This window comes from Pavona decussata, unplaced genomic scaffold, assembly GCF_977016875.1.
Source record: "Pavona decussata unplaced genomic scaffold, jaPavDecu1.1 SCAFFOLD_2, whole genome shotgun sequence".
Taxonomy (NCBI): Eukaryota; Metazoa; Cnidaria; class Anthozoa; order Scleractinia; family Agariciidae; genus Pavona; species Pavona decussata.
The window spans coordinates 2,415,848-2,486,659 of NW_028145426.1; the positions used below are offsets into that span (position 1 = coordinate 2,415,848).

The 70,812-nt window shown below is 39.3% G+C and overlaps 6 protein-coding genes and 3 pseudogenes across 7 annotated transcripts; 2 read left to right on the forward strand and 7 right to left on the reverse strand.

The window, feature by feature from the left end:
• Window positions 1-14,623: 14,623 nt before the first annotated feature.
• LOC146489987 (uncharacterized) lies at window positions 14,624-17,165 on the reverse strand (annotated as a pseudogene).
• A 1,301-nt stretch (window positions 17,166-18,466) lies between these two features.
• On the reverse strand, window positions 18,467-20,692 carry LOC146489988 (uncharacterized). The gene is made up of 5 exons (XM_085085813.1): window positions 20,678-20,692; window positions 20,595-20,618; window positions 20,290-20,361; window positions 19,479-19,562; window positions 18,467-19,109 (listed from the first exon to the last, which is right to left on the reverse strand). The coding sequence occupies exons 1-5, from the start codon at window positions 20,690-20,692 to the stop codon at window positions 18,990-18,992; spliced, it is 315 nt and encodes a 104-aa protein (XP_084941939.1). The 3' UTR covers window positions 18,467-18,989.
• A 296-nt stretch (window positions 20,693-20,988) lies between these two features.
• LOC146489989 (uncharacterized) lies at window positions 20,989-22,401 on the reverse strand. Its single transcript, XM_085085896.1, has 4 exons — window positions 22,221-22,401; window positions 21,908-22,107; window positions 21,579-21,657; window positions 20,989-21,019 (listed from the first exon to the last, which is right to left on the reverse strand). The coding sequence occupies exons 1-4, from the start codon at window positions 22,352-22,354 to the stop codon at window positions 20,989-20,991; spliced, it is 444 nt and encodes a 147-aa protein (XP_084942022.1). The 5' UTR covers window positions 22,355-22,401.
• LOC146489990 (uncharacterized) lies at window positions 22,291-30,020 on the reverse strand. The gene is made up of 6 exons (XM_085085993.1): window positions 29,918-30,020; window positions 29,253-29,351; window positions 29,072-29,116; window positions 22,967-23,020; window positions 22,698-22,745; window positions 22,291-22,539 (listed from the first exon to the last, which is right to left on the reverse strand). The coding sequence occupies exons 1-6, from the start codon at window positions 30,018-30,020 to the stop codon at window positions 22,418-22,420; spliced, it is 471 nt and encodes a 156-aa protein (XP_084942119.1). The 3' UTR covers window positions 22,291-22,417.
• A 6,450-nt stretch (window positions 30,021-36,470) lies between these two features.
• Window positions 36,471-41,388, reverse strand: LOC146489991 (uncharacterized; annotated as a pseudogene).
• A 225-nt stretch (window positions 41,389-41,613) lies between these two features.
• On the forward strand, window positions 41,614-43,540 carry LOC146489992 (uncharacterized). The gene has a single exon (XM_085089967.1). It carries the CDS (start codon window positions 41,614-41,616, stop codon window positions 43,363-43,365), a length of 1,752 nt encoding a protein of 583 aa, XP_084946093.1. The 3' UTR covers window positions 43,366-43,540.
• Window positions 43,541-45,499: 1,959 nt separating this feature from the next.
• On the reverse strand, window positions 45,500-50,285 carry LOC146489993 (uncharacterized). The gene is made up of 5 exons (XM_085086191.1): window positions 48,962-50,285; window positions 48,390-48,541; window positions 47,097-47,432; window positions 46,490-46,618; window positions 45,500-46,030 (listed from the first exon to the last, which is right to left on the reverse strand). Exons 1-5 carry the CDS (start codon window positions 49,152-49,154, stop codon window positions 45,500-45,502), a joined length of 1,341 nt encoding a protein of 446 aa, XP_084942317.1. The 5' UTR covers window positions 49,155-50,285.
• Window positions 50,286-52,383: 2,098 nt separating this feature from the next.
• Window positions 52,384-57,595, forward strand: LOC146489994 (uncharacterized; annotated as a pseudogene). The gene is made up of 6 exons (XR_014857287.1): window positions 52,384-52,507; window positions 52,580-52,790; window positions 52,956-53,176; window positions 54,660-55,964; window positions 56,329-56,439; window positions 56,691-57,595. The product of XR_014857287.1 is annotated as an uncharacterized LOC146489994 (transcript).
• A 3,418-nt stretch (window positions 57,596-61,013) lies between these two features.
• On the reverse strand, window positions 61,014-63,499 carry LOC146489995 (uncharacterized). Its single transcript, XM_085086380.1, has 4 exons — window positions 63,428-63,499; window positions 62,852-62,988; window positions 61,336-62,493; window positions 61,014-61,237 (listed from the first exon to the last, which is right to left on the reverse strand). The coding sequence occupies exons 1-3, from the start codon at window positions 63,497-63,499 to the stop codon at window positions 61,674-61,676; spliced, it is 1,029 nt and encodes a 342-aa protein (XP_084942506.1). The 3' UTR covers window positions 61,014-61,237; window positions 61,336-61,673.
• Window positions 63,500-70,812: the final 7,313 nt, after the last annotated feature.

Genomic DNA, 70,812 nt, shown 5'->3' on the forward strand with positions numbered 1-70,812 from the left:
TACAGCTGAAGCTGCTGTGAAATATCACCAGATCCTGAGTTCGGTTTGGTGGACGTTCCTGATTAACAATAATAGTAAAAGGAGACTTATTAAGTTGGAATTAGTCTTATAGTAAGGAATATGCTGTTGTTTATTTTGGTTGAAAACCTCAGACTTTAAAAGCAGTTTTTCATGTTAACATAAATTAGTCAGAGAGGGAGGGAGAATGAACGAATGAATGAATGAATTAAATTTATTTACCCACGGAATTTACAGCAGTAAATGAAAACTACTGCTTTACAGAAAGCTGTGTGAAAGGCAATACAAGTTATTCAATGGTTAGAGCTTTTTTCAATTGAGTGTCATAAAACCAAATCCAAAGTAACTACTCTGGCCAATTGCAGCAGATGTAAACAACACAACGAGCGAAACAGAATTCGAAGCAAATACATGTAACTGGCACCAAGCTCGGGAAGATGCGTGCAGCCAAAACATAATTGGTTTTGGTTTGGCTTTCCATTGATTGAGGAAGTGGCACGAGTTTTGTTAATCAATCACAGAATGTGGTAAAGCAAAACCAAAGCAAATGTGGAATTACTTTTGACACTAAATTGAAAACTGCCCTAACTTAGACTGATAGACTACCCTGACTAAACCAAACATTATTTTAAAGTAAACTATTATACTATTGGAAACTTTTTAAAACCTACTTTATGAAATAGGTTTAAAATAGGGTTAAAAGTATATTTTTAAAGTATTTTGCGACTGTCTTTAACGGTGCTTTAACCTGTTTAAAATTCTATTGAAACATGGTTTGAAATATATTTTGAAAAGCCTCTCAAAAACAGGTATTTGCAGCTAAGGTTCAAAATACACGTAAGAGCTGATTTCTGAAATTATCGAAAATCGGGCATCAGTTGTGAAATTTAGAATTCCTTCAATTTTATTGTCCATATAATCTCTATAGTGGAGTATTTACAAAAATAATGTTTAGCTTTTCATCAGCGTGTTAGTTTTTTTCTAAATCGGGCAAAGTTTGAAATACGGCAAATTAGCGTCCTTTCAGTCACAAAACTAACTGAAAATTATCCATTTTCATCTTTCTCATAAAATGAAACACGATCTCCTCTATTGATGAAATGTTTACAAAATATAAACACATCCTTGTTCTTCATAATGTACTAGTTTAAGTTAGATAAGCTTGGTAAATTGGAAACACTTTGGCAGTTAAAAGAAGCGCCATTTCGGCAGTTTAAAAATTTAGCAAATTTCATCCAATTTCAACACAAAAGAAACCCAATTGGTACGTAAAGTTTGAACTTATAATTAAGACATTGTTGAAGCACAATCTTTGCAGTTTACTGTCTATTTCTGGCAGCACTGCAAAAGTACTCCATTGAGAGACGAAAATGTAAAGGGTACTTTGACACAATGAGCGCCTATGAAACGAACAATGGCCATCACGTTACAAATCAAGTCCTTTGTTCAATTATCACTTGCGACAAAGAATGTTTTCTAAAAGCTGTACAGAAATTGCTAAATAGTGGCTTATTGTCTGTTGAACTTAGTACGAAAAATTTTTTGTTTGATTGTCAACTCAAGTATTTGTACACGTGTAGAAGACAGGATGAGACACATTTTGCTATTAATTGTATAATTGGAAACTGTTTAGGTCATTCTGCTTTGGCTACTTTCAAAAATACAACAGTCAGGAAGTACCAAAAGTCAGAGTATTTCTAAGCTTTACTTCATCTATCGATTGATTTTTGAGACAGGAAAAGACTTTAGAATTATCAAGCGAAGATTGTATAAATTTGCGTAGGAGAGGTCAAAAGTTAACAGCGAAGATCAGCAGATTAGCTATGTAATTGTTGCATCCCCAGTATAAATATTTATGAAATTGCTATAAACTAGCAGTTTATAGGACTTACCACAGTGATATGATCTGCAGCGCCAATAACTCTTTTTAAAGGGAAAAAGTTGAAATCCTTGTAACTGCGTGACTCAGACAAACTGAGGCGTGATCAAAGTTATGTGGGACCTGGTAACAGAACTAACTTCCCACGCGTTACGCAGGTGAACAAGTAACAAACGACAAAATTTCGGATTTTACCTCTGTCAATAAGTAGTTCTTCAAGTTCCTAAAACCAGTCGTCTAGCCAAATGTACATTCCCCTTGCTTGAAAAACATTGTCTCTTGGGTGGGTGGGGGGGGGGAGAGGGAGGGAGGTTCCTTGCTCGTGAGAAGTCGCGGATGTTTAGAACACAGCTTAGTGCCCTTTTTTTTAACAGTCACTTATTTTCTACTGTATGGCACTTATCTTTGCAAATATAAAGAATGAAGTGGACAGTTACTATAATGTTTCGTAACTACACCAAAAGGCTAACATTAATGGGTGGAGATTCCATCTATGACACAGTAGCAACATGTAGAGTAGACATCGCAAGCTGTTTGGGGCCACACCTGCATTTTATGTGTACATGTAGCATGTTCCTTGACTGCATAACAGTCAAATTTTTGTCTTTCAAGTGCAGATACAATACTTGAGAAGCACAGAAAGCCTGGTATGTCATTAGAGTTCTCTTTGCCTACAAGAAACGACCGCGCATGATAATACGACGAACCAGCACTTAAAAAGACTTTTGCAGTCAGGCCTGTTCCATGCTCCAGAATTGTGAGAACCACGAAATCTTGAAACCATGAACCCAAATTTAAAAGCACCCTCTCTCTGCACAATTCCACTCATTTTGTTTCATCGGGTTTTGCTTTCAAATTTGGGTGTTCCCTCTAACTGAGAGCTATGAACTGGCCCAGTAAATTTCAACAAGTAAGTGTTTATGTGGCATTAATAAATATTGCAAGGCTAATCACTTACGGCTTTTTCTTGATAAGGAAACGGAAACTTTAAAAGGCTGATATCAAAAGGTCTTACATTGTTTTGTTGTGCTTCATTTTGTTGCTCTACAGGGGCAGCTATCTACAAGTTCTTCCAGGAGTGCCATATACGGAGCTTTCCTCCTCACCGCTGGTCCTGGTACATCCAGTTCCAAACTTTGGCAGAGATGCTGTAGCATCCCTAACTTTGTTTTCCAAAACTCGGCTTTGTTGTTAACTTATGAGCATATCTCGTACTGATCAACGGCTATTGGGTGATGGATACGCAGGGTGGAAATCACATCTGCTCTTGCCAGAGAGAAATTACTTTGCTCCTCTACCGCTAAGAAATCTTGTGGTGTCACCTCAACTTATTGCTGACGCAGCTTCGCTGCAAGGTACGAGAAGTAAGATAACACTACCTGGGAAGTGAGGAACTCTGGACCACAAAACAACCTTTCCCCGTCTCTGCCCCAAGCACGGCGCATTTCTTTTGCAACAACTTCTGGCTCCAACTTCCTACCTGTGGACTGGGTGATATTAAATTTCGCCTCCAGATAGGTCATCTGGTTTTTGTTAAACCGGTAGGCCTTCTTCGTTGCCTTCAGTGCCCAGTCCTCCTTGACAGTTTCACCTTGGTTCAAGCTGTCAACAGGCCTTCCTGGAGACAGTTGGCGTACTGTTGCTTGGCCATGTCCATGGAACAGGATTCTAATGACAGGTGACGTTCCAGGGCAGACGACCTTTGAAATACTTTAACGAACCGTCCTTTGAGCATGAAAAGACAATTTTCTTTATTTCATTGTAAGAGAACGCCATAATCGTAGATCGTTTACCATACTAAATTCAGAAAAAATATCATGTACTGTAAAAACCATTGCAAAGTCGAGAAAATGTAACACAGAGTTCCCTATTTTTCCAAAAAAAATGTATGCGCGGGCTACATAACACATTTCATAAGCTTATTAACTCTTTGAGGCAGATGTTATATCTTGAGGGGTAAACGTCATTTTACAGAAATAAAAGCTGGGTTATCTGTAAGGTTTAGTATTCGTCAGAATGTAAACTTTTAAGTCATGAAAACTGTCTCTGTCAACAAGGTAGAAAACCACTTATGACTGGCAAACGTAGGTATCAGTAAAACTTAGCAAAAAAACAAAAAAGACATAAAAGACAGATTAGTCTTCAAAAATAAATCACCTTCTATATTTCTTTACTTTTGTGAACCTCATTAAAGGCTTATATATCCCTTGAAAATCCCACCGTGCGAGACTTTTTAGTGCTCGTTAAAGATCATATGCAAACCGTTAATCAGGACATAAAATCTCCAATTTGCTCTACCTGGTACCGTGGAAACAAAATGTAATTAAAAAATTAATAATCTACAACTCTGACGTAGCCTGCAGGGGAAGGGCCATAGGAGAGATCAAGGGGTTGACATGCGTGAACCGGGAGACGCGTGCGAGGGCGCTTTGCTCTGGCACCACTTGCTCAGCAAATTTCTACTTTCCTTCTCCTTTCGGCTTCTCTCACGCAGGCCAACAATTGAATGATGTATTAATGTCAAAACAATGTGAAATACGTACGGAAGCCTACTGGTAAAAGCATCTTTCTGGTCTCCACACAGCTTTTGGAGCTGAAGATTTGCCTTTGTGGGCAGCTATTTCAGCATGAATGGTACAATGAGACCTGTTACACCGCCATCTGGTACCAAATAAATCGCGATGGCGAGGGCACACCGTCATTTTGACATGGGATTGTTCTTTTTCAAACATGCTTGAAAATTACCGATTTAAAATTCACTCAACGAAGGTAGTTATATAAAAAAAAGGAATGTTAAAGGAGCATGATGGATTTGCAATGGCTAAAAACCTACCTGCGTGAGTTAGCAATAGCTTTCATTCAATGTCGACGCCAGAATTGTCGCTAATTTTGCAGTAGACTAGGTGGGAGCAGACATGTTTCTTGCAATTGCTGATTGCAACACATTACACATTGGCCGGAACTTGGACCACAGTCAACACCAACAAAGCAAGAATAACCACAATATGCTTTGATATCAAGGCGAAAAACTAATATTTAGAACTCTCAGTATTATCTAACACTGACAATCATACCACGAGTTTACCAGGTCTGCCAAATCCCAGTGCGCAAGTGTCAAGCAATCTTATTGTGACAAACTTCAGGAATGTCAACATACGACCTTTGCTTGCGTCTTCGTCTTGCAACATTTAGAGTAAATAATGCTATCATATGGTCAGGATATTGCTAGACTCAAGAATTGATTGCACGATTGTCCTAGTCCTGCAAAAAATTCAAGGATCGGGCAAGTTTTATAACTTATCGAGCTAATTGAAAGAAAGCAAAAAGTAAACTGCAACACCTATTAAGAAAGCTGAATAAGAAGGGACACTTTGAGGATGATGACTAAAGCAGAATCTATCCGAAAGGTTCAAACCTGGCACGAATCTATGGCCTCCCTTAGATGCATAAACCACGGCAGCAGGGTGCTTAAAGATCTTTTTCACACAGCCACAGCCCAATCTCACTTTTCTATTAATGGTTCTTCTTATGATCAAGTTGATGGGGTAGCTATGGGACCCCCCTCGCACCAGTATTGGCCAATCTTTTTATGGGTCATCATGGGAGGGAGTGGTTATAAAATTTTTGTCTTTCGGAGGTTTTGTTCTACCGGTGGTATGTCACGTTTAAGCTGGAGAGCGAAAAGAAAAATTAAATTATAAAATTGTAAAATATATCAACAATGAAACTGCAGCCCTTGTCTGGACAGTGACATTGAGCGTCTATAAAGTAAAATAGTACTTAATTACTAAATGCGTGAAAAAAGGTGATAACATCCAGCTATAAAATAGATATCGACAATGCAACTGCAGCCCTTGTCTGAACAGTGACATGGAGCGACCAGAAAGCAAAAACGTACTAAATTACTAAATCCGTGAAAAATTTGCTAACATGATAACCACCAGTTACAACAAAGAGATATCGACAATGAAACCGCAACCCTTGTCTGAACAGTGACATTGAGCGTCAAGAAAGTAAAATTGTACTTATAATCCAATAAAAAAGGTGGTAATATGATAATATCAAGCGATATCAACCACCACCACCTGTCTGACCTATGTTGCAATAACTTTAAGGCACGAAATAGTGTAACAGGTAAAATTAGGATATAAGAGCCTGCAAATAAGCAGCCCAATGTCTAGCCTTCTAAGCAGGCATTACCACTAAAGGAATTCTGCATTACTGTAGGAAACATTGTGGTGATGAAAGTCGAGCAAGTAGCAGCCCAATTGCCTGACCTACTTACCAAATGTCAACACCTATGTAAAGTATTCAATTAGCGTAAAGAATTTCCGACCTCAAATAAACTTTGAATGCGTCTGATTTCCACCGACCAAGAGCACAGATTTGCGCATCAGAATATCCTCTGTCCGCCGCATGACACGCCCCACCGATACGGAAGCTATGGCCCTTGTAACGACTTGCGTCTAAACCACAATACGATAAGCACTGTTGAAGGGCGATATGGAATTGGTGAACAGAAATTGAAGTTTGATCAGCATGGCAAAAAAGCGGACCAGGCCGATCCCCTCTAACCCTGCAGTATTGGAAAAGAGCTGTCACTGGGCAAAAGGGGGAAGAAACATCCGGTGCAAGTAAAATGTCAAAAGGGCGCCGCCTGGCGTTGTGCTTATATTCATGAGTAGTAATCTTCGCTCCCTGCGGCGGGCCATCAGGGTCAGTACCAAACGAGAATGTCAAACCACTGTACTGAATGACGGAACGCACGAATCGCGTGCTCTTGGTAGCCAGTTCACCTATACGGAAAAAGCCGTGAAATGCTATGAGGAACATCGCAGAAAACAGAAAACGCTGAAATGCGGAAGAGTTAGAGAAGCTAAGAGAACGAAGTAGCTCATGCAAAATAGGTCGAGTAATGGGCAGACGGATGTCCAAAGGCTGCTGACGGCTCAAAGCTGTCGACAGCTTTTCAACAAGAAACGATTTTGTAGGATCATGCAAACCTTTAATCTTGTGTACATAGGAAATAGCAGAAAGATACGATTTGATAGTCGAAGATGCCAATTTTTGAAAAGGAAGATATGAAATAAAAAGAGGAATACAAGTTGCAGGCAAAGGTAACTGAGGGTCTGCACAACCATAAAATTGCGCATAAAATTGCCGAAATACGACCCACGCACGCTGGTACATATGTCGAGAACCACTAGTTAAGGAGGAATGTAAAAGACCTTTTAACTGAGCGCCCAACTCTTTGGCATTAGGTTCTCAGGAACTGTTGTCGGTAACTCGTCGGCGTCTGGCGAAAGTTCCTTGAACGTTGCGACCTGGGAATGTGAAATATAATCAGCACAAGCATTGGCTAACCCTGGAATATGGCGAGCGCGAAAGAAAATGTTATGTCTAAGGCAGCTTAACACTAAGTCCCTTAACAGTACCATAATACCCTGGTGTTTGGATGTCTGGTTATTGATAATTTTGACAACAGCAGCATTGTCAGAGAGAAAGATGACACGTTTATCTGTCATAAGACACCCCCAGATGTGAATTGCAGGGACAATAGGAAAAAGTTCTAAAAGCGCGATGTTATAAGTTTTCTAAGTGGCCGGCCAAAGGCCATGAAACCAGTGGCTAGCAAAAGCCGCCCCAAAACCGATTGATCCCGCCGAATCTGAATATAACTGTAGGGTCTGGGATGTTTCCCAAAAGTCACTGAAGAAAAAAGAGCGCCCATTAAAATCTTCTAAAAATCTAAGCCAGAGCATAATATCTGACTGAGCTCCCCTCGACAGATGAATGTGATGATGAGGCTTTTTAACGCCTTTTGTAAGATCTATCATACGGTGAAGAAAAGCTCGGCCGGGAACAACCACGAGACACGTAAAATTCAACAAACCTATTAAAGACTGAAGTTCTTTTAGGCGAACGGAGCGCCGGGCTTGAAAATCCTGTAACATCGCACGACATCTAGGCAGCTTTTCCGCTGGGAGGCGCGCCTCTTGGCGAACAGAATCTAGCGTGATGCCCGCAAACTGTAACACAGTTGCGGGGCCGACTGTTTTCTCTGGGGCTAAAGGAACGCCCAAGTAATTACACATTGTAAGAAAATTGTTCAGGTCAGAGCGACACTGTTCTTCGCTTTTGGCTATAAACAGGAAATCATCTAAAATATGTAAAACTGCACAAGCACCGAGATGATTTACGGACAACCACTCGAGAGCCGTGCTAAACGATTCGAATATAGCTCAAGAACTTGAAAGCCCCATAGCGAGACATCTATCAAAATAATACATGTTATCCCATTTCACACCAAGCAAGGAATAGTCAGCAGGGTGAATAGGGATTATACGGAAAGCAGATTTAACATCTGTCTTGGCTATAAACAAAACCTTTACCCAAACGTCTCAATAACGTTGTCGCATCCCCGACAGATGCATATTTCACTGTAGAACAATAATCAGGAATGAAATCATTAACTGAAGAACCGTTCGGGAAAGATAAATGGTGTATCATTCGAAACTCGGATGGATCTTTTTCAGGAACAAGGCCCAATGGGGAACAACGAAATTTGGAAAAGGGTGGAGTTGAAAACGGTCTGACAATTCTCCCTGCATCACATTCCTTGCGTAATTTAGCACTAGTGATCTCTGGTTGCTCCAAGGCACTTTTAAGATTAGGACAATCAGACGCAAAACGCTCACCAACATAATTAACCCTAAAACGGCAACGAAATGCCTCAACAAGAAATTGTGTTAAAATTGTATCGTACCCATCTAACAAGAATTCAAGCCGATCAACGCTTACCCGTGTGACCGGTTTGCTGTGCAGAGCCCGCTGGTTGAGGGCTATCTCGCTTGCCTTTTGGGCCTCTGGATTTGGTTGAAGGAGCGGAGCATTGGCCTCCTGGGTGTTTCTCACCACATTTGTAACACACATGCTCGAATTGGCACCCTGAGCAGTGTTTACCGGCTTGAAAAGCCCAGCATGTGCCTCTAGGGAATCTTTGAGAACGAAAACGTTTGTTGGTGGGCGTTTGCGTTTGCGGTCGGCGAAAAGTATTAGACGCCCTTAACCACAATTCCCAGTGAATCTGATCCCACGTATATTGTTCTGGCGACGATTGCCTCAAATAGAGAAATTGCTCATCGTACCAATGCCAATCACCCGCCTTTGAAGCCAGGTCCCGCAAAACCTTACAGTATTTCATCAACTGTGCCGTTTGGTTAGAAATTCGTTTCGAATACACAGAAACAAATATGGTAAAGGCAGAAACCCACTGGAAGATAGTTGAAATTCGCTTGAAAGTGTGGTAGGGCTCAAGCGTCAGTGACGGTTGACTCGATGAACCTAATGACGGGGATATTGCTAAAGAATATTTCCCCTCATCTTGAGGTGAATCGGACAATAAGGTCGCAAAATTAATGTACTCATTCGCCCAAATTTTTGCTTTGACCTTGGAACTAACCCTAGTCGTAAGAGGTACTGAAACACTGGTAAAGAGACTCTGTGGTCTGGGATCGTTAACACTAACTAAGCTATTCAGATGATTAAATGCACCTTTATCAGTTCCTGATTGACCATTGGTCGTCGTGATAGCAAGCACTTCGTCCTCCACCTTCTGGTCAACAAGTGTAGGGGCATCTGGCGTTGGGGCGGGCTGGTTTTCCTGGTTGCCGGCGCCAATAAGAGAAGCCAGATTTGCCGGTGAAAAGGCTGTTTTTATGGCCTGGCTTAAAACTGCCGAGATAGTGGAGGAAATGGCTCCAACAGCGACTGATACTGTGCCACTGGAGTTGTCCTTTGGCGGCGCAGTGGTGACAACCTCGCGCTCTTCAGCAGGTTGTAGCCTCCCTCGTCTGGCTCTTTTATTAGGCCGAAGTGGTCTTGCTACCGGGGCTGCACACTTTTTCGGAGGCATTATTTTTTTTATTTTTTTTTTATTTTTTTTTATTTTTTTTTTATTCATAGCAACGACACGTACAAACAATACTACGTTACATGACTATTTGAGTTACACTACTATTACTACATTACATTACATTGCTTGACCTACTTACAGAAATTGTACTTACATTGCTTGTATTCTTTTTAACTAATTACGAAATAAATACACGTGCTACGTCATCCTGCATACGATGCTAACACAACACACACACACATACACACACGCACCCCACCCACACATACAAGAGATAATAAAAGATTCCCCTTACTCAACTTTCATACTTAAAGTGCTTCACGCATCGTAGTTGCTGAGAGTGGTCCACTTAGCTCTATATTTTTCGTAATTGGAATTTCTAATGGCTATTTGTCTTTCACATTTGATCTTGCTGTCTAGTAAGGCAAGAAAGACCTTTAAATTTGGAGTCTCAGACTGGTTTCTTGCAAGAAAAACATGATATTTAGCAATAAGAAGATAATGGTTTAACGCGTAGAAGGTGGTCGTTTCAGGTTTGTAACCGTACAGGATTTCAGTATTCCTAGGACTAATGTTGTCAGAGCGCTTAGCATTCCACCACATCATTATGTCTTTCCAAAAGATTTTAACGTCGGGGCATTCGCAAAGCATGTGAATAAGCGTTTCGTTCGGAAAGAGGCAGCGTTCACATTCTGGAGAAGCCTTTATATTCATTTTGTAAAGAGAGTGATTAGTGGGTATGATGTTATGAATTAGTTTGAATTGGAAGCTCCTCAGTTTGTTTTCGACTGTGACTTTAAAAGGAAGCTCGTATACTGCCTTTACATTTAACCCTAGTTTTCTAAGATTGATTTCAACGATGGGGGGAGAAAAGGATCTTTCTGCAAGCATCACACGGGCTTTTTTTGTAGAGGAGATGTCAAGGGATGGAACTGGTTCGTTATCGCCGTTAGTGAGATTACCTATGATTTCGCTTTTCCAAATTTTAGGGATTGCCGCAAGAACACCAGCATAATCGAGAAAAGTAGAGCGAACGCTATATTTGCATTTGAAGCTTTCGAACGAAAGGAACTGGCCATGGATGTTTAGGAGGTCGCTTATTTTCAAAATGCCTTTATTAGCCCATGATCTATAATAAAACGATTTTCCGTTTATCTTTATAAACCGATTGTTCCAAATGATTTCTTGTTTGTATTCATTTGCGTTACGTGGATCTTTGGAATTGAGCTCTTGCCATACAGCTAAAACGTCTTTATAAAAAACAGAGAGATTTTTGAGGTCGAGTAATTTAAGATCGTAGTTACATTGAAATAAGAGAGTTCCACCGACCTTACCTAAAAGCGAATCAAGGAGGGCACACCAATGGCGGTCATTTGCTAGACAGTAACGATTAACCCACGAAGTCTTGAGCGATTTAACAACGTCAGCAAAATTGAGCATATTAAGACCGCCGTGGCTTATTGGGCCGGTCAGAGTTTTTCTTTTGACTTTATCTGGCTTAAATTTCCAAATAAAAGAGAAGATATTGCTGTTGACTTCTTTTACAAATTCTTTGGGAACATTTAATACGGAACAACTGTAAACAAGTTTGGCGAGAGCTAAGTTTTTGACGATGGCAATTCTGCCTAAGATTGTTAAATGTCTACTTGACCAAGTATTTAGAACTTTTTTGAGTTTGGCAAGCCTCTCGTCGAAATCGATTTTATTCCCAACCTGAACATGATAAGGAAAAGCGATTCCAAGCGCAATGACGTATTGCTTCGGCCATGAAATGCCAAAAGGTTCTCCTTTGCCTAATCGGCTTTTCAAAGGACCAAGCCAAAGACCCTCGGTTTTAGACTTATTGATTTTCAAGCCGGAAAGGTCACCGAACTGATCGAGAAGAGTTAGTAGGGACACCGCGGATGAATCGTTGCGAATGAAAGCGGTGGTGTCGTCAGCGTACATACTGAGTTTAGTGATCTTATTTCCGTTTTCAAGTCCTTTGATTGATTCATCGATTCTTATTTGGTGGGCGAGTGGCTCCACAGCTAGAACAAAGAGTAAACCTGAAAGAGGACAACCCTGTCTAACACCCCTTTGGAGAGAAAAAAATTCCGACGAGTAGCCATTATTTACAACACAGCTAGAAATGTTGGTGTAAAACGTTTTGATCCAGTTGAGGAAACTTGGACCGAAATTCATAGTGTTAAGCACTTTAAAGAGAGAGTCCCATTCTAAAGAATCAAAGGCCTTTTCAAAGTCAAGGAAAAGTATCATTCCGTCCTTGTTTTCATATTGTTCAATTATATCCGAAATTAAGCGAATATTTTCACCAATAAATCTACCTTTGATTTACCCAGTTTGATCACCGTTTATCAAGTACGGAAGTACTTTCTCTAAACGTTTCGCAATACATTTGGTTGCTAATTTGTAGTCTGTGTTTAGAAGAGAAATAGGGCGCCAATTTTTTAACAGAAGAGGATCTTTATTCTTTTTTGGGATCAGGGAGATGATTCCTTGACTGAGAGATAGAAAGTTCTCCTAGTGAGGCACAGTGCCTTCGGAGGCATTATGGTGAAACTAAGAAACTGGCAGAATAACGAATAACACAGTGATAGACTATTTCGCAATGGAACAAAGACAGACAGTAGGTGTCCCCAACATAACCCACCATTGTTGTCTAGCATTCCTATTAGAGTGGCGTGTTAAACAGCTTAAGAGAGGTCACGGTTCAAGATATGGAAGTAATCAAAGAAAACAAATCAGGATAACAAAAAATTGAGTTTAACGGAATGAAAAATGAAGCAGTACAACATGCAGATAGCCAAGTTCCATAACCATGAGGTGCATAATCACTATTACCGAGTGCATTGGCCACACCCCCAAAAGGGGCTGACAAAATTGTACACTCAAAACGGTAAAGCGTAAGCACAAAAATAAACATAACCAAAGCCACATAATCAACACGATATCATGTACATCGTGATTGAACAATAGAACAAGCCTGCTGTACCATGGGAAATAAAATTCCCTTTAACATTTGAACAAATAGCAAGGCTGTTTTAAACAAAGCAATGGGCTTGGCAAAGAACAATAGCAGGGAACTGGCAAAAGAAATTAAAAGAAATACTGCAATTAAACAAATGAAACTCAACGAGCCATAAAAAGCCGTCTACATCTAAGAACCGCGCCCCTCAAGCTACGAAAGTACTTATAATTGCCTCGGGTATTTAAATGTACACCGTCACGGGCAAGAAAACGAGACTTGGCACGCCAAAAACCTTGGTGACGCCAATAAATTGTATATGGTAGCGGCTCCAAGACTACCGTAAGATATTGCGAAAGTAAATTGACCTGCCTGTTAAACGAAGGAGTATTATGCCTATGGAGGGTTTGGCAGACACAAATCACTTCAACACCGTATGACTCATGAAGCAATCGACACAAGTCTTCGATTCCCAAGCCCGTTTCAGCGGCCGGAGTGTTGGGAAGGTCATTAGTACCTAACTGTAAGACAACCACGTCGGGAGGGAACTCCTCGACACAAGAAAATTAAGGCAAGGGTCTCCAGTTATTTACTCGAAAAAACAAGGGGGTGGTCTATCATCTGAAGATTAAGTCGTAACATCGTGAGACTTTAATGGCATAATATGGTTGCAAATGTCAACATATTGACATGCAAGACGTATGGAAATTAGGTCACGTGACCTGTTACGGCCACAACATTCCAGAAAACTTTTGAGCAAAAATGGCACCACTTTTTATTGCCTCTTGGAGGCTGCCTATAGTTTCATAATTTTGCAGCTATTAGGCACTTCATTTCTGTGCCCAGGCCTTTTGAAATATTCTCTCAGTTTTAAAAATAAACGGATAATTTCACTTTGAAGGGACTGGGATCTAGTGAAAATAGCCGTTTATTTTCAAAATTAAAGGAATTTTTAAAAGGCCCGGGCACAGAAATGAAGTGTCTAATACTCGCAAAGTTTTAAAACTACGGGCAGCCTCCAGGATGCAATAAAAAGTTGTGCCATTTTTGCTGAAAAGTTTAATGAATGTTGCGGCCGAAACAGATCACGTGACTTAATTTACATACATCGGGCATGTCAATGTGATGACATTTAGAAGCCTATTACGCTTCTGAAGTCTCACAATGTTCTGGTTAAATCTTCAGAAGATAGACCACCCCCTTGTTTTTTCCATGCCTTAATTTTGTTGAGCAGCAGAAAGGTCAAACTTTTTAGTTTTAAAAACAGTTCTCCCTCCAATCCCATGGCATCGGATGACAAGATCACCTGGCACACTAAAGTTTTCTGCGATTTGCGCATTAAAATTACGCAAAAGAAAAGTGTGTAAACGACGGAAAAACGAATATCCGAGAATCAAAACATGTAGTGGCGCCATGATAAAACAAAAATGGTAATACTTGCCTGAATAAAACGAAGAAAATAAGATTTTACTCCAAGGTGATCTTTCCTTATCGATGACAAAGGAGAGAAGGAATAATAGCATTGAAACTAAATATACCCGAGACAACGCCCCCATATCCCATTGGCTAGATTTGGCGTACCTGGTACAGCCTTACCCAACGGATTATCATGTGAGCACCATGCCTTGCTATAAATTACATTATGTCTAGCATAATGTCTGTTTTTTTGATATGATATCACCATGTCACTCAAATTATTTGGGCTACAATTCTACTGTATGGAGCTGTGCAAGTGGGCAACTTAAAATTTTGCTTAATGTTAACTAAAAGGATTACTCCACTAGCATTCTCCTAATTGAAACTTCGGAGAACAGTGGTTAAACTATTTTGGAAGGTTTATTACTTACTTGTTTAGGAAAGCTACAAGTATTTCATTTCGATATTTGGGGGTCTGGATACTTCACATTCACAATCAGAGTTGTCATCATCTGTTGACATGAGATGTTTACTTAAGCTTCCAAAAGCTTTGGTCTCTATCGTCCTTCACGAAATTTTTTCTTCTTTCGTATTTCTGGAGAAAAATAAAAAGAATATCACATTAAAATCCATAAGGTCAAAACATTGTCAAGCCAACAAGGAGAAAACAAAATGGCTACAACCACTGGCTCTTAATTGAAGGGATCAAGAAGGCATAGAACAACTTCAGGCGAAAACTTTCGTTAAGGCAACGCGTTTGTGGTACTGAGTTACCAAATTTGGCTTTTATAAAGAATGGCATACCCATTCTTTTCAAAGGTTTTTCCTCTTCTCTTTCTTCGTTTCATCGGTTATTTTACTTAGAGCCGTTCTGCGAATATGTTCATGATACTTTTTCACAGTTCCTAAGCACAAAAAGAAGAAAATATTAGAGATACATATTTCATTTTGAGTATGAACTTTTTGACTTTAACCGGCTCACGTTAAGGCTTGTTCAAAAATGGACATTGGAAATGGAAATGTAAAGACTTCTCGCATCTGCGTAAAAAGTTGAAGGTGGATCAGACACAAGCTTTTATTTTACGCACGTAAAGCCAGTTAAATTCATACCCGCTAACGTACAAAAAATTACGCGACACTGTAAATCCACCTTTAAGTTTGGGTGGAAAAATTCAGTTGCAATGGAATGTTAGCAGCAAATAGATTATTAGCTCTCCATTGCTATCTCGTAGCAGTTGATTCGGGATTCGCCCTTAACCATCACGCGATAGAAACCTCGAGCTTATAATTTAATTGTTAATTGAGAACTTGGGCTCGTTGTTTTGAGTTAGAGACTGAATAAATCAATTAGTCTGCAGATCTGGCTATGTGTGAGCGAACGGATATCAATATAGCAAAACCAGGGCCAAGAGCCTAATTGTTTATGTAATTGTCTGTAGAAATTTTTAAGGACAGTAGTCAAAACTTAAAATTCCCTTAAACTTTAACGCGCGTGCAATCATGTTCCTATCCAGTATCCTTTTCCTGACTTTAGATGCAACACAGATCTTCAAGACAAAAGTATTTCAAAATTTTTAAAAAAGGAAGAAAACTTTATCATGCTACCTAACTCTACCCCGCTAAACCCGCTGTTCTTACTTTAAAAACTGTGAAGCAAGCAGCAAAAGAGAAATGAACTGCTTTTTCCAATTAAAAAAAACATCCCGATGTTTCTGAAAGTACCTCTGAGTCAACCGCTGTATTAAATTTGGAAAGCTGACACTTTGAGAACAGCACGCGGTAGATGTAGCACCGTAGACTGTAGATGGCTGCAAGCAATTTAACTTAAGAGCTTTGCTCAAAACAGCTTTTAAAATTCGCTTTGGTGATTTACATTTATGATTAGCTGATATTGTTGGTTTTATTGACAAAGCAGTCCCTTTTGTTCAGTCACCTTTTGTTCTTAGTCCCTCAAGCGTAAAGGGCGGTCCCGAGTGGAAAATCGAGAGCGACCAAATTATCTCTTTTTCTTTTCACCCTCAGCGGACTAAGCGAAGAGAGACTGCTCGTAGTCTAAGTTGCTGTTTTTGGGACGCTCTTGATTGAGCATTCGTCCTATGCATTCCCACTTCCCTCCCTTCTCCCTCCATAAGCCTCACGCGCAATGTAAAGAAGTGATCTATTTTACTCACGCTCCCCTTCCTAGGTACTGATTGGTGGCATCTCTGCTATTATGTAGCTTGTGCACTCCTTCCTTTAAGTGAGAGCCAAATAGCGGCGTGCCATTAGTGATGTTACCGAAATCTAAACTGAACTAACATATAGCTTTTCCCCCAAAACCCTGGAATTTTTTTTTAGTAATATATGGGATCAATGCTGCCATCTGGGGATTGTTAACAAGAACCAGTATATCCTACACGTTCTTAACAACGTACATGATCGCATAAAATGAAGAGTATCGAGCACGTTCTCAACAACGTGCTCCTTTCTTGATCCTTCGTCTAGATATTGTCTACATGATATAGTATACCAGATCGCGTACATATCAATAGTAGTACATAGATCGTGTACATACAAGATCGTCTACAAGATCGTGTATATACATCGTGCACGTATATGTGTACAAGATCGTCTACAAGATCGTGTATATACATCGTGCACATACATGTATACAAGATCGTTTTACAAGATTGCATCGTATACATTTGAGATAGTTAATAAGATCCTCTAAAACCAAAATCGTATACATAAAAGATTGTGTACATTACAATATCGTGTACATTTTAGATCGTCTAGAAGATCGTGTACATAGAAGATAGTGTACATTTGAGATAGTGTACATACAAATCGTGACATACAAGATTGTGTACAGAGATCGTGTACATACAAGATTGTGTACACACAAGATCGTGTACAGAGATCGTGTACACACAAGATTACAGGGATCTTGTACATACCAGGTCGTGTACGTACAAGATGTACAAGATCATGTAGATTTATTGTTAGATTGGGTTGTACATTTGAGATTGTGTACAAGTGCGCATTTAATACTGTATGCAAAGATCGTGTACATACAAGATCGTATCGTACGCAATGTACATACGTATGCAAAGCCGTGCACAATTACGTATGCAAGATGCAAGATCGTGTACATACAAGATGGCATGCAAGATGTGCACATATCAGATCTTACAGGAAATATGCACACAAACCGCACCTGGGTTGGAGCTGAGGGACTGGAACCCACATGTTTTCGAGTTTATTACATGAAGTTTTTTTTTCTATGCTATTTTAACAAAAGCAAAATGTGAGCGTTTTTTTACGTCAATTCCCGAGTTTTCACGACTAGAAGACGTCTGAAGAAAACCCACAAGTTTTGCCCATTAATAATAGACTCCATCTCGGTACAATCCAATTTGGCAGAAGAATGGTTTTATCATATATTTCGTAGGCCTGGGGAATCTATTTGGTTAACACATGCTACATACGGTAAGTAAGCTTAAATGTAACGGAAATATTATGGAAATATTTTCTGAACAGCACCATCAAGTAATGAAAGTATTCATACAAGTACCACTGTCATAATGTCTATCTTCCATAATCAACGTGAAATGGGTTTGAATCGAGAATGCAATTTGACAGTGTAAGCTTTATATAAAGCGACAACAGTTTATTTGCAGCCCCAAATACAAAAATGAAAAGCAAATAAGTAAAAAACAATAAACTAAAAAGAAATACAAGTACAGTAGTAATTACTTTAAGAGAAAATATGTTGTGGTTCAATTTTATCCTTGGTCTAAATTTTATTTCCCTTTGTTTTGGGGTATGGTGATGTATGATATTGAGTTTAAAACAATGGGAAATAAAAATTAAACCAAGGATAAAATTGAACCCGGCAAATACATAGCATTGAGAAAGCAATTTAATTATAGCAGTGAATAACAATCACGTTCTTTGTTTCCTCTTCTGAAAAGTCTCCATCATCAATAATAACTAGTTTTTTTTGTTTTACTGATATAAGGGTCCTTATTTGCTCATGTATTAATTACAGTGAAAAACAAAATGAGTTCATTTTCGACCTTGTTTGAAGAATAATGTGGACAAAATTGTATATTTTCGTATACACGATGATGATGTTTTTTAATTTTGTGTGTGTGTGTGGCTCTCAGACCTTGGAATTTTGAGGAAAGAGAAAAGTGGCGGAGCGGGAGGGTTTTTTTTTTTTTAAATCTTAGCCTACTAACATTAGCCGCTTGTGATTATTTGTTTTTAAAAAAAAACCCTACTACAATGTAACATAAAGCCACTTGTGATTTTATCAAGTCAGTTAATGTTCTATGAACCCTTAAGCCCCTGTAGTGGCACAAGATGCAATTTGCATGAAATTTGCACAACTAAAAGATCGTGGAACGATATGCACATGGAAGGCATGTCAGGCTCCCCCTTAAAATTCATTAGCATTTCATACACAGATTATTTAAGAATTATTCATAACATGAGTGTAATGTTTATTTGCTTTACAGCAAAAACCACTTACATATTTTACTGTCAAATTATTCCATTCTGTCACATTTATATGTTGTGGTTCACTTTTGGTTTGTTTTGTTTTGTTTAAAAATCTCATTTCAGTCACATTTCTATTCCCCTCTCTTCGATTAATGGTGGAAATACTTTTCAAAGCATAAAAAAGTTATGATGGTTTGAAAATATTTAATCCCCGAAAATTATGTTTGAGAACCACAACATACATGTATGTGAATTTATTTTAAGCAGTCACTTCTTGGTTTTCCAATCATCAGTGTAATCGTTTCTTCTCATCCTTTCAACAGGTCTTTAAAATTAACTCCTTGAGGTACTGTTATGATCACATTGTTCTCCTCCGTTTTCATCCTCACAATCATCCCGTCCCTTTGATTTTGTCCTGTCAGTATGGTCTGAAATAATATCCAAAACATTTTTTCAATTACTCACAGCTGTATATATCAAATTACATGAAAGGGTCATTCATTCCATGCAGCCTTAAAACAATTTTTAATTGATAGGATTTTTTTTTTCAAGTTTACAAACAATATTTTTTTTGATTTCTTATTATTTGTCTACTGAAAGCCATTGTAAACATCACAAAGAGCATATTATAGTTTTCACAGCATTGAAACGCCAGTAGGTTTATGGAAACTGTCCTAACTTTACATTTGAAGTTACCTTGAAAATAAACTATTGATGTTGTCTCAATTGAAAGAAATTTCTTACATGCTGTCTTCTCTTGTGTTGCTGTTAATATAACTTCATTATATTTGCTGTACCTTAACTTGGCTGTTTTTGTCAGCTGTCAGTTTAATTTTTTTTCCATCTTGCTTTTGTACAATAACGTGAATATGTCCCTCTGGCTGAAAAAGATGTTAAATACATTGCATGTGACATTTTACTTTTAACTAAAAGGTATACGGTCATGTACATGCACTGCATAAATTTTGCACTTGTTCATCATTTGTGCGTGGTTCACACAATGTTGGCATTGAAACCTTATTTCTATTTCAAATACAGTAGTTTAAATTGTCAGTATCTTTTAATTTGTTAAATCTAAAGCTTTTGTACATGATTTGCTGACATCTTGGAATTTTTTTGTGGCAAAAAGGTTTTCCAAAATATCCAGAATACAGAGCAAGGGGGTTTTGGCACTTGGACCTCGTAGAAAGATTTTCCCAAAATTTAAAATAGAGTGATAATAATATGATTTATTAGATTATAAACTTAAAATTTTTGCTTCATTTGACATGAACATGCAGTTTGTGTAAGTCAGCCTAACTGGTCAATTGTACCAAAACATTTTTCATTTGCCTTTTCTACCATTTTTTAAAATTGTATATTTTCAGTAAGGAGTTTACATGAATAATTATGGTATTTTTTTATTTACCCTTTTGGTCACCATTTTTTATTTTCTTATTCTCATCATTTACAAGCTGCATTATGTAGCTCAGTATTATATTAGTATTATGTTGTTAATTTCTTTTAGTTTCTATCTCGAGTGTTTAATAAATGTCTTTGTTACCCAACATGAAGCCAGAAATAATTTTCAATTAGCTTGTGATACCCATTGTTGGCTTAATCACTTACTAGTTCATCAACCACATGCTGTACTTGAGGGGACGTATTGTCTTGCGCCTTGTATTCAGTTGCTGCTGTAGCCTGTATTACCAGAAATATACAAATATGATTGAAATATACAAGAATGTGAATAGAATAAGTCATAGGAAACCAACCAAATATATTCAAGTTGCTGCCAAAACAGTTTTTGTTTCCTCGGAAAATTTTCTTGGTTTAATTGTTAACAAGTGAAATGTAACTATTGGCCCAAATGATGTTAAAATCTATATTTTCAGTGCTGCTTATTTTGTTATAATATTTAACTAGTTACGTACCTCTTTTGCTCTGTCAGCCAATTCCTACCAAGGGGGAAAAATGATATTTTTTTTGTTATTTGCTTAAAATGTACAGTATCTACCTTATAAATCCCCATATTGAAGTCAACTCAATGCATTCAGTGCAGATTAAAAACATGCGTTTCTAAATACACCGTAGTTTGCTTGATTTCAGTAATTTTTCACGACAAAAATTAAAACCTCCTAATTTAATTTTGTATCAGCATCTCCCAAATGTTCGTGTATGTATATTATTTAACCTGTGCTGCCCTATTCCATTAAGGGGTTGACAGGTTAATTTCCTTAATGATTCACAGTTTGCTTATTTTGCAGTGTTTTTTGTTTGTTTGTTAAGGGTCCCTTACGTGAGGTGGTTGGACCCTCATACAGGTCCTTACAAGGTCCTTGCCTGTTCAATCATATCCCTATTAAATTGATTAAAAAGATTGTTTTAAATAAAAGGTTGTCTTAACAGCACATTCACATTAACATCATTATTCTAATATTGACATTTCTACTTCCTCTATTTTACTTAACTTCTGTGTGTGCACATTTGTGTGCTAGTCAGTTTATTGTCATAGACCTTCATTTGTGAGGCATGCCAACTTGTGGTTCTTTTCAGTTATAAACCAGCCTTTCAGAATGTTTGTCAAATTTACAAAGGAGTGGTTGGTTTCTCCTAGTTATAGCAGACCAGTGGGATGTTTTTTGAGTTTGTTTGTACATTTAGGGCTAGTTTATTGATTGCTGTGTAAAAGTGCTAAAAGTAACTCCATGTACAATGGATTAGTATTCCAATCTGCCGTTGAAAGTAGTTGCTTCGAGGTACATAAATTTGCCCAAGCTCCAACCATGTCTGCCATTTACTTTAGGGTAACATTGCAACAGGCCTGCTTATTTGAGACCCCATGCTACCCCATGTATTCTCATTCTATCTCTTTACTTTAGTTCGCATTTGATCATTAATAGGCGAGTTTTTCTTACCTTTGATACTTTATTGCCTCTATGTTCTGAATGTTTTCATTTATTAAATTAATCAGGTCCTTGGGAGTAATGTTATCACCTGTTTGTGTGGTGATAAACCAAAAAACATTTATTGTCATCATACTCTTGCAAGTTGTCGTTATCTGCTTAAATTTCTAAAGGTAACTCATGCATGATGCCTAATTGCATTATTTGATGTATTGCACTTTAATCCTGAAATTAACTTGAAATGTACATTAAAGCGTTTTTTTTTTATTAATATACTTTTCCATGTTCCACTGCTAGTAGTTTCAGTGTAAATTTTATGAATAAAGTATTGTTGTATGTACCTGCTAACCATGCTCCCACAATTGGACGTTGTGTTAGCCCAGTGTGGAGGGGAATAAGCACATGGAGGCCAGATGTCTCTCCTCCAGTTGCTACCTTTAATGTCTTCAGCACCTCTGATGCTTGAGGGGAATTGCAGTGAGCAACCCACAGCAGACATCTGCTCAATTGCCCTACAACTTCTTGATTGCTATTAAGTCCCCTAAGGTGAAACAGAAATTCACTTATTTATTTTATATCATATTCATGATTATTAATAATACAATAATATTTTCAACAATCATCGTTTCCTGTGTAATCTGTTTCTTAACTCACCTCAAGGCATCAATTGTTTCATCTTGGTGGTCAAAAAGGATTACTATCAATGGGATTAGATCTTGGTGGCTTTGTATATTGGTCTTTGAACAAAAGAAAATCACAACTTTTATGTCAGAGGTAGTCATGTGCATTCCTAAACATGGCAAATTTGGCTAGATATAAATAATAATAAATTATTAATATTGTTGTAAAAATCATTCATTTTTGTAACTTGCCTCCTGGAAGGTAAAAGGACATGGTGCTATCACCTGCGGTATGTTGTTTTGTTGCAGCAGAAGCCGCAGCAGCTGCACCTGTTGCAGGGGACCATCTATCTCTGCAAATTATTAAAACAGTAAAAAGACCATAAACTAAAAATACCATTTAATTAATTGTTGCAATTTAAATTACTTGAAACAGTACAGATAAGTTATAATTTTAGGTCATTGACAATAATAGTTTTCTGTAAAATGTCAGTATATAGTCTGTTTTTACCCAAAAGTTCGGCTCCTTCCAGAGAAGTTTGAATTTCTGAGTCACCCCCTAGACGAAAAGGAAAGAAAATCAAAATAAATACATACACAATAATGCTGCACGAGTCTCATTTTGTTTCAAGTGTCCATGTGCTTTTCAGTGCATGAACTGCTGTTAATACATGTACTATCAAACTGTCACCAATAAAATGGTGTTTGTATTATTATTTGATGATAATAGTTTTTTTTAAAGTATGCAAATAGCCCAAGAACATATCATGTTTGGATTACCAAACTGGATAGTTTCATCTATTTCCTCCACTGTGGCTTTTTTATACCAGAGATCTGTAAATAACATTGATACATGTATGTTTAATTGAAATTACAAGACAAGCAAATAGTTAATAGGTTGTCTATTAGTTTCCATATGTTCCTGGATTTATGAAAACAGAGCTCCAGAAATATTGCCTTATGTTAGGCTTTTTTTGCTTGATTTTTTTTTTCGCACTTTCTTTTGAGTCAATTCTAAGTCAATAAGTAGGAAGTCAATCTTGTGCCCAGAGTTCTCATGCTTTTTGGTCAGTGGGTAGGCGCCAGTAGATACTCTGGATAATTCGAAAAAGAAAAAAAATTTGTATTCTTTTTATTGGCTGCTCTGTACAAGCTGTGTAGCGGCTTGCATTGTTTTACCGCAGAAATCCTGAGGTAAAAAAATTCCAGTACCCAGCAATCTCGCACCCGAAGTCCTCGGGCTCTTTGGCCATCAGTTAGTCGCCAGGAGAGACTCTGGGGACCTCGATTTTATTACCGCAGGATTTCTGCGATAAATCAATAGAAACTGTTATGGAACAGCCCAGAAGTCTTTCCTGGCACCCACCTGCTGATCAAAATGCTCAAGGACTGTGGGTACGAGATTGAAAAGAAATATAAAGGGTCATAAAAAACTATATTCTTCTTTTACACCTCCTGCCTCCCTCCCTGCCTGCCTGTTCGCACCTCTCCCCCTCCCCTTTCTCTCTCTCTCTCTCTCTCTCTCTCTCTCTCTCTCTCTCCATAGGTATCGTCAGGCACTTTTGTAACATTTCCCTCCTTTTGCAATAATTTGCCGATTTTTACGTGGTAACGCACACCAACTTTTCAGTGGAAGCCTTTCATAATGAACCCCTTGCAGGCCAAAATTCAAGAAGTAACTTTAAAATCAAAGGGATTAAGACGCTTTTTTATGGCTAGGAGGTTACAAAAGATCCCTACTCCGTGGTAAGCACTTTTTAAAAAGCTTTTTGATCGATTTCCCTGCCAAATTGTAGCTATTGCCTTACCATTTCTATGCCATACCATTCTCTCGATTACCACATTAATTTAAATTGGAGATATTGCGGCCCAGAAAATTTCGCCGTGTTTGTGTTTGACTTTTCATGTCCATGAAAAGAATCACGATTCGGAAAAAGCCCGTTTTTTGCATCGTCACTTTGGAAAAGCGATTTAGCCAATTTGAACTAACCAGCATTCACACGATTTTGAGGGAAGATTAAGAAGTCCTTTGGTAATTTGACAAAGAAAAATTGAAGTGAATTGGATGTATTTTTATTTTTTTATGAATTTTTTAAGTTACCGATGTCTTAAAACCGGCAACGTTACAAAACGTCCCTATTTGCTAGAAGTTCCAACAAGTGATTTCTACATAAATTCTTTAGAGATAAGAACCAAAAGGGGCATCAATCTAAACATTACCACAGTAGAAATAAGTGATAAAAATTTTACGTCTTTCCTATAAAATGCAAGGGAACTAGCACTGTGAAAAGGGTTTATTCAACCTTGCCGCATTTTGCGTTATTGAGGATACTGATATATTGCTTACATAGTTGAATGTGTGACTCATTGCATCGGTGAATGATCATGAAAGGTATAATGGGAGTAGGTTTACATGCGAAAAATTGCTGTTGTGCCTTTCTACATCCGGAAACGTATCCGAAAGGAACGTTTTAATTAATAGTGAGAGCCTTTATATTATAGATTGACCACAATGTCGGTGTCAAGAAAACACCCTAAAGGCTCCAGGGCAAACCTCAGTGAGGTTCAAATTCAATTTAGAAAATATAAAGTAGTAGTGATACTATGGACTCAATTGATTCATTAAAGACAATGATGGCAATCAGAAGGCACTGCGATAACTAACGCACGGTGCACCAGCCCTGTAAATCTTTGTTGTTCTAAACTACTTATAATTGCCTTTTGCGTATATCTCGCGTTTTTCTATTACTGCAGTTGCCATTATATCTTTGTTTTTATTCAATTTTTTCTTTTTGAGAGGATTTTTCAGAATTTCAATACATCTAGTTGTCTACGGACAAATTTCCAGTTAGGCTTAGGTTAAAACAAGGAGGCGGTGGCTGACGAAATGTAAACGACCCTACCCCTTTTTTCTTCTCAAAAAACTCCAGAATCGGTATCAAATGAGTTATTTGCTTGCGCAATCTATTGGCGACGAAGCCGCGAACAAAGCGACCCAAGATCATAAGATTGAAATTTACAAGTGTGAACATATCCAAACAGTCAACATCGACGTGAAACTTTGAACGAAGGGTGTGTTTCATTCATTTTAAAGGAACACACACAAGAGGCCCGTCTGAGATGTAACTTATGCAGTTTAATTCACGCCATAATTTATACGTATTATTTATTAAGGGCCATACCAAGAAACTGTTCTCTTTTCTCATGGTTTAAGCGTTGTTAGTTTCATTGGACACGGTCGTCAACCGGTTAAACGGTTAAAATATGAAAGGTGTCAAAGTAGGGCTTCCAAGATGGGCAAACCTAAAAACATTTAGGGTTGTTTAACACTATTTTTAAACTTTGACGCGTAAAAGCGATAATTTGGCCTTATGAACAACCTACGCCTGCTAACAAGCAGATAACTAAAAGGGCCCAAAGGCGAGTGGGCTCAACATTCTTAGTTTAGAGTAGGCCTTTCAAGATTGTGTCAAACTTGCTCCAAAAGATCGCTTATAAAAAGATAATTGGAATACGTACAAAATGCATCTCTGACAAATCTTGAAAGTTGCTTTCAAAATTAAATGTTTCGATGCGGAGGAAATGTTGCATGCACGAATTTACTTCTTTGCTACAAAGTTTCTCACATTCCCCGAAAAGTTGCAAAAAATTGCCAATCACAATCTGAACAGGCCCAGTTAACAAGGCATTCAGGATTTTCCAAGGATTCCACCTCTCGCGGACTGGCTGTACCTCGGATTGTTGTAAAATTCTTCTATGACAAGTATTTGCTATGCGGAGGAAATGTTGTACGAATTTACTTCTTTGCTACAAAGTTTCTCACATTCCCCGAAAAGTTGCAAAAAGTTGCCAATCACAATCTTAATAGGCCCAGTTAACGAGGCATTCAGGATTTTCCAAGGATTACACCTCTCGCGGACTGGCTGTACCTCGGATTGTTGTAAAATTCTTCTATGGCAAGTATTTGCTATGCGGAGGAAATGTTGTACGAATTTGCTTCTTTGCTACAAAGTTTCTCACATTCCCCGAAAAGTTGCAAAAAGTTGCCAATCACAATCTAAATAGGCCCAGTTAACGAGGCATTCAGGATTTTCCAAGGATTACACCTCTCGCGGACTGGCTGTACCTCGGATTGTTGTAAAATTCTTCTATGGCAAGTATTTGCAATAAGTTTATCTTGTTCTCGTTCGGTTGAGTTAATGTTAAGCATGATAAAGACATTAGGTAATGGAGTGGTTTTCAATACTTTTTAGCACAAAGTTTAGTACTTTGGCCAGTAAAAAAAATAAATTAGCGCGCGATGTTCCTGTTCAATTTCAGACCTCATCAACCCAAAGGAGCAACAATAACTGTTGATGTTGACCTGAAAACCGCTCTATTGCCCATGATTAAGACACTTGATCCAAGTGCATGCGATTTTAGCAAAACATTGCAGTTGTCGAAAAATACCCAGAAAGCCGCAGCCACACGATTTGTTCTTTTGTTTGCGTGGTTAACGCAATGTTTGGAATATTCTTGTAGCGGAAATTGCACTCGGATGATGTAAAGACACTCGACATTTAGGTTAGTTGCTAAGCTGTTTCTTCAGCTCTGTTAGGGTTGTTGTACGTACCATTCTTACCACGCGCTAGTGGCACAATATTTCCAAAAATCATATTACCTTTACAAGGAAAAAAAGAAGAAGAAGAAATGTTGTAGCTGCGGCTTTAGGGAATACCTGAAAATGTATGATAGTTCATGTAGCTTGCGTTTATTGCTACTTTTTTCACGGTATGCTTTGCCAACAATTTGAATTAAGAAAACTCAATTTCATTTATTACTAAAAAGCTAGATTGTAGATTTCAACTGTAACTTGTATTCGGCAAGCTCGTTAATTATAGCCAATGTGCTCGACTTTAAAAATTTTCAGGAAGTCATTTTCTTTATAAACATAGCACAGGATATGGGCAATCAAACGCCCTCGCACGTTTATCATATCCCGTCAGCATCAATAAGCTATTAACTCTGTTGTAATTGATTTTCCTATGAAATAAAGGAATATGTTAATTCCAGTTAAGTTAACAAAAGTAACTAAATTGCATCTTGTTCTTTTGAAAATAGTGACGTAACACAAGCAATACTTAAAATACACAAAAAGTTGAAATGTGTGCTTCAGCCTCTCGGTCATAAAGTGAAATAAGTGTACCGTAACTATTCGAATAAACGCCTCCCTAGATCAAACGCTGCCCTCGAATAAACGCCGCAGGGACTAGCAAAAATCAAATAAACGCCGCGATCTTTCTCGACATTGCGGCGTTTATTCGAAGCATCTATTTATCACCAATATAAGCAATTCAAGTACCCATCTTTGAAAACAAAAGCCAACATTCAATCTAAACCAGTCGTGGAAATTTATTTTTCTCGACTGTAATGTTAGTGGCTATACTTCGTAGCTTCGCTGCTTAGCTCAGTCTCTCTAAAACTTCTGCGATGCGCAATTCCGTGGTAACAGCCGAGAATCTTGCCGGTACAACTAGTCTGATTTCTCTCTTTCTTTTGCCAGTGACTTTTGCAAATACGTTGTTCTCAGTGTTTGCGCGTAGGAAGTTATTCAATAAGCTCGACAGACGTTTAAATGACAATAAAATCACAATTGTTGTGACAAGGTTTGCGATAAACGCTGCCCTCGAATAAACGCCGCCCTCAGATAAACGCCGCATCTTAAAGGGGAAGTATCATGGGTGTTTTGATATCTTTTGTTAACAATGATGAAATAAGACCTTCAATCAGCTGCCAGATAATTCTAGAATGACGAGAGGAACGGCATCAACTCAATTCTTGAAAGAAACAACTTGTGATCTGTTCTAGCGCATTTTGGAAACAAAAAAGCGAGAACTTGAAAAACATTAACCTAATATTTTTCAAGTCCAATCCAAACCGGCCAACCCTGTCACTGGCCAGAGGCACTAATCGACAGTTTTATTGCACTGGGGTGATAATTTTTAACAAACTTGACAATTATTTCGTTGTTTCTGCTAACAGACAAAACATTTTTGGGTTTTGAAATGACAGCAAATTTGCGTGATACTTCCCCTTTAAGTGTCAAAAATTTATTAAAAGCCGCGGCGTTTATTCGAATAAATACGGTACTTTAGGTTATCGCGTTTAATCATGTGCATAACCTGTTTTCTAAATAGTGGTAACAACAACAGTTAGAGTTTGTACAACTTGATACAAAAGTGCCAGTTACAAAAGTGCCAGTTTGTTAGAAAAGTGCCCTATTGTTACAAAAGTGCCCTATCGAACGTTGCAAAAGTGCCCCAGTGACGTTACAAAAGTGCCCTGGGTTACAAAAGTTCCCTAGCTTCGTGACAAAAGTTCCCTATCGCGTTACAAAAGTGCCCTTTTTTCGTTACAAAAGTGCCCGTGCCTCTGGCTCTCTCTCTCTCTCTCTCTCTCTCTCTCTCTCTCTCTCTCTCTCTCTCTCTCTCTCTCTCCCTCTCCCTCTCCCTCTCCCTCTCCCTCTCTCTCTCCCTCTCTCCCTCTCCCTCTCTCCCTCTCTCTCTCTCTCTCTCTCTCTCTCTCTCTCTCTCTCTCTCTCTCTCTCTCTCTCTCTCTCTCTCTCTCTCTCTCTCTCTCTCTCTCTCTCTCTCTCTCTCTCTCTCTCTCTCTCTCTCTCTCTCTCTCTCTCTCTCTCTCTCTCTCTCTCTCTCTCTCTCTCTCCCTCTCCCTCTCCCTCTCCCTCTCCCTCTCCCTCTCCCTCTCCCTCTCCCTCTCCCTCTCTCTCTCTCTCTCTTTCTCTTTCTCTCTCTCTCTCTCTCTCTCTAGCATCTTTTAACCACACAACGATTTTGCTTTTAATTTGGCGGGCACTCTGAGCTATGAACTACTAATTTTTGCTCTTACCATAGACTTCTTCCAGAATATCTTCATATGGTTGATCTTGTTCTGCTAGTAAACAAAATAGGTCAGTGATTAGTTATGCTTAATCAAACTCTCAAGAAAAAAATATCAGCCTTTTAATAATCTCTTTCCCCTCGCGATAAGCGCCCATTTTGAGTAACTTGTGTGAGGATAACTTTCCTACCTGGAGGCTGTTCAAGGGATCTCACGGAAACTATTTCCAATTCTCGGGTTGGACTTGCCCTTGGGGTCGTAATACTTGAAGGCAAAGTATTTGTTGTTCCTGTCGAGATCAAATGACCTGATTACTGATAACTTGTATATAGCCAGCACAGCTGAGGCAATAAAATTACTCCTGCATCATAATCTTCCTGAGTCTCTGCCTCGCAAACACATTTTGTTCCTTACGTGAGTGGCAAGCTTGAATACTGAGAATGCTGCCTAACCTATACTTCCTCTACCACCCTGTGAAGTAGCTGAAGTTAAGGAAGGTGAATACCGCGTTGCTGTAGAATTTCCTATGGAGGATATAGGTTAAGCTCGTTAGATCAGCCATTTTCGTTTGTTTGTTGTTGTTGTTTTTCGAGCCACACTTTTTATATTTAATTATCACTTTTCCAAAAAAACAACGTGCACTGCTTTCGTTGCGCTTTGGTAGTATTGCCTAGTGGATTATACATATTTACTTGATCTGATCGGTTTTTTACATTTTGAACTTTTCTTGGAAAAAATATCGTGCCCGAGATAAGAAATAGAAAGGAATATTCGTTGTCTCCATAAAACATGTTTTCCCATTTATATGAAAAAGTCAGATTTTCATATTTAACCATTAGTTTTTTAAGAACTAACCTGTACTGTTTCCGCTAGCCTGTAACAGAGCCGTAGTTGCGGTTGATGACGTCCTCGCTGCAGTAGAATTGCATATTGGAGAATATCCAATTACTTCATTCATAGATTTGATAGGAACCTAGATAAATTCTAACTTTTGGTATTTAAAGGGGACGTATCATAGGGTTTTTATTATCTCTTGTTAAAAATGATGAGATAAGACCTTCAATTAGCCGCCAAATAATTCTAGAATAACGAGAGGAAAGAAATTAACTCAATTCTTGAAAGGAACAACTCTTGATCTGTTCTGGCGCATTTTGGCAACAAAACCAGGAAAACTTGAAAAACATTAGCCTAACATTTCTCAAGTTTCAATCCATACCGGCCTACTCTCACTGGACGAAAAAATGGATTTACTAGGGTTGTTTGTCAAGGTGTGCAAAGTGAAGGAAAACATAAGCATTTTGTTCCTTACGAATTTGCGTGCAAATGTGACGTAAATATGACATTTGCATAACATTTACCTCGCATTTGCATCCAAGGTAATCCTTGAACTTTCACACTGATTTGTCAAGCATTTGCTTTCTGTGCAAAAGTCGCATATTTACTATTAATGCAAATACAAGTAAAAATGGTGCAAAACAATTTTTTGCAACATTTTTGTACCAGATTTACTTACAATGTCAATAAGTACCTTTGCATTGAATACACTGTCATTTGCCAATGGAGCAAAGTTGTTCATTTGCTATAAATTTGCCTTGACTTCAAACGAAAAAATAATTCATAGCTTTGCCTGCAATTGCTTAGAAGCAAATGTCCATTGAAACTGGTGCTTCAAATTCATATAATTTAGTTAGTTTTGCTACCAAGGCAAATCTCTAACATTCATGTACAAGTTTGCTCTCCATTGTTTTTTTTTATCTTTACAAAAAGGCAAATCTGGTTGCAGACGTGCTACAAAACATTTAATTTACACCAGAATCTTAACACAAATATATGTACATAATTTTTCTTAAATCTCTAAACTGCAATAGAAACAATTGTCATCCCAGCCTAATTAACCAGGTCTCATATGAGTAAGATCAATGGAATTTGATACTAACAATACTGGTAATTGTCAAAAAATTATGTTCCTTGAGTAGCAGTCACTCAACTGCAATTGTCATCGAAATGTCTGACCCATGAAATGCTTACTTTGGTGTATATACTGATCTTTAACATTATCTTCCATTGGTGTGATATGTTGATGGCAATGAAACGGGAAAGTATCTTATTCAAAAAGACTAAGGCCATGAATCTATAATTGTTCAATTACTATTACACGAACAATTACCGATATGAACTTATGCCATAGATTCATCGCCAATCAGCTTTTGATTAATCAATAATGGATTTTTCATTTATTAATGTCAAGTGAAAAGCTGCCAAAACACATAGTCTATTTAGTAGCCACATATTAAATGGCAATTCCCTGTTGAACATCCAGTTATCGGTCCTAAATTCATAGTCGGCTCAATACTGTAAATAACACCTTTATGAATGGCCACCCCTATTAATAAATCTACTGCAACCACCTTTTGGTGCCTTGGTGCTCCTAATGAGGGTTTTTCCTGTCACCAAAACATTAATACACATAGTTTGGTTTTTTACTGAAAAAGCTGATGACAGATAAGAGACTGAAATGGTGTGACAAATAAATAAACAGACATTTCTTACCCTCTCGTGGTGAGTATTTTTGTCACCTAGTGTGCTGTATTTTGATTTTCTGGTGATAACGCTATAAAGCCGTCACGCTAATTTCTGGTAAAACCCCTATAAAGCGGCTACTTGCCAGTTCCCCAAGGCTGCCTGTTTAACAGGGGTTCAACTGTATTTATATATCTTTCCCAGAAATCTGAGGGAAATAGTAATTCAGGCCATTTTAGGGGTATTTGTGGGCCTGCCAATAATTCCCTTAGAAGATGATTACATGAGTCAGGCTAGCCTGTCCTGTATAATGCCATTGTCCTGGTTCTTTGCAACCTGTCAAGTTTTGGACCTTTGTCTAGATCCAAATAAAGAGCCCTTGAGGTTGAAACCTGGATCTGCAAGCCAGTTGTAAACATGTCACGTAACAGGAAAAAAAACTAAGAAAAATTAATTTTAGTGCATAAACAAAAAAACAACCAGTCTTCATTATTTAAGGTGCACTTTACTATATCAAATATGCAAATGTAAAAACAAGTCCAAATCTATTGGTTTGGTGACACCAGTCATCTTAACAAACAGTCAACCTAGCTCATGTAATCCAACCCTTATTGAAAAATCTAATCAACAAACAATAGTGGCAGGCCTCCGCCTACCACAGAAATAACATTTTATTGTTTTCATAAACTCTGCAATACCAGTGCCCTAAATCACTCTGCCACGCTCCCTTAGCAAAAGGAGAAAACTTTCAGTACTCTTGTGGAGATTTGGTGAACATTACTAATTTTCACCATTCAGGTTCTTAAGCAAATAAACAGTTTTAACAGGATCACCATCCTCGTTTCCAGAGCCTACGATCTTTTGGTCAGCGGTTGGATCATAGGCCCTGGTAACAGCCGTTACCGGATGTCGTAAATTTCACGACATCTGGTAGCGGTAACAGCCGTTACCGGATGTCGTGAATTTCACGACATCTGGTAGCGCACGCTCAGTGTGATAAATTACCATTGCGCTTGCTCAGTATTATTATTGCTCAGTACAATCTCGTTCCCAGAGCCCTTGTTACGAGATTGTGCTCAGTACTTGCTCAGTACTGCTCAGTATTAGGAAGTAAAGACAAATGCGCAGAGGCGTAGCATTTTTCACCTCATAGCGCATCAGGTTTTTGACAGCCAATGAAAAAAAAGATATTTTTGGATGGACCCAGAGCCACTCGTTCAACATTAAAAAAAAAAACGTTGGGGCTTTGAAGACGAGAATGCAGGATCACTTGAAAAATAAATTTCTTGAAGAAACTTATGTAAGATCTAAATTTATCATGCATATCCTGATGCAGCTAGACAGTGTCTTCCTCTTTGCTTTTATAGGATAGCACCAAAATCAAAATTAATATTATAGATTAACTGTGTTCCTTTGATACTAGGAGGAAATGTATAAAGTAAATGCAACATCACAACTGAGTATACGAAGTTTTATCCGATTACCATCACCTGGATACTAAAAGTAATAACTACACATCTTACTGTCATAAATAAATAATTGTTCGTGTTTCCAGTGCTTTATAAAGGCAACCCAAAATAACTGTCTGTATCAAGCATTACTAAAAGGTGGTTAGCACTTTTGGTTATTCTCTGTAGTTCCAATTAGTGTTTTTCCATCTTTTTGGTATTCATTGTGAAATTTTCACTGTAAATTTTATTTATAAAACTGTCCTTATGAAGCTGCCAGACTGTATTTACAGAAATATCTATTAATCTGTTCACTTCATCCAACGCTTCTGATACCACATTTTGTTAATAACGACAACAGGGTAATAATTTTACCCACACAACTGTAGCACCACAAAAGCACTGACTGACAAGATGTGCCATCTCGTCAGCTGCCAACCTACGATGTGCCATCGAGAAAGCTTTTAGTGGTCTTGTGGACATTCAGGGACTGCTTAGTATCTGTGCAATTAATGATCGGATGCAATGAATTGAACATGTCTGGGTAGGACAAAGAATGGATCCCCCCTTAAAAAAAGAAAAAAAACAACAACCAAGAAACAGCGAACAGCTTCAACAGGATTGTATGTCAGTACACATAATTATATAAATCACTTGCTATGCAATTTTAATTGCACCTGTAGTTCATTAATGATATGGCTTAATTGTGGTCTTAACTCAGGATCACTAAGAATGCACTTTTTGCCCAAAGCACAAAGGAAATGGCATTGAAGGTATGTACCAACTACACACATCACTCTTCCAAAAGAAAACACATCACTGGTATGTGAAGGTGGACTGGCACCACATACAATTTCAGGAGCAATGTGTCCGTGCTTCCTTTTGTAAAGTTTTTGTTCTTCAGGTGTGAAATGTTTCACAAGGGAACCAACTGCTGTTAAAGCTACACATTTGCCAAAATCAATTAATATAGCATGGTACTCATTGTTCCAATGTGAGATCAGGACATTATCTGCTTTGGTATCCCTGTGAATGAATCCTTGTTTATGTAGATAAGATATCGCCTGAGCAACCTGATTGATCAAGGTCAGCCAACTGACCAGTGGAAGGTTTAAACCGCTGCTCTTCAGTGGTGATGACAATGTGTATGGCCTATCCAAAACATGGCAAAAAGGACGATACTAGATGGTAAGGCTTTGACAGGGTGCACACCCCAATAAGAAGAGGAAAATTTGCATGTTTGAACTTTGACATGACTCTTGCCTCCCGTTTAATCTCCTCTGCCGTAGCAGTATGAAATGTTTTTACTGCAACAGGATTGCCCCTGTAAAACATCTTATTGCAGCAACCAAACACACCAGAACCAAGATGCACCTTCACCTCCGTTCCAAATTCATCTTTGGGGGGCTTGATGAAGAAGACAACCAATATTCAACTTATTGTTGACTTCCTGCTCCACTGAGTGTCTGTGAACTGTTGATTGCTCCTGAGAGTGTTTGGCAAGCTTACGTGCTTGGGCGACCGCTAATAAATCGTTCCGGCTTAGAAGATTTTAAATATTGTACATACCTTCCTTTGAGTTACAGATTGCCTTGGAATCGATGTCAAGGGCTTCCTTGAAGTCTCTTCTCACTTGAGAAGCGAGTGCCACCAATCGTAATATTTTCTCTCTATATAGTCGCATGTCTTTCGCTGTTTCTCGAGGCAACCTTCTCGATCAGTAATCCAGACACAAGCATCTTCTCTTTGTTAAAGTTTCTTTCCAGTCGTCTCCATTTTTTCCTTTCTCTTTTCATTCGTCTATCTCCTCCCCTGTGTTTTCACCGCTTTTTCTACACATGAATACAATAAAAATGTTGAAAATTATTGCAATCTTTGCCCTTGCCGGTCCGTGCCTAGTTCGCTTCATTCAGTCCCGCCGATTCTGTTTCAAGGCGCCAAAACTACCGCTGACCAGCAAATAAATAACTTCAAGAATTTTTGTCACTAGATTCTCCCGGACTTCGCGATTATGACAAGAACAATTTTCCGTAGGAGAAGTAGGAGGAATTTTGATACTTTAATGATGTTAATTTTTATAATTAAACTAAAAAATGAAAAAAAATACAGTTGAACCTCCCTTTGCGACCACCTCTCGTAAGCGACCACCTCTAATGAGCGACCACTTTTTCAGAATACCAAAAGTTCTCAAGTCAAATCACTATAAATGGAACCTTGTTATGGAACGATTGTTAAAAATTTTCAATTGTTTTTAACCTCCTGTAGGCGACCGCTTAACACACAATCTGTTGTTTCTCTCACAGGCGGAAATTGCAAAATGTGTCGCTGTAACATGTACACATTGGCCACATCATTACAGCCGACGCCGTATTAAAATCTCACAGCCGTAGCTACCGGAAGTGTCTCCCAAAATACACGAAATAGCTTAGCATTGGAACAATACACCTAGTCGGGTAACACAATGTTGTACTAATAACAAATCCTTTGGGCATAAAATGTTTCATTCTAAGTATACCCATATAATTTAAATGTGAGTGCTACATTATAATGCAAATACAATGAACAAAGAATCTTAACCCCAGGGGGATCTGTATTGGGTACAACATTGGGTTAGCCTAATAGGTCTATTGACAGCGTACACATGCACTATAGTGTACAATATCCTGAAATAAACTTTTTAAATCAGGTTGAATCCCTTATAGGAAAGAAACTGTCTTATCTTGTAAATAGCATGTATGTACATGCACTACCGGTGTTGACTCTCTCAACCTTGTGTTACTCAACAGAAAAATTTTGGCGATAGAAAACGTCAACTGGATTATGTAACAAACAAACAAACACGAAAGTGATGTTTTACGCTTGAAATGTAACATCGCAAAAATGCCGTTTACTATTTGGTGCTAAATCAGGCAGTCTAAAGAAAAGTTGTTATTTTGGGTTTCAGGGGTGGCAATTACTATATGTAGATTACTCGAAATTTAGACCCCCTATGGTCTGACCTCTGGTAAGCGACCACCTCCGTAAACAACCACATATCCTTGACATTATGGGTGGACGCTTACAAGAGATTCGATTGTAAATAAATAAAAAAAAATCACAAGTAGCATGCCAGTAATTTAAATTGTTTAATAAAAGAATCCCTAAGAAACCTTTCCAATGTCCATGCCAGGCAGTGGAACCCTGATATAACAAAGGGCCATGAGACTGGCAAAATATGTTTGCTATATTAATGAGGTTTTGTTACATCAAGGTTTTTTCTTACATATTTCAATGTAACTGAAGCTGTTTTCTATCAAAAATTAGGAACAAAAACACTGTAATGATCATATCATATTATGATCATGCCATATCATATGCAATGATCATCATATTATCTATCAGGATGTGAAACTTGAACGTAAAATAAACTACCAATGAAATTGATCTGACAGGCACTAAAGCTAACACTGCAATTTGCGTGTAAGAGGACAGACTACAAGAACATTTTAATCTTGGAGAATGTCAATTGCTGGTATGAATTTTCCACTGATTCGCTGAATTGGAATGAATGTTGATTCAACTTCACATTCAAAGAGATCTTTACACCAGACCTCAACAGGAGCACCTAAGGAGTATCTTGACGGGTGGGCTTGAAACCAACGTACAGAAGCCAAAACAGCGGTCACAGTGTCCATTTACTTGTACATTTTGTTTCATAAAATAATCAATGACACCTGGTCTCAAATCAGTTCCAGAAATGTCAATTGTGCCACCAAGTTTGCACCACCTTGCCAACACAAATGCTGATCTATCTCTTCTTGATTTAGTGGAACCAAAGAGATCTCCATTGAACTTACAGCAAGCATAACGTTCAAAGTGAGTTGTAACGGATGTTTCATCCAGCACATCAAAAATAGTAGCATAGCATTTCTTTAGATGGGGAAGAACATCTACATCTATAGTGTCTCTTGAATATGGTCCACAGCATGTGTACAAATGGAAACTACTCGCAAATTCTCCACCAGTTCGCACATGACCTATGGACAAGACAGTAGCTTGGATAATTTCTCCAGGCACCTGGTCCTGCTCAGATAGAGACTGCTCTTCAACATTTCCTGATTGTTTCGAGTAAAGACTGTTAAGCAGAGGTTTAAATACATCTTGGAACTCAACAGGCAAAGGCAAATCTTTCATAAACTGACTTGATAAGAATTTGCACATTAACTGTATCTCAACAGCACGTTGATTAGTCCCATACTCACCAAGAATTCCATTATAGCGCTCAAACCTAAACAGCCAAAATGAATACACAGGTCTATAATCCAAGACACACTCAACAAAATGGGTATGCAGATGTATGTTTGGAGTTACTCTGTGCTTGCCATACAACTGTTCAAAACTCTCGCAAAATTTCAAAAGGTGGGAGTGTGCAAGCAATGCTTTTGTTTCTGTAAGAACAGTAGAGCACAGACATGAACAACCTATGACAAAATTACGCCACACTTCCAAGTCACTGCGCGGCAAGACATTCCACAAGGCATGTATGGAAGAAAGAACTGTAAATGATTTCCACTGATCTGCTGTGATGATTCCACTGATCGGCTGTGAAGCCTCCACAACTGTTCTGTATTTTCCTGGGCATTCTTCCCACACTGGCTGGAACTTTCAGCTTGACCGTTTTTTCTTGTATCTGTTGCAAGTTATTCCTGTCAAGCAAAGGCGTCTCTGGATCTAACCATACATTCTTCATAATATGTTTAGCTGTCCCAGTAAACAGATTGTGCATTGGGTCAATGATGTGAAAGCAAACAATCAAAATAAGGCAAAAATACCTTGTTCCATACCTTGTTCCATACCGCTGTTCAAGGTTTGTACAGTCACCTGCGGTTGTTTGGTTTGAGATCTCCTGCGCTTGCAGTCTGCACTCATTGTTGCTCCTTGGAGGGCATGGTTCAAAGCCCAAAAAAATCAATTTTGGTACCAACTGAGCCAGGGAAAAATTTCTTGCATTTTAAACAGCCCATATTTGAACCATGGCCAGTAAATCCACAAACCTTTCTTGCTGCTGGGATGTCGCAGCCAACACAAAGAAGAGCAGCATGGAAGTTGGCAGTTGCAGTTGACCCATGTGCCTTGAGACTTATGCCATCTTTCCACAGCACATTCAGTTCAGCCACAAGAGCCTGTAAGTACGAATTAATGTGGTGTATTGGTTCGCGGGGCCCAGGGATTACACCAACTAAAAAAACGTTTTCTGGTTTAAACCTTTCAGCCCTGGGAATGTTCATCAGAACCATATAGAGCACTCCTACACTATACAATGAATGCTTGAAAGGCTGAAACCAGTCAACATTAAGCATAAATGCATAGTTTCTAGGTGCTGCTAAATATGGTCTCCCACCCACATATTGCCATCCTTTCCAGATACGTCCATCAAAGATATCTGCAAGGAATCCCTCAGGGATGTCCCTGCTTCGCCATAATTCGCATTTATTGACAAATTCCGGCCTTTGACGGAATTGACGGAGATTCTCAATGATGCTGTTGTAACAGTACACTTTGTGTGGGTAGGGCTTAGTTCCCCCACTCTTTAAGGAAACTTCTTTTAAAAGTGGCTCACCACACTTGGTACAACGGAAATGTTGCCGATGGTTTGGAAACTGCACAAAAGCACACTTCTTTGTTACTTTTCGACCACAAACAAGTTCATAACAGTCATGAAAATTGTACAAAGTGTGACACTTTGGGCACACAACATATTTAATAAATCTGTCTTTGTCCAGGCCCAGTTGCTTGCGAAGTAGATGGACTGACTTTGGGAACAGCACAGGAAAACTTGCAACAACTGGAAAGATTGTGCCCATGGAATCAAATAGCACCCTCAAAAAAGTAAGAAGTATTTCCAATGCATTGTAACGATCTTGTTAGTTTTCAACTTGTATTATACAATTATAATTAGAATTATTTTCTAAATTATTATCTTGTTATTATTTTTAGTAATATTATTGTATTGTATCTCTATTTAGTTGTACTTTTGCAACATAACTCTTAGATTATTTTTTATCTTTTCAATTCTTTCATCAGACTAAGTCTATTAGTTGTTCCCGTTAATTTTTCTGTTTATCGCTGTGTAATTGTATTATTTCACTGATGAGATTGGGCTGTCAATAAATTGCATTGAACATCCTTGAATCCTATTTGTTCCTGCCCGCTGCCGCTGCATCCTGTTACAGGTGTGTTCTTGTGAGGTGGAGATCGTAAACAAATAGCCGCCATTTTGTCCGCGCATGTATTTCAGAAAGGGAGATTGGGACTAGTTCCCCCAAATTCTTAACCCATGATGCAAAGCAACTTTCGGTAGAAATCAGCAGGAAAGTTCATCATGTCTTGTTTTATTTGTGCAGGAATTAATTTCCTTTTTGATGCTTTCTATATTTTGTTCCAGCCATCCCTCCACTGCACTTCTTTGCAAACCAATAAGTTTGGTGTCCTCACATAGTACCGGTAAGTCCTGGCGTCGTTTAGTTCTCTTTGCATTTTGAATTGCTTTTTTATTTTGTCTGAGATAAAAGCGTCGAGGGCAATGCAGAATGATCTTGGACAAACTTGAGGGCAGCTTCATAGGGTGCATGTACATTCTTTTTTGCTGAGGAACACAAATCACTCTTTGGATCATTCATGTCGAAAAGCATGGCATGTTTTATTTTTTCTTTCCATTTACCAGACAATCCCTTTTTGATTAAACTGTTTCTTGGTCATTTGATTGGTTGTTTTGGTGCTCATGAGACTTGAAGCGTGCCTGCTCTTCTTGTTTTTCTCTTTCTTGTTCCTTGTTCTCTTGCTCCTTATTTCCCTGTAGATCTCTATTCTCTTCCTGCTCTGGGGGATGTTTTTCTTCCGACTCTTCTTTGTTCTCCTGTTCCTTATTTTCCTGCTGATCTCTATCCTCTTCCTGCACTGGTGGTCATTTTTCTTCCAAATGTTCTTTGTTCTCCTGTTCCTCATTTTCCTGACTGTTCTACATTCTGTTTTTTCTTATTTTCCGGCCGCTTCATATTGTCTTCTTACGGCTGTTCCTGATTCTCTGATATTTGTACTTTCTTTTCTTTGTTTTCATTCTTTGACGTTTGTGTCTTCAATCGCTGAGAACGTTTTATCCTCGTTTTCTGATCGCAGTTTTTCTTTGTTTCTTCTGTCTTTATTTGTGACCTCTCACGCGAAAACGTTCCTTACGGTATCCGTTCGAACGGTCGAACGCACGGTATGCGAACGGATGACAAACGGATAGAGAAGCCGTTTAAAACGGATGCCGTGAACGGCTGAACGGCTTCAGAAAAATTTCGAACGGTTGAAGTCTAACGGCTGAACGGCTAAAGGAAAATTTCGAACGGTTGAAGTCTAACGGCTGAACAGCTAAAGGAAAATTTCGAACGGTTGAAGTCGAACGGCTGAACGGCTTCAGAAAAATTTCGAACGGTTGAAGTCGAACGGCTGAACGGCTAAAGGAAAATTTAGAACGGTTGAAGTGGAACGGCTGAACGGCTTTAGAAAAATTTCGAACGGCTAAAGGAAAATTTAGAACGGTTGAACGGCTGAAGTTTTCAACCGATAAGGCCAAAGTTAAACGGTTGAACGGCTGAACAATTTTTTTGAACGACAAAAGCCCAACGGCTGAACGGCTTTGGAAAATTACAGTTGAATGGCTAAATGGCTACATAATGAACGACTCGCTGCCATCAGCTGAATAACAACTACAGCTACTATGTCTACTATCAACAACACGTTCGAACGAAATTGCAGTAATTAAGATAAACGCGACACGCGGCGCCGCTTAGATAATCTCTGAAATGGATCTCTTATCTGAAAACTGATTGAATAGAAAATCTAGAATAAATCTAATCCTGTTTTGAAAATAGTAAGTCTTCTGCGTTCGTTTTTGCGGGGGAGAAACAACAGCCGGTATAAATAGTCTGCGTTCTCTTGCTAAAATAATTGTCATGCAAATCGTAATTGACTTTGTAAACATCTCGTTTCCGAACACAGGTGACGCTTTCCCCACCATGTATCTTCGGAACTAACAGGGACAATTTATAGTGACGATTTTTACGATGTGCCGAGTATTTCTCGCTACCTTGAGTGCAAGCAATTTTTTTAAGTTAACAAAGAAGTGGGTGCCATTATTTTTGTCCGCCGCGTTGAGTCGCACTTAGTCTTGGACTGTATATCGCGTTTGGTTAGTGAAAATTAATTATAAGAATCAATGCTACACTTATGACGGCTCAATCACAGTGAGAAAAAGTTCGCTTGAATCGATTCGAAATTCTCTGCCGCTTGCGATATTAACTCACCGAATTCAGTCTGTGCGGCGCGGCGCGGCATGGTAAAGCAACTCGCATGCGAAGTTATTAAATCTTGCGATGCAATGTAATGCAAAATAAAAACTCAACGCAAATAGATTACAAGGTTCTTATCGATTGTAGAACAAAGCCGCAAATTTTTCACTTTGCATAATCACTATTAATTTTCGGCTCAGTGATTCTCATGGAAAATGCGTTGCCTTGGTAACTGCCAGATAACTCAGCTAATATATCACACAATCGCAAAATGGAGGAATCAACAAGAGTCGAGATGGATTGTAATCAAACGGAAAACAAGGAAAGTATCATCGCCAAAAAAAAGTTCATGCAAGATGGGTGCGGATGTCGGCGGGGATTGAAAAGTAGTCAGTGTTCCGATCAACTGACAGAGGAAAGCGTTCTAGACAATCTATACAACTGCCTGGAACTGTCTCACGTGGAGCTGGACTTGGTTGTCTTAGCAAACATTCAAGCTTTTACGGCGATTGAAGCAATCGGGGAAAAAAGAAAAAGAAGTCCACCTTACAGCTTTCTTTATCGGTCTCAACCCATCTGCAAGGAGATGTTTCTGAACCTCTACGGCATCAGTAAATCCCGGTTTCAAAGGCTTGTGGACCATTATCAAAATCATGGTATTTCTCTGCGAATACACGGGAACAGCAAGAGACTACCACATAACGCGGTACCACTGGACGTTGCTGAGGATATCAAAAACTTTCTGAGCAACTATGCAGATGAAAATGCTGTGCTGCTTCCAGGAAGGATCCCTGGTTTTAAAAACGAGGACATTCAGCTACTCTCATCGAGCGACACTAAAATGAATGTATGGAAGTCGTTTAAAAGAGCCTGTGAAGAGTCGAACAAGCAAGTTGTAAGTTACACCAAATTTACCGACTTGTGGAAACAATTTTATCCAAACGTTGTCGTGTCGAAACCGATGACCGACTTATGCTTCACCTGCCAGCAAAACACTTCCAAGTTACTTCGAGCAGGCAATCTTCCAGAAGAAGAAAAGTCTGAATGCGTTCAAACACAACAGGAGCATTTGAATTCAGTGAAGACAGAGAGAGAGCTTTATCAAAAGGTTTGCGAAGAGGCGAAATGCAATTTTCAGGCAGTCGAGGACCAAATAGACCTTGATGAGCGTCACGAATCGTGCTCACTGACAACTACAATGCACTACTCCTTTGATTTTGCACAACAGGTGCATATACCAAGCAACCCTATGCAACCCGGGCCAATCTACTTTAAAACGCCGCGTAAGTGTGCGATTTTTGGCGTGATGTGCGAGGCGATCCCTCGGCAGGTAAACTACTTAATTGATGAAGCCAGTGACGTCGGTAAGGGAGCAAACACCACCATAAGTTACGTGCACCATTACTTCGAACATCATGGACTTGGAGAAACTTCTGTTCATCTTAATGCCGATAATTGTTCAGGTCAAAACAAGAACAATTATTTTATATGGTACTTGGCTTGGAGGACAATACTTCAACTTCATCATTCTGTTAGATACTCATTTTTGATTGCTGGACATACGAAATTTGGTCCTGATCGTTGTTTTGGCATCATCAAGAAATCATACAAACTGAACTACATATCGTCAGTATATGAATTTGCTAATATGGTAGAGTCATCAAGCACGGGGATCAACAAAGTACAGCTTGCTGGGACACATGATGGAACAGTTATCGTCCCAGTATATAACTGGTCTTCTTTTCTTGAACGGTTCTTTAAAAGAGTACCAAATATCAAGAAATACCACCACTTTCGGTTTTCCAAAGACGAACCCGGTAGAGTTTATTTCAAAGAGCTTCACTCATCTCCCGAACAGTCTTTGATGCTATTGAAAGATCGCGCAGTCCTTCCCCCTGCCTCACAGCTGCCAGCCAAACTGAATCCAGCAGGGTTGAGCCAAGAACGAAAGGAGTATCTATTCCGTGAGATCAGGCCGTTTTGCAAGCCTGGAACGGAGGACCTGGTTGCACCAGCACCTTGAACTCTATTTTAGTATACGAGAAGCGTTATATTTCTAGAAACTTCAAGTTTTTATCGTTGCATTAATTTGTATGTATGAGTTTTGAGCTTTGACTCATAGTACAATGATTTATCATGATATAGCGACACATGTATACTAAAGATTTAGATTTAAATTAAACGAGATAATCAACTAGTGAATTTCAAGTCTCGTGTGATTGTTACCTCAATAACTTCGCCCCGATTGAATCGAGTATCGCTAACATTCGACCCCGAATGAAATTTATTCCAAAGTTTTAGTTTACTATTTTAATTAGCCGTTCACTCGCAGAATTGCCTTGGATCTTTAAAGTTAATTAAAGGGTTTTTTTTTTCAGGCAAATTTATTCGCGAGCCAAAAATTAATTAATTTGTGATGTCCTTCGGCACGCGTACGCGTGAATATGCAATACACACGCTCGTCGGTGCTGCGATAACAATAACACGCAGTTCTTTCCTATTCGTTTTTCGGTCTCGTTCACCGTATTTTGAAGCTGGTTTGCCTGTATGCATGTAAACAGAAAATTAAATACAACTGCAAACACCAAGTGAACTGGTCTACCGGGTCGTTGTGTTATTCAACGTTGTAAAGCAGACAATAAAATTGTTCGCGCTGGGGGCTGATGCCAACTACCAATATTTACACTTTGTGAATTGTGTGCGAACGGCTATTGTTGTTTCTTCTTTTCGAGTTTGTATATTTGATTTGCTTCTCGATTCTCGCGTCTGACCAGGGTCCGAAATTAACTTTTTTAGGCAGGCGCCAAGTAGCGACTGAAATTTTTTTTTCAGTCGCCATATGGAAAAATGTGGTCGCCAAAAAGCAGAAAAAAAAGTGTCGATAAAATTTTTCCGTCGAAGCGAAACACAAACCAAAATTTTTGGTTGCCAGATGGAAAATTCTGGTCGCCAATTTTGGGAGCCGCAATGGCGATTTATACACCTACCACTGAAAAACCACGACGAACGAATCGAGTACGCAGTTTCTTAAGACTGCTAAATGTTTCAAGTCAACTTTATACCTTCTCTTGTCTCTACCTTTTGGAGTAGCAATGTACCCGATTGAAAAACTGCTGGTTGGTTCTTTACTCTATGTTCAAAACCGTAAACGATCTTTCCTTTCGCGTTCTGTCAAGACGATCGACGGATCGCCATGTTGTTCGCACCAGGCCACAACCGTGCAGCATTTCTCGTTCAAAAAACATGGCGGCGAAGCTTCGCACTGCTCGAGCTGTGAAGCGTTGTGATAGATTTATAATAACAGGAAAATCGGTTTTATACTTCAAAAGCAGTGGAAAGGTAAAAAGTAAGTGACCAATTGGCGGGCGGCTTTGAATTTCATTTTTATCGATTTGGCTGAAAATCAAAGTTATTGTTTGTATAATGATCGTGGCATGAAATAGTTAATCGCCCGTTGGCGACTAGTTGTGAAATTCTGGTCGCCAGTGCAAAATTTTTAGTCGCATTGGCGACCAGGAAAGCGCAATTTCGGACCCACTCTCGAAACTCGAACGTTCGAGACGTGAGTCCAAACACCTTGCGATTTTATACGCCGATCGCGGCGAATTTGATCGTCAGCGAAAATCGCTTCCCGATTGATACGGACACACCTGGCGATTTTTTTCGTCGATCGCGACGATGTGGCACTTCAACCTTGTTCCCGGGCTCAATCGAGGAGCGTTTTGAAAACTCGTGACAAAATCGCCCAACCTGATTAGTTGACTTTACTGGCGATTTGCAGCGATGAGCGCAGAAAATCGCGGGAAAAGACACACTTGACGAAAGTTTGCTCGATTCTGTTCGATTGACTTCGCTGGGACTGCGGAACAGTTCGTAACAATGGCGGGATTTCCATTCTTAATTTCGTGTCGCGCGCACTAACAGCTAGTCTCCTACGCAGGCGTTCTTGAGACTAGCTTTCAGTGCGCGCGACACGAAATTAAGAATGGAAATCCCGCCATTGTTACGAAATGTCCCGCAGTCCCAGCGAAGTCAGAACAGAATCGAGCAAACTTTTTTTGTCACGAAAGGAACACCAATAATTGAAAACCAAGCGAACAACTAAACTTACAAAAGCTTTATCCTTTAAGCTTAAAAAAAAGCATACATGAAATTGATTACAATGAACGAGGGGGAGTAAAGTCTGACATTAAAACTTTGCGGGTAGCACGACACTTGGAGTTAATTTTTCCCATAATATTCCTCCAGGCTTTGTCCTTCTCTTCGCTTTTGCTCACTGGAAATTTACTGAAGACTAATAATTTCAGCGAATTTAATTTGACACTGTCCAGACATTTTTTGTCATGACTGCCATCAGTATTGCTTTCCGCAAGTTCCTCTTTACTGAAAAAATGTGGCAGCAGCTTCAAGGCACACAAGTGTCGTTCGGTCTCTGGCTTTGATAGGACGCGCTGAATGGTCTTTATTCTGGTCGGCGTAACACATGTGCTGATCAACTCCTCGCCAACTTCTTGGGAAGCGCTTCCTTGTTTTGTGGCAGATTGTAGCTCCGTAAGTCGGTTGTCGTCACGAAGTTCACACAGAGTATCATAATTGATGGTCGTCAGGTTTTGGCTCTGTTCTGATGATTCAGTGTTGTCCTTCACTGGGGTTTCATGGTCTGGTGCAACAATGGATGGGGCATTAAGCTGGTAAAAAAAAAAAAAAAAACGTTGTTAAAAGCCCGTGGAAAGTTGCGCGTTGAGTTGCTGTCTGCGGCCGGGATACACATACAAGGGAGAAACTGGGTGTCAAGTGATCTTGTTCCGAACTAGTCAATTCAAAATTTATCAACATCGTGGGCTATCACGGCATCTTGAATGCTGACCCACAAAGGAAACCCTTAAGCAATTGAATTAGACTTTTTAATCAACGCGCAAGAAGTGAGTTTGACAATGCGGTATTTTGAAAGGAGGTGTGACATTTTCTATTTGTTGCTTTTCTCTTGCCGAAGCAATTGAAAACGTTTGTGTGAGGTGCCCCTCTTGAGTAAAATGTTTTGTCGCATGGCGATTAGAGTTCCCTATAGTAATGTATGGACGAAAGGTTTTTTCAGTACAAGGGCGTCCAAAGCAGCAACCCTTCCACATTCGCAATTTATTTCTTACCAGGTTATACTGATTTTCAGCGGCCTGTTCCTGTAGTACGTCAAGACGCCTTTCAAGGTTTGACACAGCAGAACTTGTGGCCATATTCTCCTCAATTCCCGAAACAGACTCCATTATTCTTTTCATCAGCTGCAACAGAAAAGCAAGCGTGGATTAGAGAAATATAAACTTCTCCTGATTATGTCGTTTCTTGGGTGTCAAACCAATGGTAAAAGACATAATAAGACTGGTCTGGACTGATCTGAGTGAACTTGTTCGGTTGCTTAATTACAATTTTTCTTTTTATAAGAATATTGTACTGCATATTCTTATTTTTCTGCCGATGTTAGGCTGAAAATATTCTAATAAATAGTCTTAGATTATAGCCATCGAACTGTCATTAGCATTGAACATTGGGCTTGTACAGGTTTTAATCATTTTATTAGATTCTTTTCAAAGTCTTAGCCTCGGGTTTATTCTAAAAATATTCTTAAAATTTCGCCAATTTCAGCCTCGATATTCTTGTAAAATAAATTCTTCAGGTAAGAAGAGTGTAACAAGACAAGTAAGAAACTGCTCGCAGGAAACGCGAAGAACTATGAATTAATTTGAACTATAGAAACATTACCATAAGAAGATTTTCCTGCATTTCCATCTGGTTCTTGAGGATCCGAGCGTTGACTGCTTCAATGTTTTCCAATCTGTTCCTTAATTCTCTACACTCCTCTGTTTTGTTGGCAAGCTGCTGGCGCAAGGGAGCGACGAGGTCCTCTTGTCGATCTTCACGGTCAATGCTGCTCGCCTCGGGTTGCTTTACTGTTGGGACTACTGACTGTGCTTTGGCCCTCTTTGCTTCGCGTTCGGTCTTCCACTCCAGACTCCGCTTCTTCTGCGCCGCTAAAAATTGTTCGTAGGGATCTGAAGGACGTCTCGCTTCACTCTCTGTACTTTGTTCTTCAACAGCCTGAGACATAAAACATCAAGTCATTAGAGTGAGATAGATACTTTTAAGAAACTACATAGCAAAAAAATCTTTTTCCTAGTGCCAAAAGTTTCCAATTCATTAATTTTTCAGAAGCGATGTTTAAATAATGGAAATTATTTGACATCGGATTTCCACACAACACTGTTATTTCAAGACGTGTTTGCCTTCTCGTCAAAATAGTGTCGAAAACCACGAAAAGGCCTATTGCGGTAAAGTACAAGTATAAGCGCTGAATGATTTTTTCTTTACTAACTAATAAAGCCCCATTCACACCAATGTTTTATTAAACCAAGTTTAACAAAATGAAAATTGGCAACAGAAAGCTGAACTATTGGCTTTGACATACGATTCAAGTGAACTTTAACTTATGGTTTCGTTTGTGCTAATCTGTAGTCGACAAAAATCCAAAAGCAGCTTTAATGAAGGAAACAATTTTAAACTATGTTTAACTAAACAGCTTTCAAACGCGTTTAACCCTTGGTGTGAATGGGGCGTTAGTCATTATTGCCGTGGTCCATTAAGGTACCAGATTGCGCGATGCTAGTGAACTATCAATTGTTACAGTGACCGGTCAAGCATTACTTGTGAGTGTTTCGCACAACTTTATAATACTATATCTTACAAACTCGCACATTTGGCATGTTTGACTTGAATACTGATTACTATTTTGCTAAAACAACTAAAGAGATTACTATAAAGGGCGTCATAGATAACTGGTGTTGCAAATCGGCTGAGATTTCACAATAATTGCATGTAGTAATTAGTAATAATCAGACTAACCCACGCGGTCGATCATCAATTATAGTGTATTACTAAAAATCGCTTAGTAAGAAAAGAAAGGAACTATTTTGTGAATTTGTGTCAATATATAACTCGCGTCAGACAAAACAGTTAAACGAAGATGAATGTTAAAGTAAGGTTAAAAGCTATACTTACATCTTTTGCGCGCACCATTTTCTTTTTGGAAGGCTTGATGGCCAGCTCATTACTTTCCTTCTCTTCGGCGTTCACCGACTCGGGGCTCGTAGTAACGGGTAAGTTTTGTTTAGACCACTCTAAATCCTTCGTGTTTAGAACTTTCACGTCATCTACAAGCAAAATTGAATGTCCTTTAATGACGGTGATAATAATAACAACAATAATGATAATAAATCAGATTTACATAGCGCTGAATACAGAGTGTGTTTCCGAGAGTGTTTCCTTGAGTCAGGAACTTTAAAGTAAAAAAAAAAACAAAACAAAAGATTCTTCGATATGTAGCAAACCTTAGCTAAAGGTAATTAATTAGGTTAACTACATTCCTTCAATTACCCTGGGTACCAGAGATTTCTCTCGCGTTGTTTGGCCAAAGAAAAACTTGTCTTCGGCCGAAGGCCGAGGAGACGAGCGGCGAAGCCACGAGAAAAGCAGGTCACTTTAAAGACTCGAAACCGGGAAGCGCGCACGAAAAACCTCTGACGCCCAGGGAATCCAACAATTTGAACTAGAATGGACTAAGCGAAACTTACCATCTAAAGCCAGGATCTCCGCTTCCACTTTTTCTCCATCCCAATTGACAGTCACCACCATTCCTACAGTCAAATCCAGTTGTTTTTCGATGATTATTCGAGTTGGTGCGATCCCGGTTTTTTGCTCTTGCCGGAAGTGAAACAACGCATTCGAAGGACGCCTGTTCTGTTTGCACAGCAGTCTGAGAGACATGATTACTGATCTCAAGTAGCAAGTGATAGCACAACTGATAAAAACCGCGAGCTAGACTAGATCGAGTGACAATTGGTCGCTACTCTAGTCATTTTATACACTTTCATAGCGTACGGCGGATCGAAATTCTACAGTTTTTATTGGACAAATGGAGAGTAATTGTTTTTAACTTAGCATATGAATGACACACACGAGTTTGTGTTTGCATTGGTAATGAGCGGATTGACATCTTGCCGACGGTGCGTATTCCCTCGGGAGATTCCATTTTGATTTCAATCAAAATCGCTTGATATTTGCATACTGTGAAACGTCAAAACATTTTCGGGAAACTAGTTGAATAAACTTGATCTAGAATAAAAAATGTGTATCGATAATCGAATGTACGTAAGTAAAAATGACTGAGGAGTAGAAAAAGAACCGTGATTATTCATGAAGGTATTTGTAAACAATGCTTATATTTACAAAGTTCGTGATGAATGTTGTTTATACTGTTATTATCCCACGCGATAGTATTGTTGGTTTAGCAAGCATGCTCTAAACAAAGCAGAGTTTTACTTGCAGAGGGGAAACACGCTATATCAGGAACCTTTAAGCGTTTACCAAACTAACTATAGTCTGTCCGATGTACTCTTGACTGATCGCAGTGCGATGACTGATCACGGCTTGAAACATCCCTTCCAAAGAAATTGTAAGCTACGCTTTCAAAACAGATCGCCAGCCGTTCGCCACGAACATCCAGTTCGAATGGCTCACAGAACGTTTAGCTCCAGCCTTTCGAACGGCTCACAATTGTTTTTGAACGGATAGCTCAAGCCGTTCGAACGGCTCCCAATTTTTTTCGAACGGATAGCTCCAGCCGTTCGAACGGCTCCCAATTTTTTTTCGAACGGATAGCTCCAGCCGTTCTAACGGCTCCCAATTTTTTTGAACGGATAGCTCAAGCCGTTCGAACGGCTCCCAATCTATTTGGAACGGATGGCTCCAGCCGTTTGAACGGCTCCCAATTATTTTTGAACGGATAGCTCAAGCCGTTCGAACGGCATCCCATCCCGTTCGAACGGCTGATGAACGGCTTACGAACGGCTATCCGTTTCAAAACGGCAAACCGTAAGGAACGTTTTCGCGTGAGAGGTCACATTTTACCTTCCTGAGCTGCAGTTCTTTTTCTGCCCTCCCTCTTCTTGATGCTGCCTTTGCCTTCATTTTGGTCGGTCCTTTTTTGATTTTTTCTTAATACATCTGCACTGTCTTTTCTGCCTGGTTTAGTCTCTTGCTTGCCTTTTGTGCCCTTGTTTTTCCCAGATATTTTGTAACCTTGACTCTCCTTTCTGAAAGTGAGAAGTGAATCATTTCATATACTTGACATCACTCTCCTTTCTATTGTGTTTTGCACCTTGAGTTACTTTCTTGCTGTTATGTTGTTCGGCTGTTCTTTTCTCTGAGTGTCTTTTTGATTGTTCTGTTTAGACCATAACATGCCAGGATTTTGCTTCCTTTGTAACTTTTCCTGCGCTGGTTTGTGCCTTGAATGTGTCATCTCCTAGTTTGAATAATGGTACAAAGTGATTCACAGTGAATTCCTTTGAGCGATCTGTCCAACCTTGAGTGTTAGTCCATAGAATCCGAACATGTCCAGAATTAAAAAAATGACGCCGTTGTCTAGGTTGAAAAACATTTTCGTACACAGGCAAAAGTTTGTGGCTCGATCAGGATAGACTGTTTCAATGGGAACGCCGAGGACACTTGCAAGAGCCATGATTTGCAAAGTTCTGCTGTATGAATAGTTTAGCGACGTTCTGATGATTTTGTTTTCAAATGCTACATCAAAACCCTTTTTTCCAAATACACAGGATGAACTTGCATCAAAACAGGTAAGATCACACAAAGTTTCAACTGACATAATACCAGGGCCATGTCTTCCAGACTGGTAATGTATTCTGGAATTCGATAACACAGGATGCGTCCTGTTGAAATTCTTGTTTTTGGCGAGCTGAAGGCATGTGCGCAGTCGAATCCAATAAACTAATCAGCCCAAATATATCAGTCCATTCATATATTTCAAAATTGTTTTCGACTCCTTCCATGTGGGGAGAGTAATCGTTTTGTCACGTTTTGTAACTAGCAAGGGGTAGGAGTTTGCAGTGCTCTTACCGCGTGCAGACGAACTTGAAAAACAACATCTATTGTATTTTTGGTTCAGTGATTGGCCAGTAGCTCTAATCTCCTAGCAACGGCTAAATCGTTTCCCACACAGTCACTTTTTAGTGTTAAGGTATTCCTGGAGGATAAATTGCACTTTTTTTGCCCCAATCTAGACACATGAAACCTGTCCAAATAATAGTTCAAATTTAATTTTATTTTCACATATGAAACATTCTATGCAGATTTGATAAAAAATATTTTTATTTTGAAAGAATGAAAGGAATTCGTGTAATTTGATATTTTAAATGTGTGGTCGAAACCTGCACATTTTTCTTTTTACCATAGAACTGAAAGAGAAATTATCCTACCTCAAAGAACTTTCGCCAACGAATAAAGAATATTGGAACCTAAAATTGTGTGCGAGTACGTCAGTGGAAAATCAAACGAAAATGACATATGCCCAGAAAACAAATCTTGTGTTGTTATAAAATTTGTCATGCAACAACGGAATCTCCTTTTAACGGCCTTTGACGTACTCGCACCAAAAAGTTCGTATGGATATGTAGTTCATATCTGCCAAGTTTCACGGCCTTCTGATAAACCTACCAGTAGATATATTAATTTGTATACTCTCACCTAAGAATGAACAGGCTTTTTGTCCTACAAAATCAGGCAAAAAAAAGAAAATAAATCGCTCCAAACGCTCATGGCGAACTGTTTTCAATGGCAGCCATATTGCCAGTGACTACAATAGTGTTTTGCAGCGGTTTTGCAGCGGTAAATCGCCAAAAATGAGCCAATAGAGAGCTCTTTCTGTCAGTGTCCCTTCCTTTTATGGGGAGCAATTTTCCCGCGAAACCAATCACTGCGTGGCATTATAAACAATAACGCCTTTACATAGCAACGCCACCTTCAATGCGGCACCCCGACAGTAAGTGTTGACAGCGAGGAAGGCAGACGAGAATCAAAGCAAAACATCAAAGCGAACACCTAGAGAACATAGTATTTTAATAATTTTTGTATATATATATATATATATCTGTAGTATCATAGTTTATTTATATCGCGTGGCGAAGGAAGAGAGGTGATGCCACCGAAAAAGCGGTTGGATGATTCGTGGAAGCGAAAGGCTGCAAAGCTGGGAAATGAATCACACGGCTTGGGATCTCAATCACGAATTGCCCTCGATTTTGAAAAGATGAGAGAAGCGGGTTAGACGATTACTCGAGAGGAAAAGAGTTCGGCATCGGGAGTGAAAGTCGTCTTCCGTTACGTTAATCCAGAAGGGCATAGCGTGAAAAGTGCAAAAAACGTAGAAGATCAGCTAAGAGCCGAAGGGACATTCAACAGATTTGTGGCGACAAAGTGCTCTGACGAAGAGGGGGAAACTGGGAATCATGTGAATCCACAGTCTACTGAAAAGCCAGAAGAACATGAAGACCCTGACTATGAACCTCCAAGGAAACAAATCTGCGAAGAAAGTGACGAAGAATGGTGAGTTAAGTTTTATTCTGTTATTGAGTCGCGTCGCTTTCTCATGTTGGTACGCATGTTTGTGATTTTCACAAGTTCTTGTGGACATTGAATTACTAATGCTATGCTTAGCGTTTTATAGTAGACAATAAACTTTTGAATGTTGACAATTTAGCAATAATCGGCCACACTGGAATCTTACTTGCAAGATGGAACCATTTTGTATTATTTTAGCAATTTGTCACAATGGATTAATATAAGGTTCAACTATTTATTTTTTTTTTTGTTTAGTCATAGCATCGATGTTCCAGAAGGCCTGTTTGTGGGAACGACTTCAAGTATTGTGACATTAGTGGGGGAGTTCAATCGTTTTTTCAAATGTCCATCAAACGAGGGAAGATGTAAAGGTATGTGCATGTTTATATTCCTTTGACTTCACATCTGCCCTCAAGCTCTAAAAACAGTTTTAGAAAGCACTGAATTAGCCTCCTTTTGGATGTTTGGAACATAATTTGTTTGTCCAATGAAACACACTTTTCAAGGACCGAAGTCAGTAGACAATCTACCTTTAGCTGCAGTCAAAGCAATTGAATAGACTGAGTTTGAAAAAAGAACACAACTGGATATTGGATTGGATTGTGATCAGTCAGTGATCGGTATTACCTACACTACCGGTTAGGCAACAGTAAACTGAAAGGCATAAAAAAGTTATGAAACTCTAGTCAAAATCTCTGCGTTTCTGAAACTATTGTTTTCGGTATTTTAAAAACCACAAAGCCGCCAAAACTGTATCACATGATTAGCATTTTTCTAAAATTATGCAGAGTTTAACTAATGGTCTGTGTAGCAGGCTGAAAAAAGCCCTTACCCTTTTCCGAGATCGATTGTATTTTGATTGTCAATTTGCTTATGTTGATTCTTTGGCAAATTCCTTTTGTATTGATTTTGCAAACAACCTGTAATTAGAATGACGTATTATTCTAGAAAATGACACAGACATACTCGGGAAAAAAATCCGAGTGACCCTATCAGGAGTCGAATCCAAGACCTTGCCTTGGGTTCGACTCCTGATAGGGGCACTCTGATTTTTTTCTTTCCAAGTGTGCCTGTCACTTTCTAGAATAATACATTATTCTCATTCACTCACCAGGCTGAAAATATACCGTCACCTTTGTTTTGTAAACCTGTAATTACTACACTCAAATCTCAACATGCAACTTTTGTCAGCACCCAATTTGCGAAGTTCATTTCAAAGTTCGCACTTTGATTGGGTAATTTGGATACAAAACTGACAACTTGGGAACCAACATCCAAAGTTCGCAACAAATTTCACAATTCATGAAACTCCCTGTGATGTCACCAAATTCAAGAATTCAAAACCAGGAGGCCTACAAAGTTTTCATTCATTCAATTTCTTAGCTCGGGTGATTTTCAGCATTCTAAACAATTAAAGTTCGAGGAGAAATATTTATCTTAACATTCAAAAATTCACAAGGGAAAACAAACATCTTTTCTGGCAAAATTGAACTCCAAATGTTTTTTCCGATTTCCGGCCGCCATGTTTGTGTTCCTCAGAGGGACACCAACATGACGTCTCCATAGTAAGCTCTATAAATTTGTGTGAAACATTTTGTCAAATAACTCGAGTACAGAATACCGCACAGACCTGACACTTGGACAGGTGTCTTATTTACTTATCATCTATAACATGTCAATTTCTTGACTTTATTCAGGGAATGGTCTCAATTTTTTTTTCATGCGCAGGGCAAAGGCGTGACTGTGAAAACCAGCAATAAACAAAGAAAAATAAATTGAGTTCTGCTACTCTTTTTCCACAAAAACTAAAGTAAAGTTTGTAACTTCTAAATTAATGACTGTTTATTTATGAAGTCTTAATTTCTTTTATGGGAAAACTTGTGCTGACAGCGTGTGAAAAAAAGGGATTTGGTGGGGCCATGATGTTCACCTTCAAGTGCTGCGGCTGTTGGACAACAGGGGTGGACTACAAGAGCAGTGACCTGGCGCAAAATTCAAGGAGGCAGATTGTTTCCTTGGCCCTTTCATTGGCTTTTTTTTATAAGTGGGCATGGGTATGCTGGGTATGGGAAAACTTTCGGGAGGGGGTTGGGCTTGGGCATAACTTCTGAAAAACCATTTTTGGAAGTTATAGACCTCGCCCTTCCACATATCAAAGATATGCTGGATGAGCTGTGTGATGATGCTAAGCAACAAATGAAACAGCTCCCAGCCAATCAAATAGGAAGCTGGTCCAGAGCTGTAACATGCTGTGACGGTTGCTGGCTAATACGGGGACATTTCAGTCAAAATTGCACCTTTGTCATTAAAAATTACATCACAGGTGCCCTTCTATATTATGGGCATTTGTCTATGAGAAGTGCAGACAGAATTTGTGATGAAGATTTATGGAAAGGCACTGCTAAGTCAGCTGAGGGGCATCTCAGCCAGGAGCTTTGGGCTCTGGCAAAGGAAGAAGGCCTAAAAGTTGCAATAAATTGGCAGGATGCTGATTCTTCTTATGCTGAAGGTTTTAGATACTCTTTTCCAAATGAACAGGAGTCAAAGATTATGTTGTATGGGGGCCATGTGGGGAGGGCACATGGGAAGAGGTTGGATGAAATAAGGGGTAAATCCTCATTCACCCCTGCATTTATTGCCCTGCACAAATCAGAATTTCCTGCTATTGAATCGGTGAAATGCTGTTGTGCTGGCAAAAAACATACATTTGTTGCTACAAGAAACAAGCCTGTTTGTGGTTGCAGTAGTCCTTCATTCATTCAAAATGCCAAGAGGAATCATTACTGTGCTTTGATTCAAGCTGGCACCAGCCCTGAGAAGTACAAAGATACCATGCTGACTCTAGGCAAATACCACAGCAGGGACATTCATGAGTGGGAGGGGGGCTCCTGTTCATTCCACCCACTCGTAAAATGTACGTGTAAGGGGTGTGTTGTGGATGGCAATGGGTTTATCCTGACATGAAGTGCCAAGGACAGCCATATCGCTCTGCTCACCCGCTGAAATGTGAATTTCATGCGCTGGCAAGCCTCAACAAATTTGGGCTTGCTTCAAGCCGGCATGACCTGGTGCTACCGGCAAAAGGGACCGCAGTACCATTGGATTATAGAATTGTATTCACGGATTGGACTGCCAGTTCTCAGTGAAGTTCAGGAAATGGTATGTATTAGAAATCTTTAGTTTGAACTAAAAGTATTCAGACAGGTTACAGGAAACGTAAATACACCATTGAAGAGACAATGCCGACTAAATCCAACCGTTTTTAAAACTTTTCATGAATGAAGTTGTATGGTTTACAGTTCTATTTCACAATACTTTCATAGGTTACGCACTTTTCTATCCCGGAGTAATGCAATGTAATGTGTAGCACCACACTTTCTCTATAGTCATATTTGGCATAATAGTAATTGAATATTTCTTTGTCATTGTCATTCAAAAGACAAGAAAATATTCAATGCTAGTAATCCTTGAGCATATGGAGACAGGGTCAGATAATGGGAATGTCCATCATTATTTTTGCTAGTGCCAACAGGACAATGAAGACAGAATGAAGCGGTTAGAGCGCTACAAAACAGATGCTGAAAAAAAAAAGGTTGCAAAGAAAACAAAATCGTGCAGAGGAGCAAGAATTAAGGTAAATAAGGGTATTGGTGACTTTTGCCTGCTTTTTACAACCCTTTTCCAGTAGCGGTGTTTTGCACTTTGAGGTTCCAACTTAGTCTTTTTCCTGCAAAACCCGGAATTTGAGGATGCCATCTTTTTTTAGAATTTGACTACTAGATGGTATGGATGCCATGCCACACTGCTCTGGATGCTTTATAGGAGGATTACCATAAATTGATAGTTGTTCTTGTTTGATGAATAGCATTCTTTCCTCTTTTGTAGAAAGAAATATGTGAAGAACTGCCGGATTAGGCACACTTATGGAGAAGATGAAGATGTCGATGACGATTGCTCAGAGGAGGAGGCTGCTATGTTGGCAGAACAAGCATTGGCATGCTACACTGTACCTGCAGTTGAAGCACCAGAAAGAGCCGTTGGGACCATTGGGGGCCGGAAGTGCAAATGGTGTGGGAGTAGCACCCACAGTCGAAAGAATCACAAAGACTGCCCTTATAATCCTAATAACAAACCAAATTCTTCCCAACTCATTTTATTAGGGTTGGAAATTACTGTTTCCCTGTTCATCAATTTGAGAAAAAAAAAAACTCCTTTACTCACCTGACAAGAACACATGCCAGATTTGGCGAGTATAATTTAGAAGTGAATATTTCACCAAATTATATGGTTAGATTTGCATAAATTAGAATATAGAAGGCCAGATATATAAACCTGGTATAGTTTGTTCAAACCTGGGCAAGTGCCTGGGTGCAATAGTGAATGCTCTAAAAATTTTGTTTCCAAACCTTCCAAACACATGTTTCTTCAGTTTTCAGATGTAAGTTGTATTTGAGGTATCACCAGAACTTCTACAATTTTCTGATGCCAGTGTACATAGAAAAGATATCAAATTATTTAGTTGAAATAACATTGCAAGAGAACACATATTATGTGAACTATTTTATTGTAATTTTGGCATGTTCATGTACATGGGAAATATTTAACAAATATTCACTGACTTGGAGGTTGAGTAGTGGTGGATATTTAGCAGCAAGGTAAATATTCACCACTATCCACCAACACTGAGTTGGATAATTGTTTAGTATATACCACAGAAGTGAATAGTGAGCACACCCAATAACCTTTTTTTCTTCCACTTGCAAAAAAATGAAAAAAAAAAAAACCCATGCGAGAAGAACGCTGCTTCACCGTTTTTGCTCAGAGGTGAATAACACATGATATCCAGAGGTTTGAGTAGCCAATCAGAGAGCGCATAAAGCACTGTTTACTGTTGTGGTATGTGCAAACCAATGTATGTAGTTGCAATATTAAAATTCTATTATAAAGGATGCTTTTAATGAGTTTTTTACTTGGGTGTCCTTGTTGACCATTTTTTTCTAATTTTGCAGTTTGGTAGAGCAATTTTCATGAGTAACTTATACTCTCGATGAAGTTGCCTTACTCATTTAGAATGAAAACCAATCGCAAAAGACTCACATGTGTTTGCAACCGCTTAGCATCCCTTTCATAATTTTGTTTCAAGTTATGATTTGTTTTCACAAACGATTACCTTAGTTTTGGTTTTTCAAATCTCAATTGAGAACTGCTCTAACCTAAAAGCGTAACTAATATTTCTTCATGATGAAATACAAAGCCATTTTTGTCAAATATTTTTATTCATCAGTTCTTATAAAAGTTCATTTCATGACAAAATTCATTTCTCATCTCCTGGCCATCGTGCAGCCTTGAGGTCTTTCATGGTAACTTTGTAGACCTGAAATACAAGTGAAAGAAATTTTTAAAAAGTGGGAAAAATAGCGTGGTGGGTGGGGAACAAAAAACCAGTGCAGGTTCCTTAAAAAGACTCTCATTTCATTGTGTGTATTTAAGAGAGGGGGAGAAGGAGTTAGTAGAGAAGAAGCAATGCCTGCTACATACATTTAACCAGTTCAAAGGGCAATAAGGGATTTTCCTTCTGAATATACTTTTTCAGGTGTCTGGACATGCTGGTAAGCTTTTCTCTTCTTAGCCACCCCTCCTATCTTTTTCTTGCTAGCATCACGACCTTCAAAGGAAGTGGTATAATTGCTACAAGACTAGTTTCCTCCTAAGATAATTACAAAGAGAATATAAAAGTATTCAATCTTACCGCGGGTGTTTCGGGATTGGGGTAATCCCTTACGCTCTCTTGTACAAGGAGGCGCACCGCCTCCTTCAGGGCCTCCGGATAAACGTAGGTTGGGTTGACCTTGCCCCGAAACTCCCCTTTCCCAACGTTGTTTCCATACTGTGGAAGGAAGAATTGAATAAAAATTATGATCCTGAGAAGGAAGAAAAGGAAGCAACGAAAACATTGCTGTGGTTCTTCCAACAATTACGATCAGCGCCAGTAATGAAAGCAAAATTGTTGAACATTAGGCCGCGCAACACATACAGATAAGCATGCCGCTAGTGCCACGTGCACATGGAAAAACAAAGAGGCTTCCTGATGCCGCAATCAACACAAGCGTAAGAAAGGAAGAGACAAACGTATAAAAAACTACACGATCGAAAGTGCCCATTGAGAATCGAGACAAACATCTCTAAGTTCCTAACCGACAAAATTCCAAAAATTCGACGATAAATCCGTCGCCGGAATTCGTCCCCTGTCTCGTCAATCTTGCGCTTGAAGCCGTAAACAAGACGTTCCAGGCCTGGACTTCTCTGTAAACTGGTTGGCAAATATAAAATTGTCAACGTAGCAAATAACCGGAAAAAGGAGACGAAAATTCAGTACAACATAATTACAAGGCATATTCATTTACCTGCTTTCGCTGAATGCAGCATCGAGGACACGCACTGCTTCGTCCGCCATAATGACCAGATCGACAAGGGTTTCATATTCTAGATTACAAGGTTTTATTTGATCGGGCTGTCAACGAGACTATCATGTGCTGTCAACAAGACCATCCTCTGGGAGGTCCACTGCTGGGTGCAAGTGTATTCACACAGTATCGTGTTTGCAATTTTGCCGCGAAAACAGCCATAGAAACGAAACTTTGCTTGCTCGTATCTCAGTCAATTTTGGTGCTACTGACCTAAAATCCCGCGTACACTTTTGTGTTAAGTTTATCTTTAAGCGGTAAAAAAATTCTTGCAAATCGGGGAAGGTGACCGTAGCCTCCAAGAATACCTTAATGCTCGGGCGCTTGGCAGCCGCACCTGGGGTTTCAATAACACGGCACGGTTACCAAGACTTAACGAATGCATGCTGGCAATATAGAATGTTAGGGCTATTGTACTTGACATAAATGGGGAGAAACGACCAGAAAAGACAAAAGACTACTTCATTGTGAGTAATGCAACTTTATTTGAAATAAATGTAATCTTTATTTAGTTGAAACACGTGTTTCCTATAGCCCATGGTTGGATATGAGTTGGCTGTAACTAATCTCATATCCCCAGCATATTCAATCGAACAAAACCAAACCAAACCATTAACTCTTAGTAGAATTGGAGGGAATTCACTCTTTAACTGAGTTTTAACTAGAGGAGCAAGTGTGAGAGATACTAACACATTTCAATGAACTAAAAACTTTATTATTTAGCTGATTCGAAATTGATTCATTCACAATAAAAATACAACATAAACGGCTCAGTACAACATATAAACTGTCTTTATATCGCTCGGGATAACACACCGAACAGGGATATTTTTGAAAGATTTATACCGTCATAGCTAAAGCTTTGCTTAGATAACTATAAAACGACCACTGCAACTGAATCTGGACGCACGCAACAGTGTACAGTGTGTACAAAGTAGTTACTACTAGCGCTAAAAGTGTCCTTATTACCTCTATTAAAATTGCAAGTGGTGTTTGCAGAAGCTGCTGCAAGGCGCAAGCAATGTAAGCTAGACTTTCGATGTCACAACAGTTCATTAAATGTAAAATAACACTAGCGCCAATAACAAAAAAATTTTTCTTAACGTCATAATCAATGAAGTAAACAAAGAATGTATTCATGCGCACTACCACGTTGGTGTTGGACTCTACTGCTGGTTTTGTTATATTCTGAATGGAAGCGAAGTACATGGAGTATTTTAAAGTTGTTAAAGTTGTAGAGGATGAATCAGATGATGTTGATGTTTGATCTTGAATGAGCTCGGTGTCTGTTGTTTTTTTGCTGTGACGCGTTGTTGGCCCTATTGGCCTTTGATCTTTCCGTTAAAACTCTTTCAATGAACTTTTCCTTAGAATCACTTGCTTAAATATTCAGTCCCATTTCCAAAAGTACTTCTCGTAATAAAATAACTGTCATATCGTCTGGATCTCCTTCCTTCAGTTTCCTAATTTTTCCTAAGTTTTTCCTCTTTTTCTCATCTAACACGTTCACACTCATTTTCCATGAATGCAGGTAACTTTGTCTTGATAAAAGTCATGTCTTGTTTGTCCATACAAAATTTTCCATCTAAAACCTCGCAATGTAACACCCTGACACATTCTTTAGCATTACACCACATATGCGAAGTCAATACAGAACATTTTTGTGGCAGACTTTCAGAAGCAATATCCGAAAGTCCATGAAAAACATCAAGCCTGGTAATTTCACGATGTCCTTGTCAATCACTACTTACGCTATCATGTAACCACCCATCCGACAAAGATCCTGCATCCTTCAATTTCGCACATTCTGCCATTGTTATTTCAGCAGGGGGAATGCAGGTCCACAGGTCACCCACTATGATTTTCACGGGCCCAAACTCCAACATGGCATCGACAAACTCCGTGCCATCCTCAGTCGCTCTTTTTACTCTTTCTGCAGGAGTGCACTTTCGCTCTTCCTCTGTCGGCCTTATGTAGAATGAAAAATATTTCTTCTTAATCAAATTGATAACCGGTAAGACGTTTTCGGAGAGAAGAGTTTTTGCACTTGTTAAAAATAACTTCACCTGTCTACAGTAGTTTCATCTGGTCCCACTGTAGTCTTGGGGCATGTAGTCTGGTCTGGACTGTGAACAGTCTGGGCCAAATCCTTGTTCCTCGTCACTGGGTGGTAAAACCTCAAGGTCTTAACCCTCTTCAATAACTAACTTTGAAAGTAAAGGACGAGAGAAAAAATTGACAGGGAGTTTGGTACTTTGTAGAGAACCTAGTGTGTAGTCTACCTGTGTGCCAGCATAAATTCCTACCTGGTCTGCTGATGGCAAAGGTGAGCTATAAGTAAGGTCTACCACAGGTATGTTCTCAGCTTTCATATTTTTTTGGATTTTATACATATTTTTCTTTTTCAACGCAGAGGTAACTTCTTGTGGAATACTTTGTGATAGCCCAAGCTTGTTACCTTGAGGCGCTTCTTTGCTGGACCGCTACGTATAGAAAGACCTTCTCTGAGGCTGTTGCACATGAGAGATTGATGTATTTTCTTCAGGGCCATTATTCCTTCCTTAAGGTAATCAATATTGTTCACATGGTAGGTGGCATCAGGGACAAGACCTGCTGTTTCTCGTACCTGAGTGCGCAATTTTGCCGCTGATGGGTCTGAATTGATATTTGTATTGGTCTCACGATTCGACTGACAATCACTTCCTTCACTTGAAAGACCATCAGGAATATTTTTGTAGTCGCATGGGCTATCTGTGCTTGGCACATCATGATCCTGAGATGTGGAATCATCTTCGGTCTCTGCTTCATCTATATCCATTGAGTGCACTTCCTCGTCAGATTGTTGCCGAAAGTCCTCCCCTCTCTCCTCAAACCCAATGTTGTCAAGTGTGATGAAAACATTGTTAAGGTAGGTGTATGGCAGACAAGGAAAATCCCACTCCTCGTTTGCATTGAAAACTGCGAAGAAAGACTTGCATGGAAAGTGGGTCTTCAACCATGGCTCGCAGGTGCAACTTGGGATTTCTAGTTTTACGGTGTACTCTATCTTCACATCACCGGAGTTTCTGACCCTGAATTCACCCTGCACCAAATCTACACTATCACATCGCTTCCTCGAAACTCCTCTGCCTGGAACTTGCTGCAAAAAAAGTGCTGTCACCTGATTGCAGACCGCAAAGTCAAGAAAGGCAGTTGTAACATACCCAGTGGATACATCCATGTGCCTAAAAATTAAAATATAAAAAAATCAATAACTTGTAATTTATTTCGTCAGTGAGTTACAAATTACTTTACTATGGTATTGAATATAGAAAAAATAAGCCAGCACAAAGCAGACATGAAGTCCAAGAATTTTATGGATATTATGACTTCCTTACATATTTCAGATTAGTTTTTCACTTGGATCTTGTCACTGGCAAGGATGTACAAGGTAAACAACAACTAAAAGCTGGCAAATCTAATACTGTGGGTTGCTACTTTGCAAGTACTTGCCATACCACAGCATACGTCTAAAGGGAACGGGCTTTAAGATCTGTTACAGTCATATTACTTTTTTTTTTTACAGCGGTGTTGCCAGTATACCTAAACATCAATCGAAACAGCTTGTCATCTTCATCGCTACTTCCATCGGGCAAAATGGGCGCTCCTTTAAAGATGTCAGGACATGTTCTTTGCTGAACAGAGCAAGAGCTTCCTTGACGATAGACGCTGTCTTTGTTCTAAACAAATTAACACAAAATAACATTAAGATTAGTAAAAACAAATAAGATATTTACACGGTAATATAACAATCTGAGTAGAAATCAAAGAGCACCAGGAAGCATTACTGACACGAATGAAATGCACCTTTTGCAATTATTTATTTTTTTTGAAAGATGATCGTATAAATGGAAACAGAACTGGTTCAAGCGGTGAGAAATGCATTTTAAATAATGTTATATCATGGATTTTTTTTAACTGTAATGACAGCACACGTTTCAACTGAAGGCTAGGCGAAGGAGACTACCTTTTGTGCAATAAAGTAGTTTCATATAGCCCACCGCGGAAAACAGTTGGATTATGATTTTTGTGTACCTTTTTGTACTTGATAAACCGCGTGGCAACAGCTGTTTCAATTTGCCTTACGGGAATTGACAAAGCACTTTAACTTTTTTTTACCTTACCTAGCACAACTGCACTTTGCTGCAACATCAGAGTCGGGAAACATTTGCTTGAAAAGGGGACCGGCATGGTCAGCAGCACTCAAAGGTATATTGTGCTCCATCAGGAAACTGGTGAACAGCACTTCTGATTTAATAACCTAAAAGCAAAAGGAGGAAATTGCTATTGAACAATCATTTTAAAACCAAAACTCTCTTATTGAATTCTATCAACTGCTAATTTACGGTTTAGTTTGTTGCACAAGATCGAGGCTTTCGTATAGAGGAATTTGACCGTGCTACAGGGCTCAAAATAATCTTTAGACATTTGCTGGTCATGTTGACTGGCCAAACAAATTTAACTCGGTCATGTCTCGTTTCTGACCGCTCAAAATATTGAAAATAATTTTATTACGGTAATATTGAATAAAAGCAAAAATATCGCCTCGATCGTCTGCTCAGAAACTCGTTTGCTAAGGAGTATAAAAGTTGTGATCAATAAAAGTATCACTGATGTTTGTTACTTGCATTTCCACAGGCAATGGCCTCTGCATTTCATTCAACATAAATCTTTCTAGTTATTTATTTGAAAGCTGTGTATGTGACCGGTCAAAATGACCACCAAACCGAAATTTTGTCCAGGCAAAATTATCATCTTGACCGGACATTGTCCGATGACCGGCCGTTATTTTGAGCCCTGTGCTACGTAGTATATATATTTATATGTAAATAGCTTTTCTCCAAAAGGATCTTGCTTGGATACAAATTGCAATTTGCATTGCCCTTCAGCTTTCTTCATGTTCCCTTCATGGAGTGCACTTGCTATATGGCGCTCAACATCTGCTTTCCCTTGGTGCAGACAGCTAACGTCACGGTTGCATATTACGCAGTAGAAGCAGTGTGGGTCGTTTGATGCCACAATGAAGCTCCACCCTTTTGTTTATAACTTTCGGAAGCCACTGTGGTACCTAGCTGCCCCTTGACCTGCCTTTTTCGTTTTCTCATCAGATGAGATGGGTGTTGCCTGAGGCTTTGCTGAGGGTTGAGGCTTATAATTAGATAATGGGGGAGGAGTGGTTGAAGGCGTAGGCTTGGAGGTTGATGATGGAGGCTTCAAGGTTGATGACGGAGACTTAGAGGTTGATGGTGGAGACTTAGAGGTTGACGTTGGAAGCTTGGAGGTTATAGGTGGAAGGAGGTTGATGGTGAAGACTTGGAGGTTGATGGCGGGGGTGTAGTTGATGGCAAAGGTCTGGAGGTTGATGGCTAAGGTTTGGCCCATGATGGTTGGGGTTTGGTAGTAGGTAATTTCTTTTGCTTAGTCGGAGAGGCAGATCTTACTGGGGTGTCCGTCTTCCGTTTTCCGCCTTTAGATTTGGGAGTAAAACATTTCCCGCTATTGGACGTTGTGATGTCAGCGGGAAGAAGTGGCACAAAATGGTTTGGACCCCATCCCTTCTTTGTTGTATTTGAGCAGTGACTCCACATCAAAGGGATGTATTGGTTACTGGACCTCACGGATGCTGATGGTGTCACATTAATGTTCATGAGGGCTCTATTTGTCCCAGGGTTTTGAACGTCTGGATACACCGATTGCACCGGAAAACCAAGGACATTTCCGTGAGCAAAAATATGCCACATTTGGCAAAGGTACCAGGTCGCATAGTTCTTAGAACTTCGTTCCGGTAGCACGACGAAGGATTCTTTGGAATGAAATGGACTGAGCTTGGGAGCAAATTTTTGACGATATCATTTGTACCCGTTAAACACTGTAAATAACTGTCGTCCAAATAATTCTTTTCATTACATGCCAATTCCAAAATTACCTGCATACGGAGTTCGGTATGATGGTCGTCATTTCCAAATAGGATGATGGAAACCACCCTTAAAAGGCAGTTGCCATCTCCAAAGCACATCACCGGCTTTAGCTCTTGTGGGGCGTCGTCTGGGTACAAGGTTGCTGCCACATTGTCTACCACGAACTGGTTAGTTGCAGCTAAAATGTATAGTGAGGTAAATTTAGGCAAATAATAATAATAATAACACTGTTCTTTTACAATTCATGCCATCAAGTACACTGACAGAGGAAGTCCATCAACACGTTCCTTAAAAGAGAATCTTTTTATTGTTTTTTTTTTCCAATATTAACAGGTATAAAAGATTTTGAACACGAAATCCTTCAGAAAGCCATGATCAAACTGTCTTTCAAAAAAAATCCCATTCTGTGAGCATTAAAAGTAAAAGTAAAACTGTATTGAATCTCCCAGTCAGGGTTTTCAGACCCAACGTACATAAGCATATAAATAATTGATAAGTTTTGAATATCGAATATAATATCTAAGCGTTAAAATCATAATAATTAATAGATAAAAGCATCAATAGGTAACTCTCCTAGCTGACAAGAGATGACTAAAAAAGGAATTCTCTAAGTTTCTTTTTGAAAGTACGTAGGCTGTCTGCAGCAGTGGTGGTACGTGGCATTGAGGTCCAGAGTTTAATTGCTCGAAATAGAAAAGTTCGTAGACCTGAGGCCGATTGAGAAGAGGTAATATTAAGATAGTTCTTATTTCTTGTGTTGAGATCATGAACAGTAGATCTTGTCACAAGACGATCACTCAAGGAACTAGGTGCTAGCACTTTCACTCAAGAAACAATGGCGTATACATGTATCAATGCAATTCTACCAATAATTGCTATCATTAAAATGACTCAATGTTAGCCGAGTAAAAACAGTTTACAGCATTTAAAGGATTCATAATTTGAACATTATAATATTCCTGTCATTTTTTACTTTTTCCGATTTCTTTTCAAAAGGTAAATCATTCTTTCTTGCAACTTGTGCAGACAGCTAAAGAGCGGCGGGAAAAAAAAGGTCACGTGGCGTGGTTATGTCCTGCCATGAGCGCGCGCTTGCGGGAATTTGCAGTTTTGTTGCTCATCCACTATAATTCGCAAAGGATTACATACAGTTTTGTTGGAAAATTAAAAAATAAAGCTTAGTTTTTAAGGTTCAGTTGTAATCGTTTAGAATTTTACTAAAGAAATTAAGTCCCTACCTGGACACCATTCGTAAGGCTGCAGAAAGTCAAACTCAGAGGGGATGTTCACATACTGGATTTCATGGAGAAGCGCTATCCATCCCCACATTGCTTGCATTGCTAAATTGCTTTGGAGGTGAACGAAAAAACTTTTTTTTCTTTCCATCGTTCTCAGCTAGATAATGTTTCTGAAAAATGTGCTACTTCTACAAGACACTATCAAAAGCGTAACTGCAAACGGGTCGAAGAAAGCGAGGATCAAAATGATCGTACTTGAATCACACAAGCACAGTGACAACACGAGACAAGTGACTGACATGTGAAACCTTTTTTTTTGTGTTGTGACACAAAGACAACAGAAAAACGCCGTTTTGTGGGAAATTGAATTGAATTTTTGTTATTAATCATGTTGTAAGGAACAACTCGTCCGGATTTGTGAGTCAGGCATGAGAAATTCTTCTCAATGCGTGAGATCACTCTTCTAAGTCCGCAGGCGTGAGACTCACGCATAATGCATGAGAGTTGGCAGGTATAGTATCTTGTTTATTTTATAATATAGAATACAATACAACTTACCTATAAGGGCCTGGAGAATTACAGGATTTAATGGATGGCGGCCAGCTCCTTTCTTGCTTTTGTTTTCATTGCCCATTGCACAAGATGCAGCCAGGGTCGCCTTTGGAAAGAATGTATCGATTGCAGCATTGATATAGCTTTGCCAACTCTTAAATGCAGAGCAATATGCCCGCTGGTGAGAATACCAGTATATACCTGCTTCCTTCATAACTTCTATCATCTGTAAAATAAAAACAATCCAATATACATGTGTGTAATAAGGCAATCTGAAGAAACAATTTTATACTTCTCCCTCTCCTTCCAGTCAATCTACCTAATATTAACAGATGTTGCTATATGTAAGAAAGAATCATTGCTTCTCATATGTAGAAATGTTACATCTAGACTAAATGCAGCACAGAAAACCGTTAAAAATTACCTGATACTCTTCAGCAAGTGCCTTGTCTACAATGCCAGCTGCTGGTCTATTTTTGATGACCTCCTCGACTGTCTTTGCCTTCACTACAAGACAATATAGAAGAATTTAATTGTGAAGAGGCATATGCACAATTTGATGTTTACCACGAGGGCCACCGAGTTTTTACCTCAATTTTAAGTTCACTAAGGGTTATTAGTTTTCACGGTTTGTACGGCAGTTAAGTTGACTCTTATGAAGGTCCATTGGTGTAAATTGCGAGTTTGTCTCACGGTGCCTCGTGTCGAAATAGACGTTGAAATTTACGGCTGGTTTACATTCGCATCTACAGTAAAAACTCGACCTCAAGCATGGTTTGTCGGTGGATGTGTGGTTTACAAGGATAAATACGGTTTACTTGGTTTTTCTATTGCAACTTTCACGGATAATTACGGGCATGGAAAACGAAAACATGGAATCTACAATGGCTTATGGTGAAGAAGGAATTTTCAAAGGTTATCGTTCGCGTTCGCCTTCAATTGACACGGCTTCGTTTCGCGCCATTTCACCGCTTAACACTCCACCGACGGATGCGGCATCAGAAATACGGCTTCATGATTCAGTTAAGGTTCAAGGTTCACTGAATATGGAGGAGAAATCGACGGAGAATGGTGCCACGGAGTTAGAATCGGGCGCAAGGAAGAAAATTACAACGGATAAAGGTAAACAGTACGAGATACAAAGGTTAAAAGGGCTCTTCGCCACGTGACTAGGCAGATAAACAAAATGAAACCTCTTCTTGTTGATCTTAACAATTTTGAGTTTGTGTCATCTGAAACGGAAGGTTTAAACAATTTACTTGGCAAGCTACAAGTTGCTCAGGATAATTTCCTCGAAGTGTTAGAGAATGAATCAGATATTGCCAGTGCTAATTCATGGTATGAAGTTCATGATGGAGATGTGTTTAAGTTTAAACAGTCTGTCTGTCTGCGAATATTTGTCTAAGGCGAAAGAGCTTCAGTCTGCTGAACTAAATTCGGCTGCTTCTAACAAGTCTCATCGCTCTAGAAAGTCTGATCACTCTGGACGTTCTAATTTGTCTTCACTTTCATCTAATGCGAAATTTATAAGAGCCAAGACTAGGGTTGCAGCTCTAGAAGTTGAGGCAGCTTTTCTGAAGGAAAAACAGGCACTGAAAATGGCCGAGGAACGATTGGAGCTTAGAAGAAGTCTAGCTAAGGCAAAGGAAGAAGAAAGGATTTATGAACAAATGAACAGTGAAGAGTGGGTTTCCACACCTACATGTTTACAGACACAAAAGCTTCCAATATTCCCAGTGTCCAGTCTACTCCCAGCCAACGTTACGAAGGATACAAACATTACCTCCCTGTCAACGCCAGGGTCGGTTGTAACGATGACAACGGCAGCAATGGTGACTAGTTCATCCTCATCAAATGCCATTCCAGCTCTAGAACCTGCTTCAAAGTCTCTTCCAGCACATTCTTCTGGCAATCATGTCTCAGGGCACCAGTACCCTACTCAAGCAAATCTTCTAAGTGGATATACTACAGAGCAAACAGGCCCCATTTACACAAGCCCAATGACAACATGCAGATCAGGAAATTCAGGCTTTGACTTTGAAACCCATGTAGACATTGTGACTCCTGGGTGTGTAGTGAAACCAACTGAAATTCCCACAAGTGCACATCTTTCATCAACTCAACCCCATTTCGTAGACGGGCGTGCAGTTGTATATGCTATCAGAGATCAATCGCAGGGGATCCCACAGACACCCCAACGTGTTTATAGCCCTCGAAGTTGCTCAACAAGTTTGTCTGTTAACCCCTTGGCAGCCCAGAACAATACCTTTCAAGATATTGTAGACATTCAAAGAAAGCAGACGGAATTGTCGCGAATTATGGTTTCCCAGCAAGCAAGGAGCCTTCTTCCATCAAATGAGCCTCCGTTTTACGGTGACGCTATGGAATTTCCCGCATTTATGACTGCCTTTGAGTCTTTGATTGAATCAAAAGTTGAAGATTCCTGTGAAAGGCTGTATTTTCTGGGTCAGTACACCTCTGATAAAGCTAAAGAAGTTATTAATGGTTGTCTTCAGAGAAAATCAGAAGGATCCTACAAAGAAGCCAAGGGACTACTAAAGAGACAGTTTGGAGATCCATTCAAGATTGCAAATGCCCACATCACCAAACTGTCTTCATGGCAACCAATCAGAGCAAACGATGGCTCAGCTCTCCAAAATTTCTCTATTTCTCTGGACCAAGCAAAGTCTGCCATGAAAGGCATGTCTCACATGGACGATTTGAACACAGCTCATGTACTGCGACAGCTTTGGGAAAAGTTACCTAGGCATCTACGAAGCAAATGGACTGAAAGGAACAATAAGACCAAGATTGAAAATGGAAGGATAGCTGACTTTGAGGAATTCTCACAATTTGTCCGCAAACAAGCTGAGCTTGCCACAGATCTTGTATTCTCAGAAGAAAATGTTACCAAACCTCATCATGATGAGAAAGACAAAGGCACTCATGTCAAATTCAGACGAAGGCCACGTAGCAGAGGAAAAGGAACAAGCCTTGCCACGGGATCAAAGCAGGAAGGTAGACAGGAGCAGTCCACGTCGTGTTCCTTATGCAAAAGGCCTCACAACCTAAATGATTGTGAACAGTTTTTAAAGAAAACTCTAACTGAGCAACAGGAATTTGTAGTGGAGAAGAAACTGTGCTTTGGTTGCTTTAGTGATCAGCACATTGCCAAAAACTGCAAGGAGCGGCAGACATGTAAGACTTGCAAAAGGCCACACCCCACATCGCTACACGACTATGATTGGGCGAAGAAGATCAGCAACGACTGATAATCAACCTGGAGCTGAACCTTGGGTTAGCAGCAACCGCACTGCCATCTGTAATGTCACGGAAGCTGGAGATGTACCTATCAACATGGGCATATTACCAGTTCACTTGTTTCACAAGAGTGATCCAGCAAAGAAGGTAAAGGTTTATGCCCTGCTAGACAACGCCAGTGGTGGGACATTTGTGAGTGAGAAGTCAATGAAGGCGCTTGGCATTGAGGGAAATGACACTGACCTTATCCTTACTACGATTCACGGAACGAGCAGTGTTACCACAAAGGCCATTGAAGGATTGGTGGTAGCCAACATTAAAGAAGAGGATGTGATCTTGGACCTACCTAGAACGTTAACGCGGCATGTGATTCCAGCAGACCGCAATGAAATACCTCGACCTGACGTAATCTGCAAGATGTCTCATTTGAAGAAAATCAGTGCAGAGATACCCCCCTACATGGCAGACATCGAAGTGGGTCTGCTTATTGGATTGAATTGCTCAAGCACCAAGAGAAATTGTTTACGGCAAAGAT

Coding starts and splice junctions, on each gene's coding strand:
- LOC146489988 (XM_085085813.1), bottom strand. Junction 20,362..20,594: donor TGGCTGACAGAGCAAAAGAG/GTACGTAACTAG, acceptor CTGGTAATACAG/GCTACAGCAGCAACTGAATA. Junction 19,110..19,478: donor ACAAAAACAGCCAAGTTAAG/GTACAGCAAATA, acceptor ATATTATTTCAG/ACCATACTGACAGGACAAAA.
- LOC146489989 (XM_085085896.1), bottom strand. CDS start 22,354: ATGCACATGACTACCTCTGACATAAAAGTTGTGATTTTCTTTTGTTCA. Junction 22,108..22,220: donor GAAACAATTGATGCCTTGAG/GTGAGTTAAGAA, acceptor GTTTCACCTTAG/GGGACTTAATAGCAATCAAG. Junction 21,020..21,578: donor GAGGCAATAAAGTATCAAAG/GTAAGAAAAACT, acceptor TCAATTTAATAG/GGATATGATTGAACAGGCAA.
- LOC146489990 (XM_085085993.1), bottom strand. CDS start 30,020: ATGAATGAAGTAATTGGATATTCTCCAATATGCAATTCTACTGCAGCG. Junction 29,117..29,252: donor ATCCCTTGAACAGCCTCCAG/GTAGGAAAGTTA, acceptor TTTGTTTACTAG/CAGAACAAGATCAACCATAT. Junction 22,746..22,966: donor AGATGAAACTATCCAGTTTG/GTAATCCAAACA, acceptor CTTTTCGTCTAG/GGGGTGACTCAGAAATTCAA.
- LOC146489992 (XM_085089967.1), top strand. CDS start 41,614: ATGGAGGAATCAACAAGAGTCGAGATGGATTGTAATCAAACGGAAAAC.
- LOC146489993 (XM_085086191.1), bottom strand. CDS start 49,154: ATGTCTCTCAGACTGCTGTGCAAACAGAACAGGCGTCCTTCGAATGCG. Junction 47,433..48,389: donor AAATGGTGCGCGCAAAAGAT/GTAAGTATAGCT, acceptor TTTATGTCTCAG/GCTGTTGAAGAACAAAGTAC. Junction 46,031..46,489: donor CTGAAAATCAGTATAACCTG/GTAAGAAATAAA, acceptor TTTTTTTACCAG/CTTAATGCCCCATCCATTGT.
- LOC146489995 (XM_085086380.1), bottom strand. CDS start 63,499: ATGCCGGTCCCCTTTTCAAGCAAATGTTTCCCGACTCTGATGTTGCAG. Junction 62,989..63,427: donor GTGCAGTTGTGCTAGGTAAG/GTAAAAAAAAGT, acceptor TAATTTGTTTAG/AACAAAGACAGCGTCTATCG. Junction 62,494..62,851: donor CTGTTTCGATTGATGTTTAG/GTATACTGGCAA, acceptor TTTAATTTTTAG/GCACATGGATGTATCCACTG.